Raw genomic sequence first — 72089 nt, 5'->3', positions numbered from 1 at the left:
CAGTTTGATTATTCATACCATTGGCTATATAGTTATGTTTATGATAGAGAACAATTTGTTTATGCAAATGGCTGTGCATCTACCATGGCAAATTTTCTGAATGGTTTCATATAAAGAAATGATCTTTAAATGTTACAAAATCCAACTTTATTGTATTCACTAGTAAGAATAAGAAATATTGTATAAATAAAGAAGAGCAAGATGTAACGTCTGCTTCCAACTCACACCCTCAAATATGTAGATCCCCTGAACGCAGCTCACTTTCCAGACCACTTTCCAGCTCACACTCTCAAACACCTAGATCCCCTGAACACAGCTCACTCTCCAGATCCAAATCACCTGAATTCTAATCACCTGTTCACACACCTGTATGTCATTATCACACACTATTTAGTTCAGTTCTTTGCACCCCATCACTGTGAGGTATTGTTTGTGTTGTGACACACATCTTGCAGAGCGCTTGGTGTCCTGTGATTGTTCTCCTCCTGTGTATGTTTTTTCCCTGCCTCCCTAATGACGCCTATTCCCTGCCTGTACTTTAGCTTATCTACCTATTGCCTGATCTCCCGGACTACATTACTAGCCTTTTCCCTGCCTGTACTGTTGCCCTTTTGGACTCCATGTGTATGACCTTCTGCCTGCCCCTAGACCCAGCTACCTGCCTCCTCCTGTGGTCCTTTGCAATAAACACCTCCTGTGCCCTACACTTGAAACCAGTTCTCTATCGCCCCTCGTGTTCATTACACCAGAATCTCAATTGGTGGGAATTAAATTGAGCAAGTCACATCCACTAGCTTCCTCTGAGTTTTAATTGATGAAAACTTATCTTGGAAAGATCATATTCAATTTGTCTGCAGCAAAGTAATCAAATCTGTTGGTATCATCAGAAAGATTAGTGGTTTGGTTCATCAGGCTTGCTTCCTAAATCTATACTATAGCTTAATTGACCCATATCTCATTAAGTGTAATATTGTATGGGCCAGTACATACCTACACAAATTACTCATCATACAAAATGAATTTGCAAGGCTAGCCACCTGCTCAAATTTCCTAGCTCCATCTTTGTTTAAGAAACTCAATATCTTGTCTATTTACGACATTAATGTATGCCAATTATGCAGTTCTATCTGCAAATACTCATACCTCCCCGACAGTTTACCTAAACCCTTCAATATATTCTTCCAGGTTAATTCTGAAATCTGTCTATATAACACAAGACACTACGATAACCTTCACCCTCCTCACTGCCGCACCTCACATAGTCTGTCTATATTTAAACAAAACATGTTTTTTTGTGATTACTGATCAATTCATTTATACATTTATAATTAATAGGTTTTATGTTTTAACAAACCTTTTTTATTTTTGTACTTATTGTTTTTTGTGTTGTGGTTTTCAAATAAGCCCTTGGTCTTCCAACTACAGCTGCCCACTGTATTTAAAAAAATATTTTATTTTTATCTGTATTGTTGTCTATCACTTGTTTTCTTTGGTGCAAATTAATAAACACATAAACCACTGCACAAACCTCTCAATTAATCGCATGTTATTTATAAAGCCCTTTTTACATCAGGAGTTGTCATTAAGTGCTAAAACAGATACCCAGCCTAAACCCCCCAAGAGCAAGCAAAGCATAGTGGCTAGGAAAAACTGCCTAGAACGGTTTAAGCCTAAGCCCTAGGGGAAAACCGAGAGAGGAGTGGCCATTCCTCTTCTGGCTGTGCCTGGTTGAGATTTAAGAGTACATGTGGCCAATTAAGGCCACATTTTACTTCAAGATGTTCAAACTCTCAGAGATGACTGAGAGTTTGATTTTGAGCATGCTAACACACTTTACAGTTTCAGTCAAACTTTATGTAGAATTCATTAGGTTAATCTGACAATCTTTTCATAATAGTTGGATTTACATTGGATTTCTGGTAGGGGTTATATCCATGCGTTTTATAGTGGAGATCAAGTTTACAAATTTCTTGGCTGGGCTGATGAGACAGTCAATTGCACAGTCAGATGGAACATAGTAAATAGTCATTTTAACATCATAGATTAAGACAGTGGTAATTTGTGGAATATACACCGTCTGGAATGCAGTTTTAACCAATCAGCATTCAGGATTAGACCCACCCACTGTATAAAATGACATTGCAATAAAGAGCCCAGTAGTTCCCATCCTAAGATGGTTTGCTGACAGATTCTACAAGAGTTGATTATTGCGTCAAAAACAATTTTTATTGTCATCCTATGATGATAGCCATGTTATAATAAGGAAATATAGATTTACTGGTAAATGAAAAACCTGTATAGTCTGTTGGTGACAAAATAATAAGCCTATGAAGAACCCTTTTGGGTTCCTGATAGAACCCTTTGGAGTTCCATGTAGAACCCTTTACACAGACGGTTCTACATGGCACCCAAAAGAGTTCTACCTGTAACCAAAAAGGGTTATCCTATGGGGACAGCCGAATAACCCTTTTTTCTAAGAGTGCACTATAAAGCATACAGCCTATCCACAGTTAGATCCCTGGGTTTTACTTTTACAAAAACATTTTTTTTTTTAAATAAGACTGCTCACTGTTCGCTGTGGACATTTATTTCTCTCTTTACCTTGCTTTCTGTATGCCTCTTCTGCCTTTTGTATTGTACTACATAAGCCTGGTTGAAGCAGACAGAACACTGTGCTGACCATTGTTTCACTTGTGCACAGATTTCTGTCTTGTTTTATTTCCTTTATTGTTTTCCCCTTTTCTGTGCCAGACTGAGTGTGACCTGTTTAGTCTGATCCAGGCTACCTGTAAGTATTACTCATTCACACACATTCAGCCGCTGTTTATCACACACAGGTTATCAACATAACAGAGGTACTACATTGCTCTCACTATATATTTTACACTTCAATTGAATATATCTCCATTTCTAGGGAGTTTGGGATAAAGGTTCCCTTTAAAATAATGAATAAGTGGCGAAGATCTGACTGGGGCAGAATCTGAAATCATATGCTGTAAAACTTGTACAACATAATACATAGAGAGAAAGCATGTACACAATAACACTCACTCACACACTGACCCAAGTCAGGTTATTTCTGTCTGGAAACCGATAACAAGGCCCTATGTTGTACCATTACAACTTTATTAGTGTCCCTGGTCCAGTTAGAGAGAGGGATAGATAAGGGAGATCCACGATGCTGATCATGGTCACACCCGGCCTGTCAGGGTGTGGGAGCAAGGTTCAACACACTGAGATCTGGGCCTGAAAAACAAGTAGTACTCGTAAGTAGGACCAGGAGTTTTTCCTGACTCCAACCTGACAAGGGAACACTTGTTTTTTTTTTGTGATAGGTTATAACTATCCCTATATCCATAAGACGCTATCCTATCCTCAGACCAATTTTTATTTTACATGTACTGTATGTATGGACTACTGTATTTATGTACCAAGGTATTTGTACTTTTGGTACAGTACTATGAAATGTGAAGATACATAATAGTATTTTCCTCTTTCAGGTTCACAAAGTCCCAGATACACAGAGGGACTTTTATCATCAGATGAAATATACCTGAGCAGAGAAGATGGTCAACCTTTTCAGAAAGAAAATGAAACCAACAGTTAGCTGTACAACTGCTGTGAAGAGGAAGAAATAAAATGTATTGTAAAAAATGTACAGTTTGTTTATTGGTGGCAGCCAGGTCATAAGGTATGTCAGATACTGCAACTAATCAGTTGTCCTGGCTTTGGTGCTCTACTGTTGCCATGTAGAGGGAATTGTTGTCTTTCTGATGCTATCTAACTTTTAGGCATTGACATGTTATGAATTAATAAATTATATAAACTGAAAATGATAGCCATTATCAGTGTAACTATGGCAGTGGTGGTGAACACCATTTAAAGGTTTTTTGATTATTCTTACATGTGGTGATAAAATTGACTTGTACTGTCACTGTGCTATCACAATCATTGTATTCTCTATCTACTGCATGTGTATACAGTGCATTCGGAAAGTATTCAGACCCCTTGACCTTTTCCAAATGTTGTTATGCTACAGCCTTACTTTAAAATTGATTAAATAAATACAAATCCTCATCCATCTTCCCAAATGCACTGTATAATGTGATTATTGTTAGAATCAGTTTGTTAAAGTTAAAATGTATTAAGGAGAGTCCATCCTATTCATTGTAAATGCTAACATTAAATTGATGTGTCTGAAGTCTATTTGGCCTCCAATCATTCTCACATGATAAAGTGCTGTCTTCTTATTCAACCTTTAATGTCTCATTAAGATAAAATCTATTTGACAAGAGAGACCTGCTCCAAAATAGCAGCAGGGTCAGCAATGTAACAACTATTATGATCAAATTACTAATTACAGATGTATGATCTTAATTTGACCCGTATTGTCACAGCAACGGGATTTGAACATTTTGTCCATAATCTTGTTTTATCGGTTGTTAGCTGGCCAAAATTAGGCTACATGAAAAGTGCAATTCTGTTAATATAACCATGTGTTATTGCATGTTTTTTGTGAATTTCTGTAAATCAATCAGCTCAACTGCATTTCCTGTTGTGCAGGAAAATTCTCCGCAATAAAAGAGTGATCATATTAAGATCCTATATCTGTACTACATTTGAAACAGTAAATACTATATCAAAATATTTGTAACAGGTAATCACATTTAGCAATTGCATACTCATCAACCAGCCTTTTGAATTATTTCCAGGAAAAGATCTCAGAGATGAATAATTAAAGGTGTTTAAATTAAGCAAAACTGGGAACTATGTTGGTTAGTTAAAAGAGAGTAGCAAGACAATGACAGAGATACAAGATACATCTATCAATGACCTTGGATATGATTATGTTTCAATCTGTAACACCTATTTGAAGCCACCGTGTCAGTCTGACCAATTGCATACATTTATGCAAGACGGCAATCTACGATACTTCAAAGAGGGCCAGCCTACTTGCTGATACAGAAAGCAATGATGTGTACAGAAACTGTCACCAGTAATAAAGCACAGTGTGCTATGATAAACAGTGTCCAATGGCTTCAATACTGTTCACAACTGTCCTCGTCCTCAGACGAAACAGAGAAGTCCTCGTCTGAGAAAGTAGACCAATACGCAGCAGAGTTCGTGTTCATCTTAGAATTTAATTAATCAAGAACGTGAACACTATACAAAAACAAGAAACAAAGAAACACAGCAGTACAACAGTCTTGCAGGCTATACGAAAAGCAATGCAAAAACAACTACCCACAACCCCAAAGAAAAACACACACCTGTTTATAGGACTCCCAATCAGAGGCAACTAGAAACACCTGCCTCCAATTGAGAGTCCAGCAACCCAACCTACACATAACACAAAACCTCTGCCACGTCCTGACCAAAACTAATACAATTACTCCCTCTGCTGGTCAGGACGTGACAAATACAGTGGCAGCTGCATTCATATAAACATTCACCATAATCTATAACTAGTATGAATGTCGACTGAATGATTTGTTATCTGTTTTTTATGGAAAGACATGCATTTTTCCTATAAAGGAAGCCAATTTAATGATTAAATCATCAGATACATCTTCAATCTTTTTGGAAAATAAGGTATACCACCTTTTCGCGACAATTTATTGCTCCTGCAGACAGTGAGTCACGTGGTCGTGGCTTGCTATATAAAGCAAGCAGATAGGAATCGAGGCATTCAGTTACTGTTCGATTGAACATTAAAATTGGCAAAACAAGTGACTTAAGCGACTTTGAGCATGGTATGATCGTCGGTGTTGTAACGCCCTGGCCATAGAGAGGGTTTTTTTGTTCTTTATTTTGGTTAGGCCAGGGTGTTACATTGGGTGGGCGTTCTATGTTCCTTTTTCTATGTTTTGGTATTTCTTTGTTTTGGGCCGTGTGTGTGTGGCTCCCAATCAGGCACAGCTGAAGCTCGTTGCTGCTGATTGGGAGTCACACATAAGGAGCATGTTTTTCCTTTGGGTTTTGTGGGTAATTGTTTCTGTTTTGAGTATTTTCCTAACAAGACTGTTTGCTGTCGTTTTTGTTCATTTTGTAGTGTTCTCTTGTTTATTTGAATTAAAATTCTAATGATGAACACATCCTCTGCTGCACCTTGGTTCCCTCTTCCAGACAGCCGTTACAGAATTACCCACCAACAACGGACCAAGCAGCAGAGGAAGGAGCAGCATAAGGAGAGGCACCAGGAGAAAAGCTATCTGGAGTCATGGACTTGGGAGGAAATCCTGGACGGGAAAGGACCATGGGCTCAAGCTGGGGATTATCGCCTCCCGCAGTGGGAGATCGAGGCGGCGAGAGCTGAGAGGCGCTGGTATGAGGAGAGGGAGCGCAACGGACACGGGAGGCAGCCCCACTATTTTCTTGGGGGGGGGCACACGGGGAGATTGGCGGAGTCAGGTGGTAGACCTAAGCCAACTCCCCGTGCTTACCGGAAGCAGCGTGGTACTGGTAAGACACCGTGTTATGCTGTGGAGCGCACGGTGTCCCCAGTGCGCGTTCAAAGCCCGGTGCGCTACATACCAGCCCCCCGCAAGTGCCATGCGAGTGCAGGCATCGAGCCAGGGCGGATGGTGCCAGCTCAGCGCGTCTGGTCTCCAGTGCGCCTCCTCGGTCCAGGTTATCCTGCGCCGGCGTTGCGCACTGAGTCTCCAGAGCGCTGGGAGGGTCCAGTTCGCCCAATGCCTGCTCTCCGCCCGTGCCGGGCCAAAGCGGGCATTCAGCCTGGAGTGTGGGTAAAGAGTGTCCGTACCAGAACTCCAGTGCTCTCCCACAGCCCGGTTTATCCTGTGCCTCCTCCTCGGACCAGGCCTCCAGTGGGTCTCCCCATCCTGGTCCATCCTGTGCCACCTCCCAGGACCGGGCCTCCAGTGGGTCTCCCCATCCTGGTCCATCCTGTGCCACCTCACAGGACTAGGCCTCCAGTGGGTCTCCCCATCCTGGTCCGTCCTGTGCCACCTCCCAGGACTAGGCCTCCAGTGGGTCTCACCTGTCCAGAGCTTCCCGCCAGTCAACAGTCGTCAGAGCTGCCCGCCAGTCAACAGTCGTCAGAGCTTCCCGCCAGTCAACAGTCGTCAGAGCTGCCCACCAGTCGACAGTCGTCAGAGCTGCCCACCAGTCAACAGTCGTCAGAGCTGCCCGCCAGTCAACAGTCGTCAGAGCTGCCCGCCAGTCAACAGTCGCCAGAGAGGTCAGACTGCACTGAACTGCCGGAGTGGCCAGACTGCGCTGAACTGCCGGAGTGGCCAGACTGCGCTGAACTGCCGGAGTGGCCAGACTGCGCTGAACTGCCGGAGTGGCCAGACTGCGCTGAACTGCCGGAGTGGCCAGACTGCCCTGAACTGCCAGAGTGGCCAGACTGCCCTGAACTGCCAGAGTGGCCAGGGATGCCCGCCAGGCCGGTGAGTCCTGTGCCTACGCCTAGGGCCAGGCCTCTGTCCTGTCTCCCCAGCCTGGTGAGTCCTGTGCCTGTGCCCAGGGCCAGGCATCCATCATGTCTCCCCAGCCTGGTGAATCCTGGGTCAGTGCCGTCGGAGCCGCCAGGGACGCCTGCCAGCCGGGCGCCGCCAGGGACGCCCGCCAGTCGGGCGCAGCCAGGGTCGCCCGCCAGCCGGGCGCAGCCAGGGTCGCCCGCCAGCCGGGCGCAGCCATCGCCGGTCGCCAGCCGGGCGCAACCAGGGTCGCCCGCCAGCCGGGTGCAACCATCGCCGGTCGCCAGCCGGGCGCAACCAGGGTCGCCCGCCAGCCGGGCGCAGTCAGCGTCGCCCACCAGACCTTCGGCGCGGCCAGGTGCGCCACATAAGAGGGCGACGTCAAGGGTGGAGCAGAGGCCACGTCCCGCACCTGAGCCGCCGCCGTAAGAAGGCCCACCCGGACCCTCCCCTTCAGAGTCAGGTTTTGCGGCCGGAGTCCGCACCTTTGGGGGGGGGGGGGTACTGTAACGCCCTGGCCATAGAGAGGGGTTTTTTGTTCTTTATTTTGGTTAGGCCAGGGTGTTACATTGGGTGGGCGTTCTATGTTCCTTTTTCTATGTTTTGGTATTTCTTTGTTTTGGGCCGTGTGTGTGGCTCCCAATCAGGCACAGCTGAAGCTCGTTGCTGCTGATTGGGAGTCACACATAAGGAGCATGTTTTTCCTTTGGGTTTTGTGGGTAATTGTTTTTGTTTTGAGTATTTTCCTAACAGGACTGTTTGCTGTCGTTTTTGTTCATTTTGTAGTGTTCTCTTGTTTATTTGAATTAAAATTCTAATGATGAACACATCCTCTGCTGCACCTTGGTTCCCTCTTCCAGACAGCCGTTACAGGTGTCAGACGCGCCGGATCCAGTATTTCAGAAATGGCCGCCCTCCTGGGCTTTTCACAAACGACAGTGTCTAGGGTTTACCGAGAATAACAAATAAAAAACATCCAGTCAGCGGCAATCCTGTGGGTGAAAACAGCTCGTTGATGAGACAGGTCGAAGGAGAATGGAAAGAATCGTGCAAGCTAACAGGCGGGCCACAAACAGTACATCAGTGGTGTGCAGAACGGAATCTCTTGTTTTCATCTTGCAGCCTTGCTGGCGGAGATTGAAGTGCCCCTTTCTTCCCTGATGCGTGGGTGAATGGGGTGAGAGATTGGTGCCATCTAACATCCAAAATAGCATGTCATGATACATCCCAGATTCACATGGGTGCCTGTTTGGTATATGAGCAATTTACATTTTTTACATTTTAATCATTTAGCAGACGCTCTTATCCAGAGCGACTTACAGTAGTGAATACATACATTTCATACATTTTTTTTTTTGTACTGGCCCCCCGTGGGAATCGAACCCACAACCCTGGCGCTGCACACACCATGCTGGCGTTGCAAACACCATGCTCTATCAACTGAGCCACAGGGAAGGCCATGGAAGCTCAATGGGAGCTCAATGGGACTATTGACGCAGAAATGGAGAGAGGTGTGCGTAACGCAGCAAATTTCTGGTGACAGGTGTTGGAGCGCATAGTTAATGTAACTCTCACCCTTGCATCATGTAATTTGGCGTTCAGAGGGCACCGTGAAAAGCTGGGGCAGGCCAACAGTGGGAATTTTGTCAGTGCAATTGAACTGCTGTCATTTTACAACCCAGTTCTGAAATAACTTTTCTAACACCCCACAGGATCCGTTAACTATCTCAGACCTCATATCCAAAATGAGCTGATTTATATCTTAGCCAAGCGAGTGAAGTGTGACATTCAGGGAGAGATGCAGGAAGCCCCATTTTTTCTATTATTATGGACACCACACCGGATGTATCCAAGGTAGACCAGTTAAGCCAAGTTTATCGCTATGCCAGAGTGATAAGGGATGCAAATAATTTCGCCACAGATCTGACCGTCATAGAGTCGTTATGGGGATTTCTGGAGACTGCTGACAGATCAGCAGCTGAGCTTCTACATAAAATCCTGGGCAGAATAGATGATAATGGGCTGGATATTTAAAAATGTTGTGGGCAGGTGTATGATGGAGCTGCTAACATCAGCGGCATTGCGCAGCGCACAATATTAACCTGGCTCTCAACGACTCTGTCAAAAATGTGCCATAGATTAAACAGTGGCATATTTAATTTTGCATCAGAAAAAGAAAATGTAACTCTAAAACTACTGTGTCCCACACGCTGGTCATCTACTGTAGATATGTGGACGTAATGAAGGCCCTCACCAAGAGCGTGCTTTTAAGTGACAAGAAGGACGAGAGGGAGGATGCAGCAGCACTGAAAAAGAAAAAGGAAATGTTTCTTGTTTTTGTTGTTCTGCAGACTAAGGTTTTAGAAAATGTGAACGTCATCTCCAAAATGTTACAGGCCAAAGACATAGACGTGCACAGGGCAGTCAGCCTACTCAAGGACATGATAGAGGTCCTGTCCGGATTCCGACAGGATTTTGAGAAGGCCAAAGTCACTGCGAAGACCCTTGCCGACAAATGGGGAGCTCAGAACGCATTTGAAGACAATCGAAGAAGGAAGGCGAGGCGTCATTTTGATGAGGCGATGATGAGCAACTGTCTGATGGGGAGAGAAGTTTTAGAGTCAACGTCTTTAATGCGAACCTTGACATCATTATCCACCAGCTGTCAAACTGATTTAAAAGTCTGCGGGCAACATCAAGTCTGTTTGACTCCATCCATCCCACTACCCTGGCCAACGCAGATGATGATGCACTCTATGTGACCACCAGCCGGCTGGCTGAACATTACAGAAAAGATATACCAGCAAGCTTCCCTGGCCAATTACTCTCTTTCAGGGCCTGTTTTAAGAAGGAAATAGCAAAGCACATTACAGTGAGAGACCTGCCATAGTCATTGTGGATTACAATTCAGTCACTGCTACATTTGGGGAAGTAGTTACAGCGATGCTCCTTTTTATGACTCTGCCTGCAACGGTATCCAGTGCCGAGCGTGTTACGTCCTGACCAGTGAAAAAGGTCATTTGCCATAGTAGAATGGTCAGGGCGTGGCAGGGGGGTTGTTTTGTGTGTTTTGGTTTTTTTTGTTTCTAGGGGAATTTGTTCTAGTTTTATATTTCTATGTTTCATTTCCATGTTTGGCCGAGTATGGTTTCCAATCAGAGGCAGGTGTTTTTCGTTGTCTCTGATTGGAAGCCATACTTAGGCAGCCTGTTTTCCTTTGGGTTTTGTGGGTGGTTATTTTCCGTTTAGTTGTTGTACCTGACGGAACTGTTGGTCGTTTGTGTTATTTTGTAAAGTGTTATTCATTAAAGAATTAAGAATGAGCACTATCCACGCTGCGCCTTGGTCTATTCAATACGACGCCTGTGACAGAACCACCCACCACAAGAAGACCAAGCAGCGTGGGAGGAGGTACTTGGAGTCATGGACCTGGGAGGAGATCCTAGATGGGGCAGGACCGTGGACAAGGCTGGGAGAGTATCGCCGCCCGCCGGAGGAGATAGAGGCAGCGAGGGCGGAACGGCGACACTGGGAGGAACGGCTGGGACGGCAAGAGGAGGCTAAGAGGCAGCCCCCCAAAAATTTGGGGGGGCATACGGGGAGTTTGGCTAGGTCAGGGGGAGCCCTGACTTAACTTCCCGGGCGTACAGGAGAGAGCCGTGGAGCAAACCGGAGCCAGTCAAGGAGTCAAGCGCGGAACTTGACGCAAGATTCCGGACAGAGGTACTGGCGGAAAGGGCATGACGGAGCAGGCGTGCAGAGGGGTGAGCAATGCATTACGGTGTGATGCGCACTATCTCGCCCATACGCACGCACAGTCCGGTGCGGTTGGTATGGGCTCCTCAGCATTGCCGTGCGAGAGTTGGCCGGCAGCCAGGAAGAAGTGCGCCGGCTCAACGTATCTGGTCTCCAGTGCGTCTCCTCGGCCCAGTTTATCCTGCGCCAGCTCTACGCACGGCAGACCTCGTTCCCCAGCACAGCCCAGTTCGTCCTGTACCGGCGCTCCGCCCTTGCCGGGCTAAAGTCGACATCGTGCCAGGACGGGTTGTGCTAGCCGTAAGCATCAGACCTCCAGTGAGCCTCCATGGTCCAGTACGTCCAGTGCCGGCTCCGCGCACTCGTCCCCCAGTGCGCCCTCCAGCGACGCTCCTCAGCCCGGAGCCTCCAGCGACGCTCCTCAGCCCGGAGCCGCCGGCGACGCTCCTCAGCCCGGAGCCGCCGGCGACGCTCCTCAGCCCGGAGCCCCCGGTGACGCCTCCCAGTCCGAAGCCTCCAGCGACGCCTCCCAGTCCGGAGCCTTCGGTAACGGTCTGCAGCCCAGGGCCTTCAGCAGCGGTCAGCAGCCCGGATCCTCCAGTGGTGGTCGGCAGCGCAGAACAGGGGCTAAGCCCCGGAGCCGGAGCCACCTCCGTAGCTGGAGGATTGGCGGAAGGGCCTGGGTGTAGCACAGGAGCCATCGTAGATGGTGGCCACCCTCCCTTCCCTCCCTTTATGTTTGGGGTTGTTTTTGTGGGTTTTTTGTTTTGGGTGCAGTCGGGGTCTGCACCTTCGGGGGGGGGGGGGGGTACTGTCACGTCCTGACCAGTGAAAAGGGTCATTTGCCATAGTAGAATGGTCAGGGCGTGGCAGGGGGGTTGTTTTGTGTGTTTTTTGTTTCTAGCTGAATTTGTTCTAGTTTTTTATTTCTGTTTCGTTTTCCTGGTTTGGCCGAGTATGGTTTCCAATCAGAGGCAGGTGTCTTTCGTTGTCTCTGATTGGAAGCCATACTTAGGCAGCCTGTTTTCCTTTGGGTTTTGTGGGTGGTTATTTTCCGTTTAGTTGTTGTACCTGACGGAACTGTTGGTCATTTGTGTTATTTTGTAAAGTGTTATTCATTAAAGAATTAAGAATGAGCACTATCCATGCTGCGCCTTGGTCTATTCAATACGACGCCTGTGACAGAGCGCTCCTTTTCCAAATGGAAAATAATTCAATCATACCTGAGGAGCAGCATGGGACAGGAGAGACTGAATGGTTTGGCCATTCTGTCCATTGAAAACACCAGGGCCTGCACCATGGATTTGAATGCCATAGTCAATGACTTTGCAGAGTGCAAGGCCCGTCGAATGCCAATCAAATGAGTGAGTAAGCTTATATTTTTACAAGGCAGACTACCCAGACAGCCTATATAAATCAAGCTTTATTGAGATTAATTTACATTGCTTGTCAATCTACGACTATGATCGATCAGTCTTTGGAAACCATGTTCTGGTGCACGGTTGCTGAGACATTTCATTGTCATCATAGCCTACACTTTTAACTGGGTTATAAGAATAATAGTAAGCACATACGCATCATATACTGTTAAAATGCATGCTGCCATTTAAGCAATCTGTTTGAATGCTCTACTTGATTGATTTTCTGGTGTTTTTGCTATAGGCCTCTGTGGGAGGCAGATAATGTGAAATACCGATATGTCAGTTTTGCCGCTGTGCATAACTACAGCGCGCATGTACTGGGTCATTAGCTGTGTTTCGGTGTTTCTGTCAAGAGATTGATCTATATATTTATGTTTTATAATATAGGCTATTGCCTATTATTTGCAGATAAAATAGGGTGTTTTTTGACCGCTTTGTGCTTTCCGTGGTGCTGATCGACTTATACGGGTTAATTTCTGACCGCCGTCCATGGTGGTCCATGTATTGGCTATATTGCGGCTTCTCTTAGATTAGGTTCCGTTCTGCTGTTACAATGCTTAGTGATATTAATACACAGCCTTATCCAACTAAAATATTTAAATTTGAAGGGAAATAATGGTGGTGATAGGGGCCCGTCATTTTTTTGGGCACCTGGGCCCGTCATGATTAAGCTACGCTACTAGGTGGACATAAATTAAGTTACTTACATTGTGTCTGAAACACCCCTAGGATAATGTACCTTTAATGCAGCATTATTACAACTCATTGTCACAATGGTAGGGATTAGCTGAGCTGGTCTTCGGTCATTGATAAGTAATTGTTTCAACGCAGTCTTGAAATGCGTGGATAGTCCAGGAGCCAAGACGATTTGGATGGACTCCGTCATTCCTTTAGAGTTTCTTCTGTTTCCAGAAGATGTCAAATGTATCTTTTAAAGTGACTCCAGCAGAGCTATAATAATATTTTAGCCAGATGTGTATGGCCAGTAGCCTGCTGAATCTTTCACACCAGCGGCCCAACGATGGTACTGGACCTGAAATGATTGGCTGTTTTTTTTAGTCTTTTAATGTTAAATCAGTTCTTTAAAATCAATTTTCAGATGTTCCGAGCTAGTTCTCCTGATGTCGTTTGACCCCACATGGACTACGACAGTGTCAGCTCCTGGCATATGTAGTAGAACAGTCAGAAGCAGCCTTGTTATGTCCTGTACTCATGCTCCTTGGTAATCACAGAGTTTTTGCCTTGGGAACCGAGATGTTTCTCACCATAGAGCTGCCTATGATGACAGCTGGCGATGTTGAATGGGCCGGTCTCTCAGGCAGCCTCACGTTCTGATGATGGTGGGAGCTCCGAGGATCTGAACCCGAGGTCAAAGCCACCAGAGAGGGAGACAGAACAGAGGACAAAGACACAGGTACCTCTGGATCCGATCGTGAATGGGAAGCCCCCAAGGAATAAGGCGCTTGAACCTCTGGATCCAGGGCGGCAAAGCTGTTTCTGGTCTGTGTCAGGTCTGGGCTCAGCATCTCCAAGGAGACCCTCATTGCCAGAGGACGCTGTCTTCGACTTCCACGGCGAGTGACGTATCTCTATGGCTAGATGGTTGGGTCGAGAACAGCTCTGTTCTCCAGGGATGTGGGAGACCCCTTTGGGGATGGAACCCTGCTGAGCACCGGCAAGTCGGCTGTAGAGAGCCGACACGGTGGTGACACTTCCACCAGACCAGAGCGGCGTCCGGCTACTGGGATGGAAGAAAAATAAAAAGTAGGCGGGTGTGGATTCCCCAGTAGCTTCTGTAGGTTTGCTACTTGCTTGCTAAGAGTAGCCACTTTGCCCAGGTAGTCCTCCGCAAGCAAGCAGTTGCTACATTTGTTTAACACTTTTTTGGTTACTACATGATTGTGTTATTTCATAATTTTGATGTATTCACTGTTATTCGACAATGTAGAAAATAGTAAAAATAAAGAAAACCCTTGAATGAGTAGGTGTGTCCAAACTTTTGACTGGTACTGTATGTTTTAAAGAACAGTTGTTTTCTTTAGTATTTCCCAGACAAGAATATGTAACAATGGCCCAGTCTGGTTGGTGGCGGTAATGCAACATTTGTTGGATGCCAACCGCCGTTAACCTCATCGAAGAAGAAGACCCGGAAGTACTTTCTTTTAATTGTTGCTGACGAGACGCTGTTGCGCACAGAGGTGATCCTTGAATCTCATCGGTATTTCTGATTATTGCATTACCTTTGTGTCTTCAGAAATATATTTTTAAACAGTTAACGTTTAGCTAAACTGAACAATTATACACTACTCTTCGTGTCGAAATTAGTATTTTCTTTGACCGGAATCATACGCCGAGGGCCAGCTAACGCTAGCAAGTTGTTGTTTTCAAATATATAACGTTAACGTTACAGTAACTAGCTAAACCTAGTTAGTTCATCTGAAGTACATCATATTACACCATCAATCATGGCAGTTGTCAACGAAGGCGCATTGAAGAAAATGCTCAAGGTAAGCAACGATTTTACCCAACGTTAGCTAAACAATTGTTTTTTATTAACATGGTTAGCCTTTCAGCTAGCTAAGCGCGCTAACTAGCTAATGTTGGCTAGCTCTTCAAATATTTGTCTAACGATAACTATCTCGGTTACCAAATAACTAGTGTTAGGCTTAGACAGTAAGACCTGATTTATAACGTATGTTTGATAACGTATGCTTATAGTTAGATAACGTTAACTAGTTAGTGTTTTCTAGACAGAAAACTAACTAACCTTAAGTACCTGGCTGAACCAATCAGTGTTAAGACATTGACATTCAGCAATATTAAATCACTATGTCCACTGTTCAGCAATACAAATACAGGGACCTGACTGTTCGTGAGATAACCAACGTCATCTCCCAGTACAAGGACCTGAAGCCTGTTATGGATTCATATGGTAAGAACGTGTACAATACATCACAAAACATGATCTATGTGTTATTGTATGCTTGTCTGATTTGTTTTATTGAGTGATGTTTTCTGTCCTCAGTTTTCAATGATGGCTCCACTAGAACTCTGGTGAGCCTAACAGGAACAGTGCCAGTCAGCTACAGAGGTAGGCTAAGTTTGGGTGTATGTCACTATCATCTGACAAAAAAGTAATGACGAGGGTTGTGTTCATAGGCACCAAACAGAGAGGGACTACCTGGACTTGTCCAATAAGAAACACACATTTCCATTGTCTGTTGCAAAACATTTTCTGTTGTGTTCTATGATTTTGTCTATTAAAGTATTTGTTATTTGAGCAATTGTCTTCTCAAGTGAACTGTCTGTTTCACAAGGCCTTATATATATATATATTATACTCTTGTCCACTAGGAAACATATATAACATCCCAGTGTGTCTATGGCTGCTGGACACCTACCCATACAACCCTCCCATCTGTTTTGTGAAGCCCACCAGTGCTATGATGATCAAGACAGGCAAACACATTGACGCCAACGGCAAGATCTACCTGCCCTATCTGCACGAGTGGAAACATGTCAGTAACAGCGTTGTCTCCAGTGTTTTAGCATTGGCTATATTATACCTCTATTTTTTTTCCGTGTGAATTTTTTTGGGATGCACACTGTATTACTCTTCATTTATTACTGAACCAATGTCTCTGTACCTAGTTTCTGATGGATTTCACACAGATAATATGGATTAAGGAAACAATGAATGTTGCACTGCTTTAAAGGGGCAATATACAGTTGAAACAATAATAGTCCACCCCACCACTGTTTTGGGCAAAAGCTGAGGGATGGGGCTTGAGTATTCGTTTATTTAACTAGGCAAGTCAGTTAAGAACAAATTCTTATTTACAATGATGGACCCGGACGACGCTGGGCAAATTGTGCGCCGTCCTATGGGACTCCCAAGCACGCCCGGATGTGATACAGCCTGGATTCGAATCAGGGACTGTAGTGATGCCTCTTGCACTGAGATGCCGTGCCTTATACCGCTGCGCCACTTGGGAGCATAACTCATGAGTTATATACGTTATGTTCTTCAAGAATCGAAGGGTATATCATTCATTTAAATGCCTAACATTTTATGTAGCAATCGCAGATTGCCCCTTTAACAGGGCTCCAGACTGTGGCCATTTAGTCACATTTTGCAACCCTTTAACTTGGCTGTGCGAGTTACTTTTAGTTAGGGCTGGGACTTTCCAGTGACCTCCCGTTACGATATCACGATACTTGGGTGCCGATGTGTATTGCGATTCTCACAATTCTATATGTATTGCAATTCGATATTGGGATTTGATGTTCCAAACATACTGCTCTCTATACGTGTTTTGATCAGTCAGAGAAATAAAAGTGCTGAAAACATGTTGGCTCACTATTTAAAAAGATTGAGCAGGTATAGCCGACTACCGCTAGCTAACGCTACCTACAGTAGCAAATTGATACTTTGAATAAATATCGATACAACGTTGTCCCAAAATAATATTGCGATATGTAACTATTTCTCCCCCCCATTACTATTTTAAATTGGTTGCACTGGTGTGAGCTGCACATTCTACCTGGTTACCTCAAAACTTACCATTTTCTTGGGGTGGATAAAACCAAACCGAATTTGTTAAACAGTAAAAGTGCATTATCCTCATGGTTCCTGTAATAAGTTTCTGACCTGCCGCTGTGTGCCTACATGTTTCGCTGGGGCCGGCTGCTATAATGAGTGAGCCCCTCGCACTCTCTCGCCCCCCCTTGTGTACCCCTCGTGATTGTATAACATTTTGGGTTTGAAGTACGGAGCTCACAAATTTGCGCATCGACCATCATGAGTGCACTAGGCCTCATTGCAAAGTTTTTTGGGAGTTGTTACATTTACTCTTAGATTAGTACATGGTCACTAGCATATTTAGAGTTTAGCGATCTAGCTAATGTGTTTTGCGTTTCCACTTCCTTGGGTGCTGAACTAGTACCAATTGAATTTGGCCTATACATAATATTAGTGCAGGTAAAGATTTTACGTGCCCTTTTTGACAGTAACAAAACAAAAATAGCCTAATTGTCAACTGAAAGTTCATGACAATCACTGGATTAGGTTTACATATAAAAGTATTTGATATCTTGCATTCCTGCTTGGACTTTTTAGATGAAGGGTGTCAAACTCATTCAATGGAGGGCCTAGTAATCTGCAGACGCTCGGCCATCCGTGGAATGAGTTTGACACGTGTGTTATTGTAATGTTTTTCTTGAATATCATGTCCGTAGTCTATTACACTTCTTAATAGGATGTACATTTTGCTGCCGACTAATTGACCCTCATTAACCCGTCAACAAACGGCTACATTTTTTCCAGACAGTAAAATTATGTGACCAACAGAAAGTACTCTGAGATCTGTATGTAATGACAAGATGCTTATGTTTCCGCCCTAACAATGCGAGTCATCCCAAGGCGGGAAGGCAGGCCCAAAATAAGCCCATAGAAACACATTGGACTTATTTTGGACAGATTTCGGCGAGAGTGAAACCTCTCACTTTGCCTCTTCCTCTATGATAGTATGCATACAAGGGCTGGACATTTTTCATTAATAGCTTAATGGAAACATGCAACAATAGCAAGCCTATTGTATTACAGTCAAAAGGCTATAGCCTATTATACAACGGGTGGGTCTAATCCTGGATGCTGATTGGTTAAAACCCCATTCCAGCCAGTGTTTATTCCAGAAGTTACCACAGGATAAATCTGTCTTTGAAAAGCCTATTTTTCTCTGTTCCCTCTCACTGCGCAATCCACTGTCTCGTCAGCCCAGCCAGGCAATTTATAAACTTGATCTCCACTATAAAAAGCATCTAGACATTACCTCACATTTCTTTTAGACTAACATTTAGTTTTCAACAGCGAAAATGTCTATATACCTTGCAGTCTCTCAGCAACATTTGCAACATTGTTTCAATATTGCAATTCGATCTCCAGCTGTCCATAGTAATGAATGTGGTGGGAGTCGGGAATAGGCAGACAGGCAGGAAGCATTTCTCATCCAATTGAAATAATTAATCAGCTTGCATAATTTTTCTGGATGTATATAAAGAAATGTCAATAGAAAACAACAGGAAAATCAAAATGAAATGCAGCAAGTTTGCTGTCTTTCCAGCTTTAGTTTGAAGTGATCGTGTTAGCTGTGTCTTTGGGTAGCTCCTGACGAGAGCACAGTTTCTGTGCCTGGCGAAATCGCATCATTAGTTCATTGTTATGGATGCATCCAAATAAATGTCACTTCAAATCTGCTTGAACAAATGCAGCCACTTCGCTGTTATTCTGGCTGCACTGTTTGTCGTGACTATAAGAACGTTGCCAGCCAGTATGGCAATGGAACATTTTAGACTGGGTTGTGTTCATAGATACAGAACTGAAAGACTGAGTCATGTCTTTGGCAACCGAACCGATAGACAGAACTACCAGGCTTGGGTAGCAACCTTAGATTTGTGTCGGGACTATAGTTCATGGAAGGATGAAATAGTATGAATAAATTGTTGTATGAAAGTGATAATGCCCTCGACGCATTATCACTTTTTAACACGCAATTGTGTTTAGCATTGTTATTTGTTGCGCAATGACTGGGCTAACAAAAGCAGGTTTCACTCCAGTGGCCTAAAGGCTTTTTGAGGAGATACACTTGTGCTGTCTGACATGTGTTAGGCTATTCTGGTCCTCAAACTAGGCTCTGTATGCTGTGTGTGTGAAATAAAATGCATGAGGACTAACAGAAATACACATGCGGCAATTAAATTCCCCCAAATCATGCAAATTAACCTATAGATTGATTAGCATGACAGGTCAAATGTATTTTCGCCTGCTAACCGATGTAACGGTTAACATCCTTCTTACTAAAGCATTGTGAATGACTTTCTAAGATGAGTCAAATGTATTTTATTGTGTGACACAGAAAAATATGTTTTGGGGTGTCACAATCTAGGGCCCTATAAAATCTGTGATGCAGAGAACACGGATGGAATCCAGACATTTTAAAACGGAATTCAACAATATCAAACGTATTGAACTAAGTAGGGAATCAACTAAATGTATTGAACATTTTATTAATTTGCTCAAGTTCATAAGAAATGAACAGAATGCATCCAGTTATTTGTATACTTTCTACAGAGGCAACAAGAATTTCCCCTGTCTATGTGCGGTGCGCACGTCTACCACTTTGTGTAGATGAAAAGGCTTTCCCAAAAACCTCAATTAAATGTTGACTACAAAGTAGGATATGCTTACCTGGCAGAATGATATCACAAAAACTCTGCTAGACAGCAGCCTCTTGCGAAGTGCACACTGGAATTAAACTAAGTCCAAAAATCGACATTTCTAAATAATTTCCCAGACCTCAAAAGTTGTCTCCCAATGTGGTTTAATATTGTTGTGGATGTAGAACATCCAATTTTAGTTTGTGATTTAAAAAAAAAAAACGATTTTATAGTGCCCTACAAATCATGGGCTGGTGCCATCAGTGCCACTAGGGGGAATGTTAGCCCTACTTTAACAGCGTGATGAAATGAGCTCATGTTATCTGTATGAGGTGAAGCCTGTCACAGTTGTCCATCTCCATGTGGACAATAAAGTTATGTTGTACTTCTGTTGATTTCTCTTCCTCCCAGCCCCAGTCGGACCTGTATGGTCTGATCCAGGTGATGATTGTGGTGTTTGGGGAGGAGCCCCCTGTGTTCTCCCGCCCCACCACACAGGCCCCCTACCAGGCCTTCCAGGCTGCAGGACCCCCCAACCGTAAGTTACCCGTTCAGTCTGACATTGTTTGTATTCCAGACCAAGCATTCCTGTTTCAATTTGTCAACTAATCATCAAGCCCTCGACTAGTTGTATCAGGTGTGCTAGTTCAGGCCTACAACATAATTGTGAAACGTCTGGGTGTCTAAAAGGAATGATTTTTGGAACACTGCAGTATGTATATTAGTCAGTTATTTTCACTGTATTGATAGGTTGGTCATTGTAATAATGGGAATTTTGTCTCTGCATAAACAAACTCTGTTTCTCCATATAATACGTGAGACTTTGGATGCCATTTTCATAGTGCAAAAACACTTAACGTCATCTTGCATTGTAATTGAAATTCAAACGTTTCTTTAACCTCTCTGGGGTATGTGGGATGCTAGCGACCCACCCGCGGGACACACTATTTAATTGCCAGTGAAATAGCAGGGCGCCAAATTCAAAACAACAAAAATCTCATAATTCAAATTTCTCAAACATACAACTATTATATCCCATTTTAAAGATACACTTCTTGTTAATCCAACCACATTGTCCGATTTCAAAAAGGCTTTACGGCGAAAGCATAACATTAGATTATGTTATTCAAAGAATTATAGATAAACTTCTCCTTAATACAACCGCTGTGTCAGATTTCAAAAAAGCTTTACAGCGAAAGCACACTTTGCACTAATCTGAGTATGGCGCTCAGTCACAAAACCAAACCCGCCATTTTGTGGAGTAAACAAAACTCAGAAGTAGCATTATAAATATTCACTTACCTTTGATCTTCATCGGAATGCACTCCCAGGAATCCCAGTTCCAGAATAAATGTTTTCTTCGATAAAGTCCATCCTTTATGTCCAAATACCTCTATTTTGTTTGTGCGTTCAGTCGAGTAATCCAAATCCACTGTGCTCGCGCAGTGAGTTCAGACAAAGTCAAAACAGTTATATTACAGTTCGAAGAAACATGTCAAACGATGTATAGAATCAATCTTTAAGATGTTTTTATCATATAACTTCCATAATATTCCAACCAGATGATTCCTTTGTCTTCAAAAAAGAAAAGGAACACAGCTAACACTCACGTGAGTGTGCGCCACTAAGCTCATGTCATTTTCTCAGTCATCTGACTCCATATGCTCTTATTCTCTCCCCATTCACAGTAGAAGCCTGAAACAACGTTCTAAAGACTTTTGACATCTTGTGGAAGCGTTAGGAAGTGCAAAATGACTCCACAGACACTGTATATTAGATAGGCAATCACTTGAAAAACTACAAACCTCGGATTTCCACACTTCCTGGTTGGATTTTTTTCTCAGGTTTTTGCCTGCCATATGAGTTCTGTTATACTCACAGACATCATTCAAACAGTTTTAGAAACTTGAGTGTTTTCTATCCACATCTACTAATAATATGCATATCTTAGCTTCTGGGACTGAGTAGCAGGCAGTTTACTCTGGGCACCTTCTTCATCCGGACGTCAAAATACTGCCCCCTACCCAAGAGAGGTTAACTGCATTATAAGCAAACGACTAACTGAGCAATACATCATTGGCTCAAACATTGTTAAAGGTTTCAAATTTAATCATGCCTCCTCTTATAATGAGTTTTATGGTAATTTTTGCACTTTGTAATTCTTCTGCACTTTGTAATTCTTCTGCACTACTAAAATGTTGCCCTGAATCATTCTTGCAAACACGTGCAGTACCTCCTATTGGACTCCAGATGGTATCCATGCACATTGTGAAAGATGGATAACTGAGATTACATGTTCAATGTGTAATCTGACCCTCACACTGTCAATCCCTCACTCCCATCCACAGCATCCTACATGCCAGGTATGCCAGCGCTCTCCCCGTACGGACCAAACCCCACCCCTGGGTAAGATGTCTGTCTTCAAGGCCACAATTTCCTCTAACACTGCCTCTCACAGCCAGTCCCTCTCACTCTCATCAAACCAGTTCTGACATGTTTGTCTTTGGGTTTACATAAGCAACACAGCCACAAAAGCATGTCTGTCTGGTGGAATTATCACACTCAATAAACAAATGAATGAAGCAGTTCCTTCTCCTTACAGTGCCCCATATAGTTCAAAAGATTTACAGCTTTGATTAACAGATGGCTGTTGGTTGATGATGCATGGTTTGTTGTTTTCTCTCCAGTGGCTATCCGGGGTACCAGTACCCTAGTGCAAACTCGTATCCTGCCACAGCTGGTACTACACACTACACTTCCCAGATTCCTGCCTCCACTGTGGGTATGTATCACACGGCATTGCCTTCTGGATATTGTAATCTTAACCTGTCTGGGCTAGGGGGCAGTATTTTCACGGCCGGATAAAAAACGTACCCGATTTAATCTGGTTACTACTCCTGCCCAGAAACTAGAATATGCATATAATTAGTAGATTTGGATATAAAACACTCTAAAGTTTCTAAAACTGTTTGAATGGTGTCTGTGAGTAACAGAACTCATATGGCAGGCCAAAACCTGAGAATATTCCATGCAGGAAGTGCCCTGTCTGACAATTTGTTGTCCTTCTGTTGCATCTCTATCGAAATTACAGGATCTGTGCTGTTACGTGACACTTTCTAAGGCTTCCATTGGCTCTCTAAAGCTGCCAGAAAGTGGAATGGGGTGTCTGCTGTCTCTGGGCAAAGTACAGCAGCAGAGTTTGTAAGTGGTCAGCCTGGGGACAGTGAGACTGAGATGCGCTTTCACGAGAATTCTCCATTTTTTTCTTTGTCTTTGAATGAATACAACGTAGTCCGGTTGGAATATTATCGCTATTTTACGAGAAAAATAGCATAAAAATTGATTTTAAACAGCGTTTGACATGCTTTTAAGTACGGTAATGTAATATTTTGAATTTTTTTGTCAGAAAATGCGCTCGCGTGTTACACTTCGGATAGTGACCTGAACGCACGAACAAAACGGAGGTATTTGGATATAACTATGGATTATTTGGAACAAAAACAACATTTGTTGTTGAAGTAGCAGTCCTGGGAGTGCATTCTGATGAAGAACAGCAAAGGTAATCCAATCATTCTAATAGTAATTCTGAGTTTAGGTTGCCCCAAACTTCGTGGGTGTCAAATTAGCTAGCCTGTGATGGCCGAGCTATGTACTCAGAATATTGCAAAATGTGCTTTTGCCGAAAAGCTATTTTAAAATCTGACATAGCGTTTGCATAAAGGAGTTCTGTATCTATAATTCTTAAAATAATTGTTATGTATTTTGTGAACGTTTATCATGAGTAATTTAGTAAATTCACCGGAAGTTTTCGGTGGGTATGCTAGTTCTGAACATCACATGCTAATGTAAAAAGCTGTTTTTTGATTATGTTAGGACAGCGCGTGGCGCGAAATACAAATACCTCATCAATGCTATAACTTCAATTTCTCAAACATATTACTATTTTACACCATTTTAAAGACAAGACTCTCGTTAATCTAACCACACTAAACGATTTCAAAAAGGCTTTACAGCGAAAGCAAAACATTAGATTAGAGTACCCTGCCAAAAATAATCACACAGCCATTTTCAAAGCAAGCATATAAGTCACAAAAACCAAAACCACAGCTAAATGCAGCACTAACCTTTGATGATCTTCATCAGATGACACTCCTAGGACATTATGTTATACAATACATGCATGTTTTGTTCAATCAAGTTCATATTTATATCAAAAACCAGCTTTTTACGTTAGCATGTGATGTTCAGAACTAGCATACCCACCTCAAACTTCCGGTGAATTTACTTAATTACTCACGATTTAATGTTCACAAAATACATAATTATTTTAAGAATTATAGATACAGAACTCCTTTATGCAATCGCGGTGTCAGATTTTAAAATAGCTTTTCGGCGAAAGCACATTTTGCAATATTCTGAGTAGATAGCCCGGCCATCACGGCTAGCTATTTTGACACCCACCAAGTTTGGCCCTCACCAAACTCAGATTTACTATAAGAAAAATTGGATTACCTTTGCTGTTCTTCGTCAGAATGCACTCCCAGGACTTCTATTTCAACAACAAATGTTGTTTTGGTTCCAAATAATCCATAGTTATATTCAAATAGCTCCATTTTGTTCGTGCGTTCAGGTCAGTATCCGAAGGGTGACGCGCGAGCGCATTTCGTGACAAAAAAATTCTAAATACTCCATTACCGTACTTCGAAGCATGTCAAACGCTGTTTAAAATAAATGTTTATTCTATTTTTCTCGTAAAATAGCGATAATATTCCAACCGGGCGACGTTGTATTCATTCAAAGAGAGAAAGAAAAACATGGAAAATTCACCTGAATGCGCATCTCCAGTGTCACTGTTCTCAGCCTGACCACTCACAAAATCTCCTGCTGTTTTTTGCCCAGAGACTGGAGAGATGTCATTCCACTTTCTGGCGCCTTCTGAGAGCCAATGGAAGCCTTAGAAAATGTCACGTTACAGCAGAGATGCTGTATTTTCGAGAGAGATGCCACAGAAGGAGAACAAATTGTCAGACAGGGCCCTTCCTTTATGGAATCTTCTCAGGTTTTGGCCTGCCATATGAGTTCTGTTATACTCACAGACACCATTCAAACAGTTTTAGAAACTTTAGGGTGTTTTCTATCCAAATCTACTAATTATATGCATATTCTCGTTTCTGGGCAAGAGTAGTAACCAGTTTAAATTGGGTACGTTTTTTAATCCGGCCGTACAAATACTGCCCCCTAGCCCCAACAGGTTAAACGGTCTTTGAAAAGCCATTCAGGTAAAAAGCGTATGTCTTAATTAAAGGGGCAGTGTTATATTTTGAGACAGGCTATCCTACTTATGGTAGCCTACTTTGTCTTATTCTCTGTATAGTAGTAATACATTTTATTTTGTAAAGTGGTTTCTTGCATCATACATTGCAATTTACAGTCACCTATTTGGCACATGGTGTTACAGACCAAGTAAAAAATCATTAATTAATGTCAAGCCCTTCATAATGTAAAAAAGTTCAGTCTCATGCAATGTAGGCCTGCATTGAACACCACATATAGGCTACTGTTAGACATGGCTGTATCATAGTTTTGATTTCTAGGTGAAAATGTTATGGGATTTGCTCTATTGGCTTTGTTGGTAGACCTACATTCTGCGCAAATAGCCATAATTGTAAGGTTCACTGTAAACCTGTGCTGGAAGTTGCACAAAATTCTCACAATGTTCAAGTTTCAGCTTACAATTTGTTCAGTGGGCCAAAAAATTTGGGAACATTTGGCTGGAAACCTATTATAATTGTAAGCATTATTATTGTTTTCCAATTTTTGGTGCGCTATAGTTCTTAAATGGTAAGACCTACAGAGACAACTTGGTGGGATTGCTTAAGTTGGTGCACGAATACATCTGGTTACACATGGCAGCCAAACAGTGGTGCAATAAACAACATTTAATTAAAAAAAAAATAGTCAGCCCTACCTTCTCATTTGACCTAGTCTCTGAATTTGATAGAGGTTCCTCTCTACCCAATGAACACATTTGCATTTAGGACTGATGACATCACCATGATGGATCATCTGGCATTTTGAAAAGGTTGTCATTTTATTTATAACATCTCCTCAAACACCTAAAGCAAATTCTCAAACTTGTTATACAGCATTTATAGACCAAGATCTTTAAATTCATTATACATTAAGTTAATATCTTAAAAGGCATGACCGCTGTGAGCCAATGAAATTGAGTTAGGTTGGGCTTGACATTTCAAGTCGCTCTTGAAGGGAATAGAGCCCCCTGCTGGCCATGCATCTCAATACTCTATAATGTTTCCTGAAGTGTGCGGTTGTCCACTACCCAGATGGATTCAAAAGTATAAAATTGGTGTGAGTACCAGAGATGGAGTCAACCCTTTAGATTCAGCCCCAGACAGACTTTCTGATACTCAGACCAAGGACCAGTTTAAATGTGCAAACAAGAAGTAAACTCTAGTAGAGTGCAGTAAGTATAGTTCAGTGAAGTACAATACAGTAGAGTATAGTTCAGCCCATTAAGGTAGAGTATACCTTTTGAGTGCTCCAACTCCTTTCTGCCTCAATTTAGTCCTTTTGAAAGTTTTTCTTGATAAGGCCTCCTTGTGATTTTTGTCATTGTTGAGCACCCCTCCTTTCCTTTGTTTGCTGAAGCAAGAAGGCCCACCTGAACTCTTACCTATAGTGTCGTGGAAATTACCACCAGAGACCCCTGAAGTCAATATTAAATGTATCCTTTTTTTATCAGCAAGCCGAAGAGGTTCCAACAAACTTTAAGCATCAAGAAGGAACACGTCTGTCAGGAGCTCTCCCAGGGCAGTTCCGTTCTCTTATATACGGCTATACAAAAAAAGCTACATAGGCATAGTTCATAGGGTTGGTTCCTACATGTGACCGGCACCGTCTCCCTTCTTAACTTATATAACATATTCTGGGCGTTCTTCCAAAAGATCTGAGGAGGGGGTCATGACCGTCTCCCCCTCATATCTCTACCCAGCACCTACAGGATCCAATGATTGCATGAGACAAGATATACAATTCAAGGCTATCTCAACAGACAACAATAGTTTAGTATAGTAATGTAGAGAACAGTACATTATTTATATGTTTGGGCTCTTGGAGGGTTGGAACACCCTTCTGGCTATGCATCTCAATTTTCTATAGTTTTTCCTGGAGTTTGCACTTGTCAACTACCCATATGGTGATCATCTGTAGTTCATTTGGTAGAGCATGGCGCTTGCAATGCCAGGATAGTGGGTTCGATTCCCGGGACTTGTTTTTATTTAACATTTTTTTATGTTATCTTTAACTAGACAAGTCAATTATTAACAAATTATTATTATATACAATTACTGCCTACCAAGAGGCAAAATGCCTGCAGGGACGGGGGCTGGGATAAAACATTTAGGACAAAACACACATTATGATAGACACCTCAACAGACCTAAGACAACACCACATGGCAGCAATACAACATGACCACATAACATGGTGGCAACAACATGACAACACTGTAGTAACACATGGCAGCAGCACAACATGGTAGCAGCACAAACATGCTACAAACAATGTTAGGCACAGACAACAGCACAAAGGGAAAAAAGGTACACAACAATCACACGAAGCAGCCTCAAGTGTCAGGAAGAGTGTCCATGATTGGATCGTTGAATGTAGAGATGTAGCTAAAACACTCAAATTGGACCTTTTAATTTATTTTATTTTTTTCTTATTAAAAAATAAAAAATGTGCAGGTCGTCCAGTCAGTAGCTGCAGCAAACTGAAAAGAAGGATGTGTGTACTTTGGGTACCTTCAACAGAATATGACTGGCAGAACGGGTGTTGTATGTGGAAGTTGAGGTTTGTTGTAGGTATCTCAGATGGGGGGGAGTGAGGCCTAAGATCGTTTTATATATATCAACCAGTGGGTCTTCCGCCGGGTATACAGAGATGGCCAGTTGACAGAGGGGTATTTTGTGCATTGATGTGTCCTATAAGGCAGTGTTTCCCAGACCCCCCCCCCCCCCCCCCGAGCACATTTTGTTTTTTTCTGTAGCACTACACAGCTGATTCAAATAATCAAAGCTTGATGATGAGTTGATTATTTGAATCAGCTGTGTAATCATCTGTAACTTCCCTCAGCCGAGCAGTGAATTTCAAACACAGATTCAAGCACAAAGACCAGGGAGGTTTTTCAATGCTTTGCAAAGGGCACCTATTGCTAAATGGCTGAAAAAACAACAGACATTGAATATCCCTTTGAGCATTTTGAAGTTATTAATTACACTTTGGACGGTGTATCAATACACCCAGTCATTACAAGCTTCAGGCGTCATTCCTAATTTATTTTTTATTAAATGTTTTTAGCTAGACAAGTCGGTTAAAAACAAATTCTTATTTACAATGACAGCCTACCCCGGCCAAACCCTCCCCTAACTCAAACGACTCTGGGCCAATTGTGTGCTGCCCTATGGTCTGTAGTGACGCGTCTAGCACTGCGATGCAGTGCCTTAGACCGCTGCGCCACTTGGGAATACTAGTTGCCGGAGAGGAAGTAAACCTCTCAGGGATTTCAACATGAGGCCAATGGTGCCTTTAAAACAGTTACAGAGTTGAATGGCTGTGAAAGGAGAGAACTGAGGATTGATCAATAACATTGTAGTTACTCCACCATACTAACCTAAATGACAGTGAAAAGGTCGCCTGTACAGCATAACAATATTTCAAACATGCATCCTGTTTGCAATAAGGCACTAATGAGTACCACTCTTCATATTTTCAAGCAAGGTGGTGGCTGCATCATGTTATGGGTGTGCTTGTCATCGGCAATGACAAAGTTTTTATTTTGGGATGAAAATACATGTAATGGAGCTAAGCACTGGCAAAATCCTAGAGGAAAACCTGGTTGACTGCTTTCCAACAGACACTGGGAGACCAATTCAGAAAATAACTTAAAACTCAAGGCCAAATATACATTGGATTGCTTACCAAGTTCACATTGAATGTTCCTGAGTGGCCTAGTTACAGTTTTGACTTAAATCGTCTTAAATCTATGGCGAGACGTGAAAATGGCTGTCTAGCAAGAATCAACAACCCACTTGACAGAGCTTGAATTATTTTAAAAAGGATAATATGCTGTTAGACTGACCCAGAAAGAATCACAGCTATAATCACTGCCAAAGGTAAGCCTAACATGTATTGGCTCAGTGGGTTGAATACTTAACCTGTTGAGGACAGACGTTCCGCCTGCGGAACCCTTAGCCAACAGCCAATGGCATCGCACGGCGCGAAATACAAAACCAACTAAAATACCACAATTCAATTTTCTCAAACAATCAACTATTTTACACCATTTTAAAGACAAGACTCTCGTTAATCTAACCACTTTGTCCGATTTCAAAAAGGCTTTACAGCAAAAGAAAAACATTAGATTATGTCAGGAGAGTACCCAGCCAAAGAATAATCACACAGCCATTTTCAAAGCAAGCATATATGTCACAAAAACCCAAACCACAGTTAATGCAGCACTAACCTTTGATGATCTTCATCAGATGACACTCCTAGGACATTATGTTATACAATACATGCATGTTTTGTTCAATCAAGTTCATATTTATATCAAAAAACAGCTTTTTACATTAGCATGTGATGTTCAGAACTAGCATACCCACCAAAAACTTCCGGTGAATTTACTAAATTACTCATGATAAACGTTGACAAAATACATAACAATTATTTTAAGAATTATAGATACAGAACTCCTTTATGCAATTGCGGTGTCAGATTTTAAAATAGCTTTTCGGCGAAAGCACATTTTGCAATATTCTGAGTACATAGCTCGGCCATCACAGGCTAGCTAATTTGACACCCACCAAGTTTGGGGCTCACCAAACTCAGAATTACTATTAGAAAAATTGGATAACCTTTGCTGTTCTTTGTCAGAATGCACTCCCAGGACTTCTACTTCAACAACAAATGTTGTTTTGGTTCCAAATAATCCAAGTTATATTCAAATAGCTCCGTTGTGTTCATGCGTTCAGGTCACTATCCGAAGGGTGACGTGCGAGCGCATTTCGTGACAAAAAAAATGGTAAATATTACATTACCGTACTTGGAAGCATGTCAAACGCTGTTGAAAAACAATTTTTATGCTATTTTTCTCATAAAATAGCGATAATATTCCAACCGGGCTACGTTGTATTCATTCAAAGGCTGAAAGAAAAAATGGAGTAGTCTCGTGAATGCGCATCTCCAGTGTCACTGTCCCCAGGCTGACCACTCACAAATTCTGCTGCTGTTCTTCGCCCAGAGACAGCAGACACCGCATTCCACTTTCTCGCGCCTTCTGAGAGCCAATGGAAGCCTTAGAAAATGTCACGTTACAGCAGAGATGCTGTATTTTCGATAGAGATGCAACAGAAGGAAAACAAATTGTCAGACAGGGCACTTCCTGTATGGAATCTTGTCAGGTTTTGGCCTGCCATATGAGTTCTGTTATACTCAGACACCATTCAAACAGTTTTAGAAACTTTGGAGTGTTTTCTATCCAAATCTACTAATTATATGCATATTCTAGTTTCTGGGCAGGAGTAGTAACCAGATTAAATCGGGTATGTTTTTTTTTATCCGGCCGTGCAAATACTGCCCCCTATCCCAAATAAGGTAACTTCTATTGGCTACGTGGGACGCTAGCGTCCCACCTGCGGGACACAGCCAGTGAAATATCAGGGCGGCAAATTCAAAACAACAAAATGTCATAATTCAAATTTCTCAAACATACAACTATTTTACACCATTTTAAAGATGCACCTCTCCTTAATCCAACCACATTGTCCAATTTCAAAAAGGCTTTATGGCGAAAGCATAAAGTTAGATTATGTTAGGACAGTGCCAACACAAGAAAAACCACACAGCCATTTTCCAAGCAGGAGAGGGTCACAAAAACCAGCTAAAATTAAGCGCTAACCTTTGACGATCTTCATCAGATGACACTCCTAAGACTCAATGTTACACAATACATGTATGTTTTGTTAGATAAAGTTCATATTTATATCCAATAACAGCTCTTTGGTCTTGGCCATAGTGGAGTTTGGAGTGTGACTGTTTGAGGTTGTGGACAGGTGTCTTTTATACTGATAAGTTCAAACAGGTGCCATTAATACAGATAACGAGTGGAGGACAGAGGAGCCTCTTAAAGAAGAAGTTACAGGTCTGTGAGAGCCAGAAATCTTGCTTGTTTGTAGGTGACCAAATACTTATTTTCCACCATAATTTTCAAATAAATTCATTAAAAATCCTACAATGTGATTTTCTGTATTTTTTTTTGTTGCTCATTTTGTCTGTCATAGCTGAAGTGTACCTATGATGAAAATTACAGGCCTCTCTCATCTTTTTAAGTGGGAGAACTTGCACAATTGGTGGCTGACTAAATACTTTTTTGCCCCACTGTACCTCATCACGTGAATGTGCGCCAATGAACTCATGTCATTTTCTGAGTCACCAACTTACCGGCCTTCTTGTTCGCTCTCTGTTCACTGCAAAAGCCTGGAACAAGGTTCTAAAGACAGTTGACATCTAGTGGAAGCCTTAGGAAGTGCAAAATGAACCCTAAGTCACTGTGTGTTAGTCTTTTCAAGTCATTGCCTACAAGCATCAGATTTCCCAATTCCTGGTTGGATTTTTCTCAGGTTTTTGCCTGCCATATGAGTTCTGTCATACTCACAGACATCCTTCAAACTGTTTTAGAAACTTCAGTGTTTTCTATCCAAATCTACTAATAATATGCAAATATTTAACTCTGGGCCCGAGTATTAGGCAGTTTACTCTGGGCACGCTTTTCATCCCAAATTGAAAATACTGCCCCCTATACCTTAAGTTTTAAGTAATCACGATATACAGTGCATTCAAAAGACTCCTTGACCTTTTCCACATTTTGTTACGTTACAGCCTTATTTTCCTCATTCATCTAAACACAATACTCCATAATGACGAAACGAAAACAGTTTTAACTTTTTTTTTTTGCAAATGTATTAAAAGTAAAAAACACCTTATGGACACAAGTATTCAGACCCTTTGCTATAGCTGGCCGCCCAGCCAATCTGCGCAATCAGGGGATAAGGGCCTTGGCTAGGTGACCAAGAACCCGATGGTCACTCTGACAGAACTCCAGAGTTCCTCTGGAGATGGTAGGTTCTGGAAGTTTCTCCCATCTCTGCAGCACTCCACCAATCAGGACTTTATTGTAGAGTGGCCAGACGAAAGCCACTCCTCAGTAAAAGGCACACGACAGCCCGCTTGGAGTTTGCCAAAAGACACCTAAAGGACCCTGACCATGAGAAACAAGATTCTCTGGTCTCTTCAAGCCTGAATGCCAAGCATCACGTCTGGGGGCAACCTGGCACCATCCCTATGGTGAAGCATGGTGGTGGCAGCATCATGCTGTGGGGATGTTTTTCAGCAGCAGGGACTGGGAGACTAGTCAGCATCGAGGAAAAGATGAACGGAGCAAAGTACAGAGAGATCCATGAGCACCTGAGCACTCGGGACCTCAGTCTGGGGCGAAGGTTCACCTTCCGACAGTACAATGATCGTAAGCACACAGCCAAGACAATGACAGTGGCTAAGGGACAATTCTCTGAATGTCCTTGAGTGGCCCAGCCAGAGACCAGACTTGAACCCGATCGACCATCTCTGGAGAGACCTGAAAATAGCTGTGCAGCGACGCTCCCCATCCAACTTGACCGAGTTAGAGAGGATCTGCAGAGAAAAATGGAAGAAACTCCCCAAATATAGTTGTGCCAAGCTTGTAGCGTCATACCCAAGAAGACTCAAAGCTGTAATCGCCGCTAAAGGTGCTTCAACATAGGTATTCTGACCCTTTACCTCAGTACTATGTAAATGTGATAGTTTTTTTTATTTTTGATATTTGCAAAATGTTCTACACCTGTTTTTGCTTTGTCATTATGGGATGTTGTGTATAGATTGAGAAAAAAACTACATTTAATCAATTTTAATGTAACAAACTGTGAATAAGTCAAGGGGTGTGAGTACTTTCTGAAGGCACTGTATAAATTACGTCTCTGTAATCTAGCATGCGTAGGATGGTCGTCTGAATTGGGGTTAGTTTCATAGCTGGGGTGAAAGAGGAGCGATTACAATAGAGGAAACCAAGTATAGATTTAGCCTGCAGCTTGGATATGTGCTGAGAGGACCGTGTACTGTCTAGCCATAGTCCTAAATACTTGTACGAGATGACTACCTTAAGCTCTAAACCCTCAGCGATGCTAATCACACTGGTGGGGGGTGGATTATCTTGGCAAAGGACAAATGCTCACTAAGCTTTTAGCGCTCATGAAATTTTCAGTGGGATCTTTTATTTCAGCTCATGAAACATGGGACCAACACTTTACATGTTGCGTTTTATATTTTGCTTCAATGTATTATCCCCACCACTACTCCTATAGCTTTTACTCAACCTACCCATACAACTTTATAACATGCAGAGGTCTAACTTGAGTTGCTTACATTTTTGTTTTTGATACTCATAATAATATTTGGAAATATAAGCATGCTAAACTATTTTTACATGGAGGTCTATGGTGACCAAAATATGCAATTTTTGAAACACTGCTGTTCGTACATCTACTTTTTAAGATACACACTCCAAACCAACTTTAAAATGTGCAGAACACTCCAAATTACGAACTACTGAACCACCACACGACTACAGACCTCAACGATTTACCACAACCGCTGACAGCAGTAGTCAGCAGTTGTGTTGTACATTCAGAACTACAGTATATTTTCTTAATTTATAGACTTATCAACGTTGATAAATAGGCTATGGACATGTGTATTTTGTATGCATTTGAATGATTGTCAATTTCACCTTCAAATATTGCATAGCTGTCTCTCCCCTTCATACTTTCCTTGTCAATTCATTCTTATAGCCTACTTTCGGAAAGCCTAAGGTAGGTCTAGGTTTTTTAATACGTTTTAAGGGAGGAATAAATATTAGCTCTTGTGTCCGACACACTGAATGACGAGTCATTTTACGGGGTGTTCGTGTGAAAGTAGCATGTCTGGACTCCATCACTATAATAAGAATCAAACCCTCCTGTCATGATTTCATCTTGTAAAAGGCCGGCTTTCAGTAGCTTAGGCTACATTATTTAATTAGTGCATCCTCTCTTTGAAGAACATACGCTAATGCCACTGCCATCGAATGACCGCAGTAGAAGGGTTTGACTTTATGCGACTATTTCAGGAAAAGTTGGAGAACACCATTGGTCTTAGTGGTTTTGATCTTCGAAATGGGATCCGTATTGAATTTTTGATTTAGCAGAAAAGCGAACAGACAAAGACAGGCATATCTTTATTTATTTATTAAATAATAATGTTGTCATGCGTTATTGTTGTCAATATGTAAATGCAACAGAGCCTCTCCAACCTGGCATTTCTTAATTTGTAGATTGATATGTATAAGTTAATAACCTGAATAATAATGAAATGCCATGATTATAAACAAAGTGTAATGGCTTATTTCAAATAGGTTTTTATTAAGAAGCATATACTGCCTGCCATTCTGTTGACCTTTAATTGACCCTGACCTCTAGCATTCTGGCTGGGGTCTGTTCCCCTCTGACCTCACTGCCTGGTCGCCTCTGAAATGTCGCCCCTGTAACCAGACTCGGGTGACGAAAGGTCAAGGTGTGTGGTGGTCCCAACCCCCTCAGGACAGAGACAGCTATTTTTAACCTCCGGGTTGACATTTACCCTTATGTGCTAATCTATGACCAGTTTACTCATACACTTCACTATAAATATCAGTGTCTTATGGAAATGTTGTCCTACTACTTTATTTAGACCAGGGGTAGAGGGGAAAAGAGGAGGGGTGAAAGGGGATAGGCTATATGGACACGCCTGGTGCCCAAATTGATGTGTGTCAAGTATAGACCAATGGATTCGGTTTAGTCAGTTGTCCTGATGAGCCCTAGCTAGTTAGGTTATTCTGGCTAGCTGGCAACAACAGCAGCATGGTGCTACTTAAACGCCCACACCAACAAAAATCCACATTTTCCAGCTGAAAGACGCTTCCCTGAGCCTACCCGTGATGTTGCACAACGATTTAAGTCAACAAGTCATTGATTAATACAAAGTATGATATGTTTGGGTTTGAACAGGGAAATCCGAAGTTATTAACTTGGTATTTTTCCGCATCTATGCTGTGTGTTTCATGATAAAATGACGTACATTTATATCTGACTATACAAGTCTTGTGAGGGATGGCTTTAGCAGTTTATAAACCCAGAGCTGCAACATCGCAAGACTTTAAGGAATGCTTGCGAAACAGACCAAGCAGACCATGTTTGAGAAATGAGAAATTCTAACTTAATTTTCACAATCTTAAGCACAATGTAAATTAGAGCCAATGTCTTTAGTTTTACTATTGTCACTTTCTCAAGGTTAGGGTAAACTGACATGTTTTCATTTTCTTCAAACGCTATCGGAGTGCCTTGACGGCTTGCACATGCGCGAAATGACCATTAGTACTGATGACTGAAAACATGTACATGTGCGGGCTCCTTACATCCTGTTTACAACCTGGTGCAACGGGTTACTGCTCTCCGTATTGCACTTTGTTCGATCTGGAGCTGTTGGATGGGCTGACGATGAAACAGTGGGTGAGAAAAGAGCTAATATTATTTGGATGAGCTACTGCCATTCACTTGGCGAGGCACGTTAGCCGAACAACTTATCAGGGGCTAGCTTCATGGCTTATGTCACCTAGCGAACATTAGCTGGATAGCAATTTTTTTCCCACCTTTATTTAACCAGGTAGGCCAGTTGAACAAGTTCTCATTTACAACTGCGACCTGGCCAAGATGAAGCATGCAGTGCGACAAAAACAACAACAGAGTTACACATAAACAAACGTACAGTCAATAACACAATAGAAACATCTATATACAGTGTGTGCAAATGTAGTAAGATTAGGGCGGTAAGGCCATAGTGTTGAAATAATTACAATTTAACATTAACACTGGAGTGATAGATGTGCAGATGATGATGTGCAAGTAGAGATACTGGGGTGCAAAAAATAAATAACAATATGGGGATGAGGATGTGCTATTTACAGATGGGCTGTGTACAGGTACAGTGATCGGTAAGCTGCTTTGACAGCTGATGCTTAAGGTTAGTGAGGGCGATATGTCTCCAGCTTCAGAGATTTTTGCTATTCGTTCCAGTCATTGGCAGCAGAGAACTGGAAGGAAAGGCGGCCAAAGCAGGTGTTGGCTTTGGGGATGACCAGTGAAATATACCTGCTGGAGCGCGTGCTACGGTTGGGTGTAGCTATGGTGACCAGTGAGCTGAGATAAGGCGGGGCTTTACCTAGCAAAGACTTATAGATGACCTGGAGCCAGTGGGTTTGCCGACAAATATGTAGCGAGGACCAGCCATCGAGAGCATACAGGTCGCAGTGGTGGGTAGTATATGGGGCTTTGGTGACAACGGATGGCACTGATAGACTACATCCAATTTGCTGAGTAAAGTGTTGGAGGCTATTTTGTAAATGACATCGCCAAAGTCAAGGATCGGCAGCATAGTCAGTTTTACGAGGGTATGTTTGGCAGCATGAGTGAAGGAGGCTTTGCTGCGAAATAGGAAGCCGATTCTAGATTTAATTTTGGATTGGAGATGTTTGATGTGAGTCTGGAAGGAGAGTTTACAGTCTAACCAGACACCTAGGTATTTGTAGTTATCCACATATTCTAAGTCAGAACCGTCCAGAGTAGTGATGCTAGTCGGGCAGGCGGGTGCGGGCAGCAGTTAGTTGAAGAGCATGCATTTAGTTTTACTAGCATTTCAAGAGCAGTTGGAGGCCACGGAAGGAGTGTTGTATGGCATTGAAGCTCATTTGGAGGTTTGTTAAGTGTCCAAAGAAGGGCCCGATGTATACAGAATGGTGTCGTCTGCGTAGAGGTGGATCAGAGAATCACCAGCAGCAAGAGCGACATTATTGATATATACAGAGAGAAGAGTCGGCCGAGAATTGAACCCTGTGGCACCCCCATAGACACTGCCAGAGGTCCGGACAACAGGCCCTCCGATTTGACACACAGAACTCTATATGAGAAGTAGTTGGTGAACCAGGTGATGCAGTCATTTGAGAAACCAAGGCTGTTGAGTCTGCCCGTAAGAATGTGGTGATTGACAGAGTCGAAAGCCTTGGCCAGGTCAATGAAGACGGCTGCACAGTACTGTCTTTTATCAATGGCAGTTATGATATCGTTTAGGACGTGGCTGAGGTGCACCCATGACAAGCTCGGGAGCCAGATTGCATAGTGGAGAAGGTACGGTGGTCCTCGAAGTGGTCGGTGATCTGTTTGTTCACTTGGCTTTCGAAGACTTGAGAAAGGCAGGGCAGGATTGATATTGGTCTAACAGTTTGGGTCTAGATTGTCTCCCCCTTTGAAGAGGGGGATGACCGCGGCAGCTTTCCTATCTTTTGGGATCTCAGATGATACGAGAGGTTTGACAGGCTAGTAATAGGGGTTGCAACAATGGCGGCGGATAATTTTAGAGAGGGTCCAGATTGTCTAGCCCAGCTGATTTATGGGATCCAGATTTTGCAGCTCTTTCAGAACATCAGCTCTCTGGATTTGGGTGAAGGAGAAGCGGGGGGGGGGGGGGGCTTGGTCAACTTGCTGTGGGGCGTGCAGAGCTGTTGGTTGGGGTAGCCAGGTGGAAAGCGTGGCCAGCCGTTATCGAAATGCTTATTGAAATTCTCGATTATCGTAGATTTATCAGTGGTGAGTGTTTCCTAGCCTCAGTGCAGTGGGCAGCTGGGAGGAGGTGCTCTTATTCTCCATGGACTTTACGGTGTCCCAAAACTTTTTGGATTTAGTGCTACAGGATGGAAATTTCTGTTTGAAAATGCTATCCTTAGCTTTCCTAACTGACTGTGTATTACCAGTGCAACAGTGTTGAATCGAGGTGCTTCCCACAGTTGCTTCCCACCGGGCAGCTGTGTTGCATGTCGCTGGCAGTAGCTAAGGTGGCCAATTTGTTCCATCCCACTTCATGTTATTTTGAGTAGGATAGCAGCCCACACACTAAATATCTTGTAATGTTTGTAGTAAACATGTCAATATCACCGTGATATAGTCTACTGCTCAATGGGAAGCGTTTGCTCTGCATGTTGTGTTGCCGGCTTGGTGTCCATCGCTCCCACTTGCAGAGCACTAACAATTACTCTGATAAAAACTGAACTTTGGCAGACAAGTTTAAAATTCTCACTGAAGTTTCTAGCCACAAGCATAATCTAGCTAGCTGGGGAGGGCTCATTAGGATGACTGACTGACTGAACTGACCAGTTTTGCCAAGTCTAGCAAAAATGTACAGCCCAATGACCACTCAACCTGGCCACAAGGCCTGAAAACTAGCCCCCGCCCCCCCAAAATGGGGAAACAAATGGAAAAAAAATTATATACACACACATTTCCTAGACACGCAAAAATGCTTTTTTTTTAGTTGAATGTTTCGCAACAAGAGGACTTTTTACGAGGGAGAAAGATGTAGCTAGCTTGTGCTATTAGTTTATTGATATCACATCACTTGTCATGAAGTGTGTGCATGCTGGTGCTGCTCTCCACTCACTCAGCTGCCTATAGCGCTCTCTCAACACAAAAACGCACATCCTTCTGGCCCTCCCTCCCCACCACTCACTGGCTCCGCAACAGCCTGCCTCACTGCTTAATAGTTAGCAGCAGGTCACAGTGAAATTAATCTACCTTTCTTTTTAAGAAAAATGCCAATGGCGGCCGTGGTGTAATTTAGAAGTAGACCAAATGTCTGGAACCGTCATTTTCACCCGCAAGAGTTTTCAAACTAGGCCAATTTTGTGGGAAACCGCCAACATGGCAACCCTGGAACTGACTGAACTGAATCCGTTCACCCCCACTCAACTCTCGCTGCGCAACATACTTCATCAATTTTGAGGTTAACTATGAGATTAATCATAACATTCACATTGCTGACTCCAGCCTGCTAGTTCTGATATTGTACAGAGCAATGGTATCTAGGCATCTCTCTTTTCAGCAGATTTCTACTACTTCCTCAAATGCTAGACTAAAGGTCGGAACACGGCAAACAGTTTGTTTACACGAAAGAAAATACCATGGAAAATTTCACAACTACACTCAGTTTTCATATTATGCTATATAGTGAGTATAAGACTGCTAGGTGGAATACTTTGACACTGTGGTTTGTTTTATGAGGAAAATAACCTCCATACACTTTAATGGCTGACCATTACCTGTATCAAATCAAGCTTTATTTATACAGCACATTTCAGACATGGAATGCAACGCAATGCGCTTTACAGAAAATAAAAAATGAAAATAAAAGCTGAAATATTTACTACACAACAACCTTAAGATACAAGAATGACAACTGAATGACTTAAAAGCACCCTAAGGAAAAGCGAAGCTAAAAAGATGTTTCAAGATCTCTTTTAAATATGTCCTCAGTTTCGGCCCCCCTCAGGTTCTCTGGCAGGCTATTCCAGAGGCTGGGGGCATAATAACTAAAGGCTGTCTCTCCATGCCTCTTGGTCCTAGGCTTTAGTAGTCCTAGTCCGGGTGATCGTGAGCGGTGGCTCTTTTCTGATTCATCATGTTAAGTCTTCGTCAGCCATCGGAGATGGCTTTCACCTTAAAATCAGAGAGTGTGGGCCCTTTTCCCAGGCAAAAACGAAAGTGAAACTTTAGAAAAAGCTTTCGTCTGTAGCTTGGGCACTGTCTTTCAGCTTTTTTTAGGGTAGTAGCAACACAATAACATGAACTCATTAGCATTGAAACATGTTTTTTATAACTTTCTGTCACTTTAACTCCATCTAAAATGTTGCTAGTGTCATTCCATATACATTTCAGAATTGAACATCCTGAAGATAATGCATCCCAACTTCCTCCGCCATTGTTTGTCTGAAATCCTAAGGGTCATATATGATCACAAACAAGGACACTGTGATGCAAGGATTGTAAATGTTGTGTAAAAGCAAATGTCTTTCTGCTTAAATTATCAAATATAGTGTGTGGAACAGATTTTAGTGTAGAGTCTTGCTAGTTTACTCTTCTTCTCTCCTCCCTGTCCATCCCTCTCCTCCTTTTATTTGCATTTGAACTTGCTATGTAAATACGTTTAATTGTGCCAATACAGGCTGTTAAAATAAAAAATAAAACGAATCATTCTCCTCCAGGCCCCAGTAGGGATGGTACCATTGGCGAGGACACTATCCGTGCGTCGCTGATCTCGGCGGTGAGCGACAAGCTTCGTTGGAGGATGAAGGAGGAGATGGACCGTGCGCAGGCCGAGTTGGACGCATTAAAGAGGACCGAGGAGGACCTGAAGAAAGGACACCAGAAACTGGAGGAGATGGTCTCACGGCTAGACCAGGAAGTGGTGAGGGGGGATATTGGGATATATTACTCTTCTATTCTGTCTCTTTCCTCTTTGACTCTAGGTCCTTTTCTATTCCTCTCTTTCGCTCTCTTTTTCATTCCCACTTAGCTCATTCTCTCTTTCTAACTAATATTCCGCCCATAGAAATGGAATCATTCTAATAAGTCATTCTAATTTCATAATTCTGCCTCTCCCCTCTCTTCACCCCAGTTCTATCAAGTATTTCCTGGCTTCAGAGCTTAATTAATTATTTGTTGGAATGGAACATGGGGGAGGGGGTGTACTGTTGATGTTTATTGCTCTTATGTGTTTTTTTGAAGGCGGAGGTGGACAGGAACATTGACCTACTGAAGCGTAAGGACGAGGAGCTGAGCGAGGCGCTGGAGAAGATGGAGAACCAGTCGGAGAACAACGACATCGATGATGTAATCGTGCCCACGGCGCCGCTCTACAAGCAGATCCTCAACCTGTATGCTGAGGAGAATGCCATTGAGGACACCATCTTCTACCTGGGAGAGGCGCTGCGCCGCGGGGTCATAGACCTAGAGGTGTTCCTCAAGGTGAGGGTTGGAAAACACGCATGCAGACATGCACGAACACACGCATACAAACACACACAGGTGAACCATATACACACTCACTCACATAAACTACACGCTCACCTTTTCATAAAGATCATGGGGAGCCACTAAATATTGTGCCCTCCTATGTCTTCTCTAACGCGCTGTCTCCCTATCTTTCTCTCCTGTTACAGCATGTGCGTCTGCTCTCCCGAAAGCAGTTCCAGCTGCGAGCCCTCATGCAGAAAGCCCGCAAGACCGCCGGCCTTAGTGACCTCTACTGACCCCGCGGACACCCACACCCATACACACTCCCTTTCTCCCAGTCTCTCCCTCTGTACAGCTCCTCTTTATATCTGTCTTTTTCTCTCTCTCGGTCTGTCCTCCTCTTCTCTCTAAAAGACGTGCCCTAAAATTGTATGAAAAGAGCTAACATATTTGTTTTGTTTCGAACATCTCCTAAACATGCATCTAGTTGGATAACCAATGTGGTGAATATGCAGTTTGATATGGAGCAAATGTCTGCCAACATTAATTCTTGCATTTATTTTTAATGTTTTGTGTTAATATTGGCAGCCATATGCTTCCATAGTCACAATGTTGGAGTGGTATCAAACGTCAGGTGTGAGAGTATGTGCTCTGATGTTGTGTGACAGTTGCTGGTGTGAGTTTGTGCTACTTGTCCCGCTGTAAAGGAAAGCTTACACTCTGATATAAATATACGTCTCAACTAGGGATGTGCATCTCTCCTTTAATGAAAGATTCTAGATACATGGGCTCTGATACGATACAGGAATGATGCCTTTTTGTTTTAAAAGATTCAGTTTGATTAGGTGAGCGAATTAATGCGATTTGGTTAGATACGATACGCTTCGATGCACTAAAATGTTTTGCGTGAACACATTTAATTTTCCATTTTAAAGATATATCTGCTGCTGTTGGGATGACTTCTCTAAGCTGAGTGGCTGTGTGTGTGTGTGTGTGTGTGTGTGTGTGTGTGTGTGTGTGTGTGTGTGTGTGTGTGTGTGTGTGTGTGTGTGGGGGGGGGGGGGGGGGCACCTGAGCTGACAATAGGGAAGACTGAGCATCAACTACCCCACTATCAGATTAGGGGTGGAAGGCAATTTCTGCTTTTTGTCCCCCCCACTTTATCAGAAATCACCATCACCCACTGATTAACTCATTATTTTTTAAGAAAATGTTTGAGCTAGTACTATGTCAATATGTGTCTTTAGAAATTAACATGGCATTTAGCCAATTAATATAATGCAGTTTTGGATTTTACCCTGTCTCAAAAGCAAATGGTTTGGACCGTTGATTGCAAAATGATTGCTGTCCATTATGAAGTTACCTTGTTCATTTAAAAATGACCAAATACACTGACTGTTAAAAGCAAAATTACCTGAACAATCGAAATACAATCTGAATGAAAACCCCAATCAGCAGTTGGATGTGAGTTGTCCACTCCGGTAGGCTACACAACTCCGGTAAAGCACAATGTTCTTGTAACAATGACCCAGCAAATTACATTGGTTGTCACTCAACTAATAAAGCCAATGATTTGACATTGTAAAAGCCGTTGTGCAAGCATCTGAGTGCTGAAGGTGTGTGCAGATGTATCCTATTAGAACAGGGATAGGCCTGCCTTTTGTTGGCGTGATCAGTTGTCTCTCACACTATGCCACAGTTATAAGACAGCACATACACAGTTACATGCATAAAGGTTTGATAGGCTACTGAACTGAAGGAGAGGCAGCATCAATTGTCACAACAGATAAGAGGTATTTTTGGTATAAAACAATATGGAGTAAAAAAATATTAGTGAACTTGCGATTTGAATCGGTTTTCTGACCATTGTATGACGCATCCTTAATTTGGATTGCTTTGGGATCCCGCAGACCGATGCACAAGTATCTTAAACATTTGAACCAAGGACCGATGCGCGTCAGTGAATCGTTACATCCCTAGACTCAAACTTTTAGGAAATGACAAGGGTTCATCTAGTCGGAGGATACTTTCTCAAAGCAGGGTCAGGTTCATGTTGGCACAAAACAGTTTGGAAAACTTTAGAGGTACAACTTGAATTATATTTTTTGTATTAAAAAAATGAATAATGGCAGCCATTTGTTCCATATCCAACTGCATCAATGCTGAATGAAGTGAGCAGGTGACCCTTGCTTGTGCTCCTAGTCCCCCTACTCTTTATCTCGACTATTCTGTCAATATTGCTCCCATTGGCATCTGGAACAATTGAGAAACGGCTTTCCACGTTAGCTGTTCAGGATGATCCTTCAGTCTTCCTTGAGCTGTGTCAAAGTTTCACAACGGAGAAGGAAAATTATAGTCGGTTCTTCTGTTTGGTGCCTAATGAGCAGAACCATGATGGTCACTCGATCATGTCCATTGTTTCTCAAGATTCCCCTAAGCCCCCTGTACAGTGTCTGTATGTTCATGTTTGAATGTGTCACTATACTACGTGTTTCTATTCAAAGGCTTCAAAAGGAAAATGTTAATGTTTTTCTCTTGCTTCGCTTAGTTGTTTGTTTTCTGTTTTTATTTCAAGTTTTCAGCTGTTCTAAGAGATCAATGTCTTTACCCTTTCGATTTATATAGAGGTTGTGAATTAGAAACAAGTGATTATTATTATTTTTTTTTTTACTAATCAGAAATGTACTTATCAAGTATGTAGACAGGTCTCTTTTTAAATGAACTTTTACTAAATGCACTTTGAATTGTATGATATGCTGTAGTTTTTTTTCAGATTACTTTCATTTTCAACAATAGACCATCTGTTCTTTTATCTGTAGAATTTTACGTAAATCAGCACAATAAAAATAGTCTGGTTTACCAAAAATTACTCCTGTGGGGGTTCACTTTGGTGATGGTGTAGATCTAAAACATATGTACCCTTTTCACGCTGTCGTGCTGAGCCCCCCCCCCCCCCCCCACACAATTTTTTGTATTTATTTGCCTGATAAGGCTGACCATTGATAAGTCAAACATTGGTCTAACCTAGCATTGATAGCCCACCCACTGACCTCGGTTGAGAGGAAAGACCAGGGACCTCCATTTCACCTCATTGAATGAGATCCCTAATCTGCGAATGTGTAAAACCCTGCCTCAAACAGCTGAATCGGCTGCAATTCTAACATGTAAACACAACTACCATACAGGCATAGCACGTGCACACACGGAGAGAGAAAACAGATTGGTTGTTTCATCATCCTGGTAATTTTATTTGGTTGGTGGCGTAAATTGTATCGTAAGTATATCCAGATGGCACAGGGGGCTCTTTACAAGGGTTCTTTTTTTGGTAATTTCATCCTTCGTTACTTTTAGTTATCAGTTGACCATGAATGTCCATTATAGCCTCACGTGGAATTCTTGTCACATTTTCATAGACTAAAATGAAAAATAATTTGTATTTGTCATAGTTTTTCAGGGCATCTCGTTATCATTAGTTTTAGTCTGGGGAAAAATAGGTGATTTGAGTATTTTGTCTCATTGCTGATAAAATTAACACTCTGCTTTACAATGTAAGCTCTTTCTGCACGCCCCACAGGGTCTCGGCGCTGTTGATTAGCTGCTTCTCTTCCTCGGGCTTCAGGGTCATGTGGATGACGTCGGTCAGACCACTGTTGCCCAGCACGCATGGCACACTGAGGAACACCTCGTCTTTCACACCGTGCATCCCCTGAGAGGGAGGGAAGAAGAGAGTCTGATTAGGGATGGATCACAGGTGGAGTGGCGGTGGGTGTAATATTAGTGTGTGTCTCAAGTCCATACATCTGTGACCTTGACCTGTTTGACTATGGTTGGTCCAAATAAAGCAATATATATCAGATATGTCTGTATTTATGTATAAAGAGCCAACTTAATCCTTACATCTTCAGTCATAACACACATTAGGTATACAGTGTAGCAAATAGTTTTCTTGAAAAACATTCATATAAATACTTTATTTGTGAGTGCTGACTGTCTTCATTCAAGTTGAGTTCTCCTACTGCTATGCTACAACAACCAAAGATCCATCCATTTTCTTTAAACCCTCTTAGACCTAAAGGTTTTTGGCCCGTTTGGTAATACATTATACCATCTACTCTACTGTATTCTTCCCCTGATTGGAACCATCAGGAGTGTTATGGATTCAGCACACTCTTAGCTACGAGTAGTATGGTAGTATCAAAATTAATGCACTCCCTGTAAGTCACCATGGATAAGACTGTCTGCTATAAAATGAAAAATGTAAATGTTTGGCATCAAGGCACATGTAGAGCATGGCAGATGGATTCTTACCTTGACCAGGGTGGACACGGGGTGAACTTTGTGGAGGTTCTTCAGGATGCTCTCAACCAGGTCAGCGACAGACATGCCGATAGCCCAGGAGGTGTAACCCTTCAGCTTGATGACCTCATAGGCACTATATGACAGAGAGAGACACGAGGAGAGGAGTTTATAACACATTTAAACTGTAATTTCGTAGGAAAAGTGTATAGTTTTTCCTATTGTGAATGAACTAATACAGGAAAATACATTTAGAAAACAGCAGGGACAAATGCCCTTAACTAGTTATAAAGTGGGTTGTGAATTACTTGTAATTAATAGTTATACCTTCACAGTCTGCAGCGTTGCATATCAACAACTTAACTGCTTTAGACCTAGATGCCAGGTGCAGTAAACACGTAACACAATGGCGTAGCACAGTAAGTACTGACTAGTTCCAGCATGTTTCTGGCTCTTAGCTTAGGGCCAAATTCCATCCTTATTCCTCCAAGCTCTATTGGATTTGACTGGGAGTGAAGTCATTTATTCTCTACTTCCATTATTGTTATTTATGGATTCATTTGGAGTAAAACTCTAAGGACCACTTTCCAATTAGGCCTAATCCTGGACTAAGAATCTATTTTTCGGTGGGAAAGGGGCGGTATCTATCGGAACTTGTCCAAGAAGAAATGGTAATTTTCCTTTTTAAAACGACCCTCGACAGATGTACACTATATATGCACAAGTATGTGGACACCCCTTCAAATTAGTGGATTTGGCTATTTCAGTGACACCTGTTGATGACAAAAATCGAGCACACAGCCAGCAATGCAATCTCCATAGGAGATTCTGCCCTGCTAAAGCTGCCCTGGTCAACTGTAAGTGCTGTTATTGTGAAGTGAAAACATCTAGGAGCAACAACGGCTCAGCCGCGAAGTGGTAGGCCACAAAAGCTCACAGAATGGGACCGATGAGTGCTGAAGCATGTAGCGTGTAAAAATTGTGTGTCCTCGGTTGCAACACTGACTACCCAGTTCCAAACTGCTTCTGGAAGCAACGTCAACACAAGAACTGTTTGTCGGGAGCTTCATGAAATGGCTATCCATGGCCGAGCAGCCACACAACCCTAAGATCACCATGCGCAATGTCAAGCGTCGGCTGGAGTGGTGTAAAGCTCACTGCCATTGGACTCTGGAGTAGTGGAATCGCATTCTCTGGAGTGATGAATCACACTTCACCATCTAGCAGTCTGACGGGTTTGGCGGATGCCAGGAGAACGCTACCTGCCCCAATGCATAGTGCCAACTGTACAGTTTGGTGGAGGAATAATGGTCTGGAGCTGTTTTTCATGACTCGGGCTAGGCCCCATAGTTCCAGTGAAGGGAAATCTTAACGCTACAGCATACAATGACATTCTAGACGATTCTGTGCTTCCAACTTTCTGGCAATAGTTTGAGGAAGGCCCTTTCCTATTTCACCATGACAATGCCCCTGTGCACAAAGCAAGGTCCGTACAGAAATGGTTTGTCGAGATCGGTGTAGAAGGACTTGACTGGGCGGCACAGAGCCCTGACTTAGACTGCGACCCTGGGCTAATCGTCCAACATCTGCTGCCCGACCTCACTAATGCTCTTGTGGCTGAATGGAAGCAAGTCCCCGCAGCAATGTTCCGACATCTTGTGGAAAGCCTTCCCAGAAGAGTGGAAGCTGTCATAGCAGCAAACGGGGCATCAACTTCATATTAATGCCCATGATTTTGGATTGAGATGTTTGATGAGCAGGTGTCCACGTACGTTTGGTAATGTAGTGTAGTTGAACAGTTTATAAGACTCACCCATCGACCACCATCTTGTGGAGATGCTTCCAGTCCTCCTTGTCTGCGTCTGTGCCCATGTGTGGGTTTAGGCCCTTCAGGGAAACACCAGCAACGTTCACGCCACTCCATACCGGCACTTTGAGTAAGGGAAGAGACAGGTATCCAGTCAGTTACCTTTCTGTCATAGACCAATGTCCATGAAGGTTTTCCACAATATGGTATGGACAGAGAGACGGTTCCAGAGTGGATTTAAAGCCATAGCCACATACCACTGGAGTCTCCGTGCTCTCCAATGATCCAGCCGTGGCAACTGGAGGGGTGAAGGTGCAGCTTCTCGCCCATAAGGTGGCGGAAACGACCGGAGTCCAGGTTGGTGCCGGAACCGATGACGCGGTGACGGGGGAAACCGCTCAGCTTCCAGGCCACGTAGGTCAGGATGTCAACTGGGATAGGCAGAGGAGAGAAAGGAGAAGGGGGGGTTACAAATGTTATCACAATTTGAGTTAAGAAAACAAACCCTAACCTTAACCATACCCCTTAAATTACATTTTCATATGTATAAATGTTCACTATATAGCCAGCGTTGACTTTGCTGATTGGAGTATGGACCGTAGTTGTCAGCAAAAAGACCATGCCGTTTTTCCTGATAACATAACATGGGCCTGGAGAGCTACGGAGTGAGCAGGCCAGCACTAACATCTTATTCAAACCTGTCAATGACTTTGCACAATGCTAGAGTAATGATCAAGTCACTGGATCATGTTTAACCTATTTACTCCCTCCCGCCCTCCTCTTGTACCGGGGTTGGAGACGACCAGCAGGATAGCGTTGGGGCTGTACTTGACGATCTGGGGGATGATGAACTTGAAGATGTTGACGTTGCGCTGCACCAGGTTCAGACGACTCTCGCCCTCCTGCTGACGAGCACCGGCGGTGACCACCACCACCTTGGAGTGGGCGGTTGTACTGTAGTCTGGAGTGGGGGAGGACACACACACACACACTGTAACCAGGGTTCGATTATATAACAGTGGGCAACTCAAGGTACAACTCAAGGTAAGATGCACATTAAACACACACAAATACAACCTAGGGTTCCGAGCACCCCCACAACAAATCAGTGTGTGTGTGCACAACTTGTTTGTGTCTTTGTGTGTGCACAACTCGTTTGTGCGTCTGTCTTTGTGTGAGTGCACACAATTTGTTTGTGCGTGTGTGTGTGTGTTAGTGTGTGCGCATAACTGTATGACTCCTCACTCACCCTTATCGCCCACGATCTTGTGGGTCTTGCAGAAGAGGCTGCCATGCTGTAGGTCCATGACCTCACCCTTCAGCTTTTCCTCCATCACATCAATTAGGCACAGCTCATCGCACAGGTCCTGGTCAACACAAGGCTTGTTAGGGTTGAGGAATATAATCCATATAGAAAAGGATATGGATATAATTAAGAGGCCGGTTTCCCGGACACAAGATGAAGGCTAAATCTTAGCCTAAAAGCAATTTCACCATAGAAACTGCTTGTTAGTCCCAGACAAGGCTTAATCTGTGTCCAGGGAAACTGGCCCTACAAATCCACTCCATTTTACCACAACATAAAATAAAATATACAGTACATTTCAGACATGGAGTGCACCACTATATGCTAACCCCATGTCATGAATGATCCTTATAGGTAAAATGACGTGGGTAAAATGAAGCGCAAATTAAAAGTAAGAATCTCGGAGCATCGTAGCACCATTAGGTGCAAAAACTCGACGTATCCAGTTGCAGCCTACTTTTTGGAAGCGAACCACTCCATTTCGTCCCTACGTTATATCGGCATCGAACACGTCACCCTTTCTAGGGGGTGACCTTGACAATTTATTGTTAAAACGAGAGGCTGCCTGGATCTTTAATTTAAAGACCCTTGCTCTTTTCGGTCTCAACGTAGACTTTGATCTGAACCCAATCTTGACCTTATTGTGATTTTACTATCCATTGTACATTTTTGTAGGCCTATGTAGCCAAATTGTATCTATGATTGTATGCTATCCATTCATGTTTTTTACATGTTCTATTTACATCTGTAAATTAACCAATCAAGCCACACCCGGCCATGATTACAGACACCTGTGTGTCCTTTGAAACTATATAAACTAGTGACCTGCAGGGTTTGTTGTTATACCCTGATGAAGACAGCTTGTCTGTGGAAAACGTGGGTTATTAGGTTATTAAATTATTGCATCAGAGCTCCTAGTGTGTGTGGCTATCCTTTTCAAGTTATCTAGCTGTGACCATCTGGCTAGTATCAACAAGGGTTTTCTACAAAATAGCAACAACAGCGCAGATAGCTTGGAATCTAGACCATGAGCAATATGAACCGAAATGCATTGCCAAACAATGCTGCCACATTCTGGTTTGAAGTATTTTAGCAAGTCTGAGTGGCTGATGACTTCCAAGGACTTTGCTGTGAGAAAACAAAAGAGATTGACTGCTGACACTCTGTCCAGAGGTGCGTAAGTACTGTTGGCATGCAAACGTTTAACAGTCCCAAGGGTGTGTCTGACCTTATTATCTAGATATCAAAGTGTCACCAACAAAAATGTAAACAATAGGCCTATAGCAAATGCAGCATATGACATCAATACATTTCTATGTGCAAATTGCACTTTTCGGTAGTTCTTAAAGCATGCCATTCCATGAGAGCAGCATTTATTTTTCAACTTTAAGCAATGAGCCCAATCAGTCCTCCATGACAAAAAAATTAACAGAGTAGGCTAATAAGTCCTTAGCTGACAAAACTCCACTCTATGGAAGTCAGATCTTAGTTCTTAATTGTTGGCTTATGGCAAATCTATATTTCAATATTTCCAAGACCTATTCTTAAAGATCAAGTGATATCAAAGTCATTGGAATGACTGGAAATCTGACAATGTTTTTTATGTAAAAATATAGTATCTGTAGTAGAAAGCAATGGGTTAAAATAAGCCTACATAAGCAACCCATAAATTCATATGTAACATCCATTTATGGCCAGCTATGTAAACTCTGCAATAGATGTCGTTCAATTGGTAATATTCATTTTTGTATTCTAATGCCTCGTAAGGGAAAGTAATCTAAAAGTAATCAGATTACGTTACTGAGTTTGTAATCCAAAAGGTACGTTACTGATCAAAATTTGGGACACTAGTAACTGTAACGGATTACATTTAGAAAGTAACATACCCAACCCTGATCACACCTTACCACCTCCATCCATCCCTCCATCGGTCTTACCTTGAGCAGGACGCTGACTGCGGAGGCCATGCCAACCATGCCGACGCCAACCACTGTCACCTTGCTTCGGGAGCCAACGGGCTCACCAACCAAGACATGGGTGATCAGCTTCTCCTTGGTGGTCATCTGAGAGACATAAAGAGGAAGAGAGAGGGTCAGTCTGATCCCCTCAGCTTTCTTTCAGTACATCCTCTCAGAGCAAGAAACAGCACTGTGCTCTGGTACCTACTTTTCTCTACTGCTAATACAAATAACTGCTAATACAACTCAAAAAATAAATTCATTGGTATAATGTACATCACTCCACGCCTCTCCACCATGCTAGCTAATGTGTGGTGAGCATTCTGGCACAAAATGGTTGCGTGCATCATCATGGTGGTGGATAAGGTGAGTTTCCCCCTTACTATGTAAAGCAGTTTGAGTACCTCAGTTCGTAGAAAGACACTATATAAATCCAATATATTATTATTATTATTATTAGATGATCACAAAGCTGTGAAACCTATTGTTATTCTTAGGTTGTTTTCTTTTTCTTGACATGGTCAAATAACTCAAGCATAGATTGTTAACCTTTTTCAAAACATTTTCTAAGCTGAAGCATTATAGATTCCGCAACATCAATTTAAAGTTAATTTCCGATTGAGCTGACATGCAGCTTTTACCGTGAATGCAGGTTGGTTTGCCCTTTGCCCTTATTCCCAGTCACCTTGCTATGGATGGTTTGCCCTTACAGTTTTGTGCAAATGCTGCCATCTATCCAGGGTTTCTGGTTAGGGTAGGTTTCAATAGTCCCAGTGTGTACAACATCTCCTATACACTTCCTGATAAACTCAGTCACCATATCAGTATATACGTCAATGTCATTCTCGGAGGCTACCCAGAACATATCCCAGTCCGCATGATCAAAACAATCTTGAAACGTGGATTCCGATTGGTCAGACCAGCGTTGAATAGTGCTCAGCACGGGTACTTCCTGCTAGAGTTTCTGCCTAGAGGAAGGGAGGAGCAAAATGGAGTCCTGATCAGATTTGCCGAAGTAAGGTCGGGGGAGGGCCTTGTAGGCATCCCGGAAGTTGGAGTAGCAGTGGTCGAGTGTTTTAACAGCGCGAGTACTACAGTCAATTTGTTGATAGAACTTCTGTAGTGTTTTTCTCAAATTTCCTTTGTTAAAATCCCCAGCTACAATAAATGCGGCCTCAGGATATGTGGTTTCCAGTTTGCGTGAAGTCCTTTGAGGGCCGTTGTGGTATCAGCTTGAGGGGGAATATACACGGCTGTGACTATAACCAAAATAATTAATTTGGGAGGTAATATGGTCGGCATTTGATAGTGAGGTATTCTAAGTTGGGTGAAAAATGACTTGAGTTCCTGTATGTTATCACAATCACACCATGAGTAGTTAATCATGAAACATACACCCCCTTCTTCTTCTTCCCGGAGAGATATTTATTCCTGTCTGCGCAATGAACTGAGAACTCAACTGGCTGTACTCAACTGTTTCCGTGAAACAGAGTATGTTACAATCCCTGATGTCCCTCTGCAAGGAAATCCTCCGCCAGGTCATCAACAATTTTTATTGATCGTTATGAATTCATTTATTACAATTTCAAATTGATCACAAAAGGTAGGATTTAGTAATAGTGAAACGATGAAAAGCCATCTTGTGGCTTTTTTTAGGAGATTGACATTTTAAGTTTGCATTAGCAAGCATGGTGGTCAGACAAGCTCATATGTCAAATTCAGTGACGTTTTAGATGAGGAAGGGCAATTTCTTTCATGAGCATGGCCTCTTTTTAAATGTTTTATTACAGCATATTGAATTCCATTCATCCAGCTCAATGTAACATCGATGGACTTAGGCTACTTCATGATACTCACATTTTCCATCATGAGGTTGCTACAACCTAGCCTATGAATGAAAGTTTACAACACAGGTTTTTCAACACAATCGACAGAATAAATACACCCCTGATCACACGCAAACACAGTTCACTTTCATAGCAGCCACATACAAACATCATGATCATTTTGCTCATTGTAGAATTCCTCCTTGCATCTATGCGTTCTCCACTTCTCACCTTTCCCCTTTGCTTGTGGACTTCAGTGCACAACACATCAGCTGTCTGTGACCAGGCGAAAAAACCTTTCCAAGCCAAACCTTCATAATATCTAACCGCTACGTACAGCCTACATCATATTAGCTAATGTCATAACTAGTCAACAAAGCTACTAAAACTCACGCATTAGTAAACCTGCTACAATCTGTTCTTCTGCCCCTGACCAAGGCAGTTAACCCACTGTTCCCTGGGCGCCGAAGACGTGGATGTCGATTATGGCAGCCTCCCATTACTTCTGATTCAGAGGGGTTGGGTAAAATGCGGAAGACACATTTCAGTTGAAGGCATTCAGTTGTACAACTGACTAGGTATCCCCCTTTCCTTTCTTTACAATCATGCAGTACAGTGTACAGTCAGCAAGCAGTTTAGCAGTTACACCGGTGGGCCCCAGTGGCAATAAATTAATTACACCAAAAGCTTACCTTGACTTAGAAGAGCTACAGTGTTGGATAGGCATAGCCAGCTAGTTAAAATACCATCCCTTTCTGTTTTAGCCGGGTGTTTGAATACACTAAACTAGCTAGCTGTATTAGCTAGCTTCTCCTTAATTTTTAAAGAAATTTGTTCAAAACTGTTCAACTATTATCTTTCTCTCGCTTTGATTGAACTACTCACCTCATTTTATACACTGCAGTGCTAGATAGCTGTAGCTTATGCTTTTAGTACTAGAGTCATCCTTTGATTGGATGGACAACATGTCAACTCATGCTGCAAGATCTCTGATAGGTTGGAGGACCTCCTCCGGAAGATGTCATAATTACTGTGTAAGTCTATGGAAGTGGGTGAGAACCATGAGCCTCCTAGGTTTTGTATTGAAGTCAATGTACACAGAGGAGGACGGAAACTAGCTCTCCTCCAGCTACACCATGGTGCTGCCCTTTCCATTATGGATACGTTTAAGGAAAGTGATTCTGCTTTCGTGGTTTTCACTTTCACCCAAGATGGTGCTTTTGAGTAACTTATATATCATTATGATTACAGCTTTAGTTTTGTTTGTGGCTGATGAAAAAGAAGCTAGTTTGTACAAATGGTTTCTTCTATGTGTGTCCTTTTGGAACAGATGTGTTCCTTGGAGCATTGCTATGTTAATATGGTTTCTATATATAATATATATTTAGCCTAGGATATCAAGACTGCTGGAATATTTGATCGGACTAGTAAGGCCTTTCAAATTCCAAGAGATAATAGCTGGCGTTGCCATTTTTTTTATATGTTTAATGTATTATTAATGATGTAATTGTTATCTTTAGTGTTAATAAGCCCATGGATGTGAAACAAAAAACAGGACCCACAGGAAAACTCACCCATTGGTCGTGTTCCTTTTACCCAGTTGATGGGGTGTCCTCATAATTGTCTTATGCTGAGGGCAGCATCACATCCATAGGCTAGGCTGTGTGATTGTGCATAGATAGCATACCTGAATATTGACCCAGTCAAACTGGGGTTAACCTAGATCTGTCGGCTCGTCCTCTTGTGTGTTGGGCTTGATGTAATTCTCAAAGAAGTCTTGAGCCTCATTGGCAGTTGAAAGTGTGTGTGTTGTATTCTGAAAGATGAAAATACATTTTGCAGAGTGGATGAAGCGGCATCTCAGGTTTAGCTTGTGTAGCTTGTGTAGCTGGGATCTCAACTCGTTGTAGGTCGCCCTCTATTTCTTCTCCACATAGGTCAGAGCTGCCGATTCAGCTGCAAGGCGAACACTTTGCCACTTGACTTAAAAACTGTGGACAAGTACAATCAAACACCGGGATACGTTATAGAGAGGACCCGTGCGTTGCGCAATGTTTATCAGTGGCATTGGACCCAACTTCTACTGCCCAAACAGTTCATAGAAAAGATTCCCGCCTCCACACCAGTTTCAAGTCCTGTGACGGGGACACTGAATTTACAGGAATGATTTGAGTTATTCTGTTGAAGTTTTTAGGAGAATAATTTCCAAGTCATGGAGTCACCACTCGGTCACATTTGCCGCTGTCTCCAAACTTTCCACCTTTGTTGAGTAGGTGTCCACTATAGAAGTGAGCAGTGCAAGCGATTTAATTTACTGGCTTAATTGCAAGTTTAGGGCAGAGGCACTTTCCTCACGAACAATCTCTCGTATAGTAGTGGGCAACTCTTTCTGTTGTCGGGTGTTGATAGCCGCCATGTTCCCACAGGTTAATTGTTAACGGACATAATATGCCAGCTGCTGGAGCAAAATAGACTTGCTTTTGTTCATTTAATACAGCGAACGTCCCACACCTTAATATGGTGTTATACACTGAGAATATCTTTCCATGAATTAGACTGACCAGGTCAATGAAGGTGAAAGCGATGATCCCTTATTGATGTCACCTGTTAAATCCATTTCAATCCGTGTAGATGAAGGGGAGGAGACAGGTTAAAGGATTTTTAAGCCTCAGTGGGTGAATGGGCAAGACAAAAGATTTAAGTGCCTTTGAACAGGTTATGGCAGTATTTGTATTAGGGATCCCCATTAGCTACTGCCATGCAGCAGCTACTCTTCCTGGGGTCCAAACGCACTTTCATTACACATAAAATAAAAGATAAATCAGTACATAATATAACATTATTACGCCACTACATATATACAATACAAAATGTATAATAACACCATACAACAATTTTATATGTGTAGAGTCTGCGTGTGTGTGTGTGTGTGTGTGTGTGTGTGTGTGTGTGTGTGTGTGTATGTGTGTGTGTCTCTCTTCACAGTCCCTGCTGTGCCATAAGATGTTTTTTCTACTGCTTGCATCAGTTACCTGATGTGGAATAGAGTTCCATGTAGTCATGGCTCTATGTAGTACTGTGTGCTTTCCATAGTCTGTTCCAGTGGTGGAAAAAGTACCCAATTGTCATATTTTAGTAAAAGTAAAGATACCTTCATAGAAAATGACTCAAGTAAAAGTGAAAGTCACTGACTAAAATACTACTTGAGTAAACGTCTAAAAGTATTTGTTTAAAATGTACTTAAGTATCAAAAGTAAATGTAATCACTCAAATATACTTAAGTATCAAAAGTAAAAGTACAAGTATAAATAATTTAAAATTCCTTATATTAAGCAGTGACTTTCTTGTTTTTTAAATTTACGGATAGACGGGCTTCAACACTCGGACATCAGTTACAAACTAAGCGTTTGTGTTTAGTGAGTCTGCCAAATCGGAGGCATTAGGGATGACCGGGGATGTTCTCTTGATAAGTGTGTGAATTTGACAATTTTCCTGTCCTGCTAAGCATTCAAAATGTAACTAGTACTTTCGGGTGGCAGGGAAACTGTAAAGAGTAAAAAGTATAATATTCTCTTTACTAATGTAGTGAAGTAAAAGTTGTCAAGAATATAAGTAGTATAGATACCCCAACAAACTACTTAAGTAGTACTTTAAAGTATTTTTACTTAACCTCTCTGGGCTAGGCGGGACGAATTCGTCCCACCTACGTAACAGCCACTTGAAGCCTGTGGCGCGATTTTCAAAACCTTAAAAATCCTATTACTTCAATTTCTCAAACATATGACTATTTTACAGCTATTTAAAGACAAGACTCTCGTTAATCTAACCACACTGTCCGATTTCAAAAAGGCTTTACAACGAAAACAAAACATTAGATTATGTCAGCAGAGTACCAAGCCAGAAATAATCAGACACCCATTTTTCAAGCTAGCATATAATGTCACAAAAACCCAGAAGACAGCTAAATGCAGCACTAACCTTTGATGATCTTCATCAGATGACAACCCTAGGACATTATGTTATACAATACATGCATGTTTTGTTCAATCAAGTTCATATTTATATCAAAAACCAGCTTTTGACATTAGCATGTGACGTTCAGAACTAGCATACCCCCCGCAAACTTCCGGGGAATTCGCTAACATTTTACTAAATTACTCACGATAAACGTTCACAAAAAGCATAACAATTATTTTAAGAATTATAGATACAGACCTCCTCTATGCACTCGATATGTCCGATTTTAAAATAGCTTTTTGGTGAAAGCACATTTTGCAATATTCTAAGTACATAGCCCAGGCATCACGGGCTAGCTATTTAGACACCCGGCAAGTTTAGCACTCACCATAATCATATTTACTATTATAAAAGTTTGATTACCTTTTGTTGTCTTCGTCAGAATGCACTCCCAGGACTGCTACTTCAATAACAAATGTTGGTTTGGTCCAAAATAATCCATCGTTATATCCGAATAGCGGCGTTTTGTTAGTGCGTTCCAGACACTATCCGAAATGGTAAAGAAGGGTCACGCGCATGGCGCAATTCGTGACAAAAAAATTCTAAATATTCCATTACCGTACTTCGAAGCATGTCAACCGCTGTTTAAAATCAATTTTTATGCCATTTTTCTCGTAGAAAAGCGATAATATTCCGACCGGGAATCTCCTTTTCGGCAAACAGAGGAAAAAATCACAAAGACGGGGGCGGCCAGGTCACGCGCCTAAGCCCAAAGTCCCTTGATCGGCCACTTGAGAAAGGCGATAATGTGTTTCAGCCTGGGGCTGGGATGACGACATTCAGGTTTTTCCCGGGCTCTGGGCGCCTATGGACGACGTAGGAAGTGTCACGTTAGAGCAGAGATCCTTAGTAAAAGATAGAGATGGCAAAGAAGTTCCAGAAATGGTCAGACAGGCCACTTCCTGTAAAGGAATCTCTCAGGTTTTGACCTGCCATTTGAGTTCTGTTATACTCACAGACACCATTCAAACAGTTTTAGAAACTTTCCACCACTGGTCTGTTCTGGACTTGGGAATTGTGAAGAGACCTCTGGTGGCATGTCTTGTGGGGTATGCATGGGTGTCTGAGCTGTTTGCTAGTAGTTTAAACTGACAGCTTGGTGCATTCAGCTTGTCAACACTTTTTACAAAAATAAGTAGTGATGAAGTCAATCTCTCCTCCACTTTGAGTCATGAGAGATTGACTTGCATATCATTAATGTTAGCTCCCTGTGTACATTTACTGGCCAGCTGTGCTGCCCTGTTCTGAGCCAATTGTAATTTTCATTAGTCTCTCTTTGTGGCAGTTGACTCAACGATTGAACAGTAGTCTAGGTGTGACAAAACTAGGGCCTTTAGGACCTGCCTTGTTGATAGTGTTGTTAAAAGGCAGAGCAACGCTTTATTATGGATAGACTTCTCCCCATCTTAGCTACTGTTGTATCAATATGTTTTGACCATGACAGTTTACAATCCAGGGTTACTCCAAGCAGTTTAGTCACCTCAACTTACTCAATTTCCACCTTATTCATTACAAGTTTTAGTTGAGGTTTAGTGAATGATTTGTCCCAAATAATATCAAAAGCACTCTATCAAAACAGCCCCCACAATATTTTTGTCAATTTCTCTCAGCCAATCATCAGTCATTTGTGTAAGTGATGTGCTTGTTGCATGTACTTCCCTATAAGCATGCTGAAAGTCTGATATCTGTTTACTGTAAAATAGCATTGTATCTGGTAAAACACAATTTTTTCCAAACGTTTACTAAGGGTAACAGGCTGATTGGTCGGCTGTTTGAGCTGGTAAGGTGTACTTTACTATTATTAGGTAGGGGAATGACTTTTGCTTCCCTCCAGGCCTGAGGGCACACGCTCTCTAGTAGGCTTAAATTGAAGATGTGGCAGGCGATCTTGTTTGTGTCAAGAACTGCAACGCTGCTAGGTTTTTCACACTCAACAGTTTCCCGTGTGTATCAAGAATGGTCCACCACCTAAAGGATATCCAGCCAACTTGACACAACAGTGGGAAGCATTGGCCAACATCCCTGTGGAACGCTTTCGACACCTTGTATAGTCCATGCCCCTACAGCATGTTTGAGGTGTTGGCAGCTGCTTAGGCTATTCTCGTTGAGCAGTGGGAACACTCTCCAACGCTGTTGTAATCTTCTGGGAGGCCAAAATGTTCGCAAACTGTAGATTTAAATGATGATGGGGAATCCTCTTGGTTTATCGACCCCACCACTCGCCATCTTACAGAACTAGTTCCCGGCTGCACCTCACAAAAGGACAGTGAATTTTGATTTCAATGTGCACGTAGAATCTAGTTGTTTTAACGGAATAGCCTGATGTTTTTTCATCTCAGATTTACTCAAGAGGCATACAATGGAGTGTAGGCATAGCCTATAGGCCTAGTGTTGGCTGCTTTTCCTTCACTCTGCGGTCCGACTCATCCCAAACCATCCCAAATTGGTTGAGGTCGGGGGATTGTGGAGGCCAGGTCATCTGATGCAACACTTCATCACTCTCCTTCTTGGTCAAATAGCCCTTGCACACCCTGGAGGTGTGTTGGGTCATTGTCCTGTTGAAAAACAAATGATTGTCCGTCTAAGCCCAAACCAGATGGGATGGCGTATCACTGTAGAATGCTGTAGTAGCCATGCTGGTTAAGTGTGCCTTGAATTCTAAATCAATCACAGACAGTGTAACCAGCCAAGCACCCCCACACCATAACACCACCTCCTCCATGCTTAACGGTGGGAAATACACATGTGGAGATCATCCCTTAACCCACACCGTGTCTCACAAAGACATGGTGGTTGGAACCAAAAATCTCCAATTTGGACTCCAGACCAAAGGACACATTTCCACCAGTCTGAGTTCCATTGCATGTGTTTCTTGGCCCAAGCAAGTCTCTTCTTCTTATTGGTGTCCTTTAGTAGTGGTTTCTATGCAGCAATTTGACCATGAAGGCCTGATTCATGCAGTCTCCTCTGAACAGTTGATGTTGAGATGTGTCTGTTACTTGAACTCTGTGAAGCATTTATTTGGGCTGCAATTGCTGAGGCTGATAACTCTAATGAACTTATCCTCTGCAGCAGAGGTAACTCTAGGTCTTTCTTTCCTGTGGCAGTCCTCATGAGAACCAGTTTCATCAAAGCGCTTGATGGATTTTACAACTGCACTTGAAGAAACATTCAAGTTTCTCTTTGCTTATTTGAGCTCTTCTTGCCATAATATGGTCACCTTGGTCTTTTGCCAATTATGGCTATCCTCTGTATACCACACCTACCTTGTCACAGACAACTGATTGATTGGCTCAAACACATTAAGAAGGAAAGACATTCCACAAATGTACTTTTAAGAAGGCACACCTGTTAATTGAAATGCATTCTAGGTGACTACCTCATGAAACTGGTTAAGAGAATGCCAAGAGTGTGCAAAGCTGTCATCAAGGCAAAGGGAGGCTATTTGAAGAATCTCAAATATAAAATATATTTGTTTAACACTTTTTTTGGTTACTACATGATTCCATATATGTTATTTCATAGTTTTTATGTCTTCACTATTATTCTACAATGTAGAAAATAGTAAAAATAAAAACAACCATTGAATGAGGTGTTAAAAAATGTTTGACTGGTAGTGTATATATTTATTTTGTATTATTAATACTATAACATTATTAGTTTCTGTCAGTTCAGAGGCTACTATGAACTGGATATTGTCAGCTTTAAAAAAATATAAAAGCATGAGGTTTATTATCTTTTCTATGGCGTTATCATCCCCACATTGTTTAGTAACAAGGCATTTTCAACTCAATTACTTTCCTTTTATCATATTCAAATCATATTAATAATGTCTTTGTTGCTAACAGTAAGTTATTTTGCCCAACTCTGCAGGCCATTATCCAATCCTTATCTTCCGTTCGACCGACAGCGATGCTGGGTCTCCATAGCAATGCTTATCTATCTCCCACCATCTGCCTGGACCTGTTTCTGGTTGCTATGGCTCACTATTATGGGGTGGCGATTGCATCAAGGGCGTTATTTATTCTTCCTCGTTCGGGGAGAATAAGGGTAAGTGCTAGTAGGGGCCTGTTTACATCACCACATCACCTTGATGACTTAGCTACTCCAGCATTGTGTGAATATGGACACAGGCATGTACAGATCTTAATTATGACAGAAAATATTCCTGCGCAAAAGGAATTTCAAATTTCGATACATTCAATAAAAAACACAGTTCTCTTTCTCTCCATGCGGGGGCAGTCGAGTCATTCAGACCAGTGCCAGCTATCAAAATCATATTCCCTCTCTCAAAGGCTTAGCACACAGCTTACGTGTATAGTGTTGAGTCATCCGCATACATATACACACTGGCTTTACTCAAAGCCAGTGGCATGTCGTTAGTAAATATTGAAAAAAGGAAGGGACCGAGACAGCTTCCATGGGGAATTCCTGATTCTACCTAGATTATGTTGGAGATCTGAGGACTGAGCTCACACACTGGAGGGGCTGGTTGTTCCTTTGTCAGCATGGAGCACAAGATTAGGCCTATACCAGAGACTACAGAGTGTATAAAGAAAGGGAGAGAGTCTAATACCGAAACACAGTAGATTCTGTGGCTGTGAAATCAATGAGCAATATAGGTAGCCATGTTGTGTCCTGCTTCTTTATAACATGAAAATGCCCACTACAATAGAAGCTTTATAAAAGAGTAACTACAGGGTGCCATTTAGTTATTAATTGGTGCAATTTGGAAAAACAATACTTTCAAAAGGATGGGCATTAAGATAAGTTCCTGTTTTGTACATTGCTCAGTGTTGCACAAAGTGATGTCGACATAACATTGCCCATTGCAGAAGAGGTGTATCCAGTAGTAAAAAGAATACTTAGAGCTTTAATAACTGAAAGTGGTACTGTACGAGAGAGAAAGAAAGTGGACAAGAGAGTGAGAGATACGGAGAGAGGGAGAGGAAAGAGAGAAGAGAGGGTATGGTGTATCCATGTGGTGGCACCAAACACCTGTTACCATGCTATTAATTCACTACTCGTCGAATGAGCCGGTGGTATTCACGTTTGATCTTCCTCTGGTGAAGGACTGTTGCACGATGACATTATCATATACCACGGTACAGTATACTGTGACATTCACTTTACTTGAAAACGAGAGTGTGTCCCAAATGGCACCCTATTTCCCATATAGTGCACTACTTTTGACGAGGGCCCATATGGCTCTTGTCAAAAGTAGTTCACTATGTAGAAAATAGGGTACCATTTGGGACATGCTCATAGCCACTGTTGCCAACGCACGTGGCTGGTAACAAGAGCACTTGAAAACGCAACCGACATGCCAGCGAGCACTCAGCAAGCTCCAATTGGTGTCAAGTGTCACAGCAGATGTTCACAGTAGGTCATTAATGTGTTCTGACCCTCAAGGCCCATGGGTTTTAATACTCATGTTATAGGTCATATGTCACCCATATGGTAAGAAGGCCAAGAAGATTATTAAGGACCTTAGCCACCCGAGTCACAGCCTGTTCACCCCACTACCATCTAGAAGGCGGAGACAGTACAGGTGCATCAAAGCTGGGACCAAGAGACTAATAAACAGCTTCTATCCCCAGGCCATCAGACTGTTAAACAGCCACCACTAGACGGACTCCGCTCAGTACCCTGCCCTCTGCCTAGTACCCTACAGTTGTGGCCAAATGTTTTGAGAATGACACATCTTTGACACTTATGAAACACTTGTAATTATACTTCAGTATTCCATAGTAACATCTGACAAAAATATCTAAAGACACTGAAGCAGCAAACTTTGTGGAAATTAATATTTGTGTCATTCTCAAAACTTTTGGCCACGACTGTACTCTGCCACTTAGTCACTGTCACTAGCCGGCTACCACCGGGTACTCTACCCTGCACCTTAGGGACTTAACACTGGTCACTTTAATAAGGTTGACATATTATTTATCCACATCAAGTAACTCTACTACTGTACTAAATGTTTGATTTTATTAAAATTGTTATTATTGTGTGCTTATTTGACATTTACTGCATTGATTGATAGGAACATAAGATTGTCGCTGCACCTGCGATAACACCTGCTAAGTGTGTATGCGACAAATAAAATGTGATTTACGAACTCGTCTTCAAGCAGTGCCAGTCTTTAAGGAGTGGGGTAGTCCCACTCCCTTTGTATTTTTCTTTGTTTATTGGATAGAGAACAAGGTAGATGGGAGACAAAAAGTGCTAGAGTAGTGTGTCAGATTCAAACTCATGCTCACAATGGTAGTACACTGCACAGTACATGTTATCCAGAGGCAGTGGCTTAGACCACTGAACCACCCCAGGCCACAGTGTGCCAGTTCTGACTGTCAATCTATCTGACTGTCAATCTATCTGTTGCTCAAAACATCTGGGTCAAAGTCTTGCCAATCTGCCAGCCTCTAATTTGTATTTCTGCTGTGTCATAAAAGACACCTAACAAGACTATATAACACCGCTTGTTGTTGACATGAAAGCGATGAGAGACTGGCCCAGTTCAAATAGTCTTCATATCATTCCTATAAAATCATGTTTGATCAGTTACTTTTGTAAGGATTGGGAGGAAAGAAGGAAGAATACATTTTAGCATATTCGAACAGGGCCAACGTTTTTAGCCTGGTCCCAAATCTGTTTGTGCTCTTGCTAAATCCATTGCTCATTTTTCAAGCCAAATGTGACAATGAATGAGTAACAAGGAGGTGGCATGATAGCACTCAGGCTACTGAGTCTTCAACTCTGTACATATTTCCTGTGTAATCATAATGTTGCCATATAAATGCACAGTCAGTAATGTCAAGTGATCACAGGTCTTAAACTTGTCTTCCAAGAAGGAAAAAAGCATTGTGTATGCCATCAATGTAAATATGGTTCAGTCCCCCCCCCCCCATAGAGGTGACAATTAGGATTAGGGTGCAGGATAATCAATGGCACGAGACACTTGGGCGTGGATGCTAGAGTTCTTTAAAAGAATACATTCCACAGCTACTATTATTTAATTACCAGAGTAAAGTTATAAAACAATGTCTGTTGGCATAAACTCAGTGCAGAACTATGATTTAAGCATACGCACTTCAAACCAAGTGGTCTTATGCAGGAAAGCTAATGAACTAACATTACCAAGATGCATTGCAACTCAGATGAGCATGGCTCTTGGCACAAACTAGTCCTTTTTTTTATTGTCTGAAAACATATAGCAAGCTCTTCATATCTGTCAGTTTGTTGCAGTCCCAGATGAAATAAAACAATTTAGCAAATTAGTAATTTAACCTGTTGGGGCTAGGGGGCAGTATTTGCACGGCTGGATAATTTTTTTTACCCGATTTAATCTGGTTACTAATCCTACCCAGTAACTAGAATATGCATATACTTATTATATATGGATAGAAAACACCCTAAAGTTTCTAAAACTGTTTGAATGGTGTCTGTGAGTATAACAGAACTCATTTGGCAGGCAAAACCCTGAGACATTTTCTGACAGGAAGTGGATACCTGATGTGTTGTATTACCTTTAAACCTATGCCATTGAAAAACACAGGGGCTGAGGAATATTTTGGCACTTCCTATTGCTTCCACTAGATGTCACCAGCCTTTACAAAGTGTTTTGAGTCTTCTGGAGGGAGATCTGACCGAACAAGAGCCATGGAACGATGATGGCCCATTAGACACCTGGCGCGCGAGTTCATGTTGGGTACCCTCGTTCCAATACGTTATAAAAGAGAATGCATTCGTCCACCTTGAATATTATTCATGTTCTGGTTAAAAAAGGCCCTAATGATTTATGCTATACAACGTTTGACATGTTTGAACGAACGTAAATATATTTTTTCCCCTCGTTCATGAAGTGAAGTCCGGCGGGCTTAGATCATGTGCTAACAAGACGGAGATATTTGGACATAAATGATGAGCTTTTTTGAACAAAACTACATTCGTTATGGACCTGTGATACCTGGAAGTGACATCTGATGAAGAGAATCAAAGGTAATGGATTATTTACATAGTATTTTCGATTTTAGATCTCCCCAACATGGCGGCTAGTCTGTATCGCAACGCGTATTTTTCTGGGCGCAGTGCTCAGATTATTGCAAAGTGTGATTTCCCAGTAAGGTTATTTTTAAATCTGGCAAGTTGATTGCGTTCAAGAGATGTAAATCTATAATTCTTTAAATGACAATATAATATTTTACCAATGTTTTCTAATTTTAATTATTTAATTTGTGGTGCTGACTTGAAACCTTTTTGAAATCGTAAAACGTGGTTAGATTAAGGAGATGTTTATCTTTCAAAGGGTGTAAAATAGTTGTATGTTTGAAAAATTTGAATTTTGACATTTATTTGGATTCAAATTTGCCGCTCTTGAAATGCACCTGCTGTTGATGGAGTGCACCACGGGTGGGACGCTTGCGTCCCACCTAGCCCATAGAGGATATACTATATTTGTCAACTTTAGTGGATAAGTGGAAATGTACAGAGCTTAGAAATATTGGCAAAATAAGCTGGATAATAATTAAGACCTTCCATAACAAGGACATGTTGTACTATTGGACAGTAGCCTAGTTGGCCATTTCACAAATGTATCCTTTGATCAATAACCAGCCTATTTACTATTAGGTCTAGGGCCTATTACTAGTCTTATTCAAAATGTTTAGCATAAACAATTAAAATGCTTAATACAGCAACAGGCTGCATACAAATTGAGGTGGAGCGGTAGACTATTCAGAGCGAGATACATTTCCTCTAGGTTACCATAATTACCACTATTGCTGTACATCTAACCTTTTCGCTGGTTTTGATCAGACTGAAGTTGCCCAAATGAACCACTGTAAAGAAAAATCACAAAAGTCTGGCAAACACGCAATGCTCTGTATCAAGAGCCTCATATTCTCACACTTTTTCCACATTCAAAGACTTGCGCAACTGGAGGAAATGTGTATGTCTACTTTTACAACAATTTGTGATAATCTAGTTTTCGATCATCTGCTTCCTAGAAACTAATCACTGAATAAACTTAAGAAACTTCTAGCTAATTGATAAATGTGACACACCCCTCTTTGTGAGCGCAAGCCATCTCCAGAGTATACTTCTCAAGTTCAAGTCCACCTAGTCAACCTCAAGTCACCGTAAACCTATCAGCTGTAAAACATGACCATTGATCATGCCCTTATAAAACTTTTATATTTCACTTCATAAACCCAACTACTGCAGGACATTATTCCCAAAATTTCACCAAAACACAACATCTTGTCCGACGTTTCCCCATTAGGCCTACTTGATCACAAAATCCAATGTTGTCTCACCTTGAAGGTTTTAGTTTCGTGAAAGTGATGTGGAAACAACACTGAAATGTGAGTTGGAATGTCTTTGGCTGGCCTCTTCCCTGGCTGGATGCAGCTTTTCTGTGGCACTGGCGTGTGTGGGGGAGGTTCCTGGTATTTAAGCAGCAGAGCGATGCACGGTAGACGCTGCGTGATTACATGACACACTGGGAGGGTCCCCGGTGTCTCATGTTAAATGTCATGTCCATGCTGAGCAAATGTGCTATGGGATGGAGAAGCCACTCACTGTGGCACAAGGAACGGGGCGGGGTCAGCTGTGGGCAGGCTCACCAACGACTAGCACACAGCTCAGACACCAATGCATAACATACATACCACTAAGGGTCTCTTCACAGTCCCCAAGTCCAGAACGGACTCTGGAAAATGCACAGTACTACACGGCGACATGACTACATGGAACTCTATTCCACATCAACTAACTCATGCAAGCAGTAAAATCGTATAAAAAAACTGGTAAAACTACACCTTATAGAACAATGCAGACTGTGAGGAGACACACACACACACACACACAAACATCCATATGCACACACAAACACACACATCAGGACACAGTCCACACACATATATGTAAGTTGGTATTACAAATGTTGTATTTTACATATGTGGTGGTGTAATGTTATATCAACCGTTTTATTTAATTGTAATTTTTACCTTAATTTGTTTGGACCCCAAGAAGAGCATATACTGGAAAAAAGGCAGCAGCTAATGAGGATCCTTAATAAATAAATGAAAATTGTAGGCACTAACTCCGCCATACTTAGTTGGACAAAGCCTATGTGGAAATGAATGATGTTTTTGGATAAACACAGACCACACAACTACTTACCAAAACCACAAAACTGTTGACAACTCAACTACTGACCATAAAACTACTGACCACAGCTGCTGACTACAACTACTGACCACAACCACACAATTAGGTAGAACAAAAGATAAGATCTCCTAATCCTGTGTTTACCACGGACCTTATTTTTAATTAAAAAACGGATAAAACTACACCTTATAGAACAATGCGGACTGTGAGGAGACACACACACACACACACACACACACACACACACACACACACACAAACATCCATATGCACACACATCAGGACACACACTCTACACACGTATGCAAGTTGGTATTACAGATGTTGTATTTTACATATGTGGTGGTGTAATAATGTAATATCTAACGTTTTATTTAATTGTAATTTTTATTTTAATTTGTTTGGACCCCAAGAAGAGTATATGCTGCCTTGGCAGCAACTAATGGGGATCCTTAATAAATAAAAAATAAATAAATTATAGGCACTAACTCCGCAATACTTAGTTGGACAAAGCCTATGTGGAAATTAATGGCATTTCTGTAGCGTTTTTGGACAAACTCTGGAAAAAAGGTCTAGTCAACACAGGATTAGGAGAATTTATCTTTTGTTCTACCTAATTGTGCGGTTGTGGTCAGCAGTTGTAGTCAGCAGCTGTGGTCAGTAATTCTGTAGTTGTGATCACTAGTTGTTTGGTCAGTAGTTGTCAACAGTTTCGTGGTTGTGGTAAGTAGTTGTGGTGTTCAGTAGTTGTGGTCAGTGATTGTGGTTAGTAGTTGTGGTCGGTAGTTGTGGTATTTAGTTGTGTGGTCAGTAGTTCTGGCCAGTAGTTGTGGTGTTCAGTAGTTGTGGTCAGTGATTGTGGTTAGTAGTTGTGTGGTTGTGGTCAGTAGTTGTGGTAATAATTAGTTGTGTGGTCAGTAGTTATGTGGTTGTGGTCAGTATTTGCAATCAGTAGTTGTGGGTAGTAGTTGTGGTCAGTAGTTGTAGTCAGTATATGTGTGGTCTGTTGTTGTGTTGTCAATAGTTGTGGTCAGTAATGTTTAGTATTTGGGGTAAGTAGTTGGATGGCCTGCTCGCCTCCCTGTGGTTGTGTGGTTGTGGTCAGTAGTTGTGTGGTCATTAGTTGTGGTTAGTAGTTGTGCAGTCTGTAATTGTGTGATTTTGGTCAGAAGTTTGGTCAGTAGTTGTGTGGTTGTGCTCAGTAGTTGTGTGGTTATAGTCACTATTTATAGTCAGCAGCTCTTTTGTTGGGGTTTAGAAGATGTGTGGTTGTACTGGGCTGTAGTTGTGTGGTCTGTATTTGTGTTATTCTGCTCAGTAGTTGTGTGGTTGTGGTCAATAGTTATGTGGTCATTAGTTGTGTGGTTCAGAAGTTGTGTGGTCAGTGGTTGTGGTCAGCAGTTGTGTGTTAATTAATTGGGTGGTTGTGGTCAGTTGTTGTGGTCAGTAGTTGTGTGGGATGGAGTTGTGTGATTTTGGTCAGTCGTTTTGATCAGTAGTTGTTTGGTTGTGGTCAGTTGTTGTGCGGTCAGTAGTTGTGGTGGTTGTGCTCAGTAGTTGTGTGGTTGTTGTCACTATTTGTGGTCATCAGTTGTTGGGTTCAGAATATGTGTGGTTGTGGTCAGAAGTTGTGTGATCTTGGTCAATCGTTTCTATCAGTAGTTTTGTGGTTGAGGTCTGTGGATGCGGTCTGTAATTGTGTGATTTTGGTCAGTAGTTGTGTGGTCAGTAGTTCTGTGGTTGTGATCAGTAGTTGTGTGTTTGTGGTCAGAAGTTGTGTGGTCAATAGTTCTGTGGTCAGAAGTTGTGTGGTTGTTCTCAGCAGTTGTGTGCTTTTGGTCAGTAGTTGTGTGTTAATTAATTGGGTGGTTGTGGTCCGTTGTGGGCTGTAGTTGTGTGATTTTGATCAGTCGTTGTGATCAGTAGTTGTGTGGTTGTGGTCAATGGTTGTGTGGTCAGAAGTTGTGTGATTGTTCTCATTAGTTGTGCGGTTGTAATCAGTGGTTGTGTGGTCATTAATTGTGTGTTTATGGTCATTAGTTGACGGTAGTAGTTGTGCAGTCTGTAATTGTGTGGTTTCGGTCAGTAGTTGTGTTATCAGACGTTGTGTGGTTGTTCTCAGTAGTTGTGTGGTTATGGTCAGTAGTTGTGTGGTCAGAAGTTGTAGTTCTGTGGTCAGTAGTTCTGTGGTCAGAAGTTGTGTGGTTGTGCTCAGTAGTTGTGTGGTTCTGGTCACTTTTTGTGGTCAGCAGCTGTTTGGTTGTGGTCAGAACTAGTGTGGTTGTGGCCAGAGGTGGTGTTGCTGTTTTGGTCAGTAGTACTGGGCTGTAGTTGTGGTCAGTATTTGTTCTTTTGGCCAGTAGTTGTGTGGTTGTGGTCAGAAGTTGTGGTGTGGTCAGAAGTTGTGGTGTGTTCAGTAGCAATGGTCAGTTGATGTGGTCTGTAGTTTTGTGGCCAATATCTGTGTGGTTGTAAGTTGTTGTGGTCAGTAGTTGTGTAGTTGTGTTGTTGTCAGTAATTGGGATCAGTAGTAGTTGTGGTCAGTAGTGGTGGTGTGGTCAGTAGTTGTGTTATTCAGTAGCTGTGGTCTGTAGTTATTGGTAGTTGTGGTCAGTAGTTTTGTGGCCAATATATGTGTGGTCAGTAGTAGTGTGGTCAGTAGTAGTGTGGTCAGTAGTAGTGTGGTCAGTAATGTAGTTGTGGCCAGTAGTTGTGGCCAGTAGTTGTGGCCTGTAGTGATTATTAGTTATGTTGTCAATAGTTTAGTGGCCAGTAGTTAAGTGGTTGTTGGCGTGTCATTAGTTGTGTGGTTCAGTAGTTGTGGTCTGTAGTTGTCCGATTTTGGTCAGTAGCTTTGGTCAGTAGTAGTGTTGTTGTGATCAGTAGTTGTGTGGTCAGTAGCTGTGTGGGTGTGTTCAGTAGTTTTGTGGTCTGCAGTCTGATTTTGGTCAGTGGTTTTGCTCGGTAGTTGTGTTTTCAGTAGTTGTGTGGTTCTCATCGGTAGTTTGTGATGGTCAATAGTGTGGTCACTAATTGTGTGGTCGGAAGTTGTGAGGTTATGGTCAGTAGTTATTTGGTTGTGGTCAGTAGTTGTGGTCAGTCGTTTAGGTTGTGGTCAGAAGTTCTGTTATTTCATAGTTGTGTGGTTAAAAGTTGTGGTTGTGCTCAGTGGTTGTGGTCTGTTTTGATCAGTAGTTTTGGTCAGTAATTTTGATCATTAGTAGTGTGGTCAGTATTTCTGTGGCTGTGATCTGTAGTTGTGTGCTCAGAAGTTGTGGTGGTTAGCGGTTTCAGTCAATATTTGTGTGGTCATTAGTTGTGGTTAGTAGTTGTGCAGTCTGTAATTGTGTGATTTTGGTCAGAAGTTTGGTCAGTAGTTGTGTGGTTGTGGTCACTATTTGTGGTCAGCAGCTGTTTGGTTGGGGTCAGAAGTTGTGTGATTTTTGGTCAGTCGTTTTTATCGGTAGTAATGTGACTGTGCTCAGTATTTTTGGTCAGAAATTGTGGTTAGTAGTTGTCAGTATTTTTGTGGTTGAGGTCTGAAGATGTGGTCTATAATTGTGTGATTTTGGTCAATAGTTGTGTTTGTGGTCAGTAGTTCTGTGGTAAGTAGTTGTGTGGCTGTTCTCAGTAGTTTTGTGGTTGTGTGGTCATTAATTGTGTGGGTATGGTCATTAGTTGACGTTAGCAGTTGTTCAGTCTGTAATTGTGTGGTTTCGGTCAGTGGTCAGTAGTTGTGTGGTCAGATGTTGTGTGGTTGTTCTCAGTGGTTGTGGTCAGAAGTAATAGTTCTGTGGTCAGAAGCTATTTGGTTGTGGTCAGAAGTGGTGTTGCTGTTTTGGTCAGTAGTACTGGGCTTTAGTTGTGGTTACTCTAACCTGGTGCCACTCTAACATGGTGGTCCCAGCGCGCACGACCCACGTGGAGTTCCAGGTCTCCGGCAGCCTCTAGAACTGCCGGTCTGCGGCCAACAAGGCAGAGTTCATCTCAGCCTATGCTACCCTCCAGTCCCTCGACTTCTTGGCGCTGACGGAAACATGGATTACCACAGATAACACTGCTACTCCTACTGCTCTCTCCTCGTCTGCCCACGTGTTCTCGCACACCCCGAGAGCTTCTGGTCAGCGGGGTGGTGGCACTGGGATCCTCATCTCTCCCAAGTGGACATTCTCTCTTTCTCCCCTGACCCATCTGTCTATCGCCTCCTTTGAATTCCATGCTGTCAGTTACCAGCCCTTTCAAGCTTAACATCCTTATCATTTATCGCCCTCCAGGTTCCCTTGGAGAGTTCATCAATGAGCTTGACGCCTTGATAAGTTCCTTTCCTGAGGATGGCTCACCTCTCACAGTTCTGGAAGACTTTAACCACCCCACGTCTACCTTTGACTCATTCCTCTCTGCCTCCTTCTTTCCACTCCTCTCCTCTTTTGACCTCACCCTCTTACCTTCCCCCCCTACTCACAAGGCAGGCAATACGCTTGACCTCATCTTTACTAGATGCTGTTCTTCCACTAATCTCATTGCAACTCCCCTCCAAGTCTCCGACCACTACCGTGTATCCTTTTCCCTCTCGCTCTCATCCAACACTTCTCACTCTGCCCCTACTCGGATGGTATTGCGCCGTCCCAACCTTCGCTCTCTCCCCCGCTACTCTCTCCTCTTCCATCCTATCATCTCTTCCCTCTGCTCAAACCTTCTCCAACCTATCTCCTGATTCTGCCTCCTCAACCCTCCTCTCCTCCCTTTCTGCATCCTTTGACTCTCTATGTCCCCTATCCTCCATGCCGGCTCGGTCCTCCCCTCCTGCTCCGTGGCTTGACGACTCATTGCGAGCTCACAGAACAGGGCTCCGGGCAGCCGAGCGGAAATGGAGGAAAACTCGCCTCCCTGCGGACCTGGCATCCTTTCACTCCCTCCTCTCTATATTTTCCTCTTCTGTCTCTGCTGCTAAAGCCACTTTCTACCACTCTAAATTCCAAGCATCTGCCTCTAACCCTAGGAAGCTCTTTGCCACCTTATCCTCCCTCCTGAATCCTCCTCCCCCCCCCCCCTCCCTCTCTGCAGATTACTTCGTCAACCATTTTGAAAAGAAGGTCGACTACATGAGATCCTCGTTTGCTAAGTCAAACGACACCGCTGGTCCTGCTCACACTGCCCTACCCTGTGCTTTGACCTCTTTCTCCCCTCTCTCTCCAGATGAAATCTCGCGTCTTGTGACGGCCGGACGCTCAACAACCTGCCCGCTTGACCCTATCCCCTCCTCTCTTCTCCAGACCATTTCCGGAGACCTTCTCCCTTACCTCACCTCGCTCATCAACTCATCCTTGACCGCTGGCTACGTCCCTTCCGTCTTCAAGAGAGCGAGAGTTGCACCCCTTCTCAAAAAACCTACACTCGATCCCTCCGATGTCAACAACTACAGACCAGTATCCCTTCTTTCTTTTCTCTCCAAAACTCTTGAACGTGCCGTCCTTGGCCAGCTCTCCTGCTATCTCTCTCAGAATGACCTTCTTGATCCAAATCAGTCAGGTTTCAAGACTGGTCATTCAACTGAGACTGCTCTTCTGTGTCACGGAGGCGCTCCGCACTGCTAAAGCTAACTCTCTCTCATCTGCTCTCATCCTTCTAGACCTATCGGCTGCCTTTGATACTGTGAACCATCAGATCCTCCTCTCCACCCTCTCCGAGTTGGGAATCTCCGGTGCGGCCCACGCTTGGATTGCGTCCTACCTGATAGGTCGCTCCTACCAGGTGGCGTGGCGAGAATCTGTCTCCGCACCACGTGCTCTCACCACTGGTGTCCCCCAGGGCTCTGTTCTAGGCCCTCTCCTATTCTCGCTATACACCAA

General features: G+C 42.5%; 2 protein-coding genes across 2 annotated transcripts; one reads left to right on the top strand and one right to left on the bottom strand.

Annotated features, from left to right (window-relative positions):
• The first annotated feature begins 14793 nt into the window (after window positions 1-14793).
• tsg101a (tumor susceptibility 101a) lies at window positions 14794-41423 on the top strand. The gene is made up of 10 exons (XM_014123883.3): window positions 14794-15126; window positions 15464-15551; window positions 15645-15710; window positions 15974-16137; window positions 20246-20372; window positions 22183-22240; window positions 22522-22616; window positions 40107-40309; window positions 40630-40869; window positions 41064-41423. Exons 1-10 carry the CDS (start codon window positions 15085-15087, stop codon window positions 41151-41153), a joined length of 1173 nt encoding a protein of 390 aa, XP_013979358.1. The 5' UTR covers window positions 14794-15084; the 3' UTR covers window positions 41154-41423.
• A 2654-nt stretch (window positions 41424-44077) lies between these two features.
• ldha (lactate dehydrogenase A4) lies at window positions 44078-65479 on the bottom strand. Its single transcript, NM_001139642.1, is given in 8 exon segments — window positions 44078-44563; window positions 45166-45289; window positions 46967-47084; window positions 47218-47391; window positions 47748-47921; window positions 48210-48327; window positions 50204-50329; window positions 65385-65479. Coding segments are annotated over 7 exon segments (999 nt in total). The 5' UTR covers window positions 65385-65479; the 3' UTR covers window positions 44078-44398.
• Between the last annotated feature and the right edge of the window lie 6610 nt (window positions 65480-72089).

Source organism: Salmo salar, chromosome 10, assembly GCF_965601325.2.
Source record: "Salmo salar chromosome 10, fSalSal1, whole genome shotgun sequence".
In the NCBI taxonomy this organism is placed as follows: Eukaryota; Metazoa; Chordata; class Actinopteri; order Salmoniformes; family Salmonidae; genus Salmo; species Salmo salar.
The sequence above is the reverse complement of the archived record's forward strand: the minus strand, read 5'-3'. Positions and strand labels throughout refer to the sequence as shown.

Excerpts from the sequence above, each read along its gene's own strand:
- tsg101a (XM_014123883.3), top strand. The coding sequence starts at position 15,085 with ATGGCAGTTGTCAACGAAGGCGCATTGAAGAAAATGCTCAAG. Across the intron at positions 15,127-15,463 it reads CATTGAAGAAAATGCTCAAG|CAATACAAATACAGGGACCT; the intron begins GTAAGCAACGAT and ends TCCACTGTTCAG. Across the intron at positions 16,138-20,245 it reads ATCTGCACGAGTGGAAACAT|CCCCAGTCGGACCTGTATGG; the intron begins GTCAGTAACAGC and ends TCTTCCTCCCAG.